This window comes from Simochromis diagramma, unplaced genomic scaffold (genome assembly GCF_900408965.1).
Source record: "Simochromis diagramma unplaced genomic scaffold, fSimDia1.1 OVJJ01000104.1, whole genome shotgun sequence".
Taxonomy (NCBI): Eukaryota; Metazoa; Chordata; class Actinopteri; order Cichliformes; family Cichlidae; genus Simochromis; species Simochromis diagramma.
This window is the reverse complement of record NW_024387051.1, coordinates 1-60,207: the sequence shown is the minus strand read 5'-3', so window position 1 is coordinate 60,207 and position 60,207 is coordinate 1. Positions and strand designations below refer to the sequence as shown.

The window sequence follows — 60,207 nt, the reverse complement described above, 5'->3', positions numbered from 1 at the left end:
TAGAAAGTGTTGCCATGGGGCCAGGTAGGGCATTAACAGGGAGGGGGGCACAAAGAAATACTTTCTTTCTTATTCTCATTTAAAATATCTAGCTTTTATTAAATAATTATCTAAATCTTACAACCAAAGTTTTTATCTGACGTAAAATGTATAGAAATCATACATATACCAACAAGACTGTGCATCACTGTCACAACAGCATTTGTTTTCATTCAAAGGCTTTATGGCTTTACTACCTGGTGGGCCGGTCTGTAGTCAAAATGCCCGATTTTCTGTCCCAGTCCAGCCCTGCAGGTTAATACTGGCAGTGTCACCGTGCCAGCTGACTGTATTTCATCATCAGCCAGTGTTGTTCTTTATCAATATTACCACAGTTTACCATAAGGCAGCATAGAAAGTATTTACTTGCTTTCAGGTTTTATTCAAATGTTAGCCTTTTCAGTTGTTTCCCCACTTTTTTCCTGTTTCAAAATCACCAGTTTGTGAGAAGATTATCTTCTTTTTTTTAACAGGCAGATAAAGTTTTACATTGGAACTGGCTAATTTGTCAATTGTATGTTAAAAATGTTCGTATTTTAATATTCAAATATGTTTTTGCCCAAAACATATGTGCACTATATGTCAGTAAAAATACTATGCAAATATTGCTGTCCTTGACTGCTGAGTAAACACTGACTGATTGTATCTCTTGTACTTTATCAACGCAGTATCTAAAAACTTTGCACCGTAGTGGTTAAAATCTCATTCTAATAAGAGTTAAAAGCGCATTCGGTTATTAGGTTTATAGGATTATTGAATTATGGTTAACGGTTGGTAGATTTTTGTTTAAAACATTATCTGCCAATTACATCTGCCACCCTTCTCCAAATCTGTGCCCCTACCTGCCCCCCCCCCCCAACAAAAATTTTCTAGACACGCCACTGAGTCCCGGTCTGCGCCTGAGTCCGTTAACTAAAACCTGACACTATACACATCACACTGACACACACATAGACCTATTTGTCTCTGTCACAGCTGGATTGCAGATGCTTAATCCACACAGTCTCCATTTAGCCTTGTATCACTTTCACACACATTGTTATTGACATGTTAACAGGCTGATACTCTTCACTCATCGTCAGTTTCTAGCAGTAAATCTCACCTGCAGAGACAAACACAAAGATGCTGAAAAAAAGGAAATAAAAACTGGCTAAAATTATTACTTAATTATATTTAATATTTAAAGAGGAATATTCTTTCGTTTGTGTCACAAATTATAGCAACAAATATTTTAAAAAAGGACAATTTCAGGTCATCCCAGCATAAGTTAAATCAATTAAATGATGACAACTGACATGTGTTTTTTATCATCAATGTTAGATGATTTTACTGTTGAAGTTGTTTTTCTTTGTTTAAACTCTCTTAGATAAAATCTCTGTTTCTCACCTCTGATTGGAACAGAAAACTGTGATCAGACTGTGAATACAGTCCAGTGATTGAACCCTGAGGGATCAGTGCTGTACTGCTGTCACATAGAAAGTCAAGACAGATGTTTTGAAGTTTTTAAGGACACTTTCTGTAAGTCAGCATTTCAGGCCTGAAACATAATGCAGGCAGCAGCATCTTCAATTCAATTCAATTCAATTCAATTCAATTCAATTCAATTCAATTCAATTCAATTTTATTTATAAAGTGCCAAATCACAACAACAGTCGCCTCAAGGTGCTTTATATTGTAAGGTAGACCTTAAAATAAGAGATACAGAGAAAAACCCAACAATCATATGACCCCCTATGAGCAAGCACTTTGGCGACAGTGGGAAGGAAAAACTCCCTTTTAACAGGAAGAAACCTCCGGCAGAACCAGGCTCAGGGAGGGGCGGGGCCATCTGCTGCGACCGGTTGGGGTGAGAGAAGGAAGACAGGATAACGACATGCTTTTGAAGAGAGACAGATTAATAGCAAGTATGATTCAATGCAGAGAGGTGACTGAAAAGGAAAAACGCAATGGACTCATTCCCCAGCCGGAAGGCACAGGGACCAAAGTATCTCATGCAGCGGTAGAAGCCTCAACATATAGGAAGCATGCTGAGGGGATACTAGGGTACGCACCCCAGCCCGCCACCACTCACCAAGGGCAACTCCAGACTGAGACAGAGTCCAGCGCCTCTCCAGTTGAGCCCAAGCCATACGTTGAGGTGAGCCTGACTATGTCTAGCCAGTACATCTCGACCTCATGCACTAATAAAGGCTCCTTGCCTAACAGAGAGGTGAAATTCAATGTCCCAATTGCTGGTCTAATTTGCCAGGGATTGGTCTGTAAGGGGCGTCCACTTACGGCTGCCGCATGGCACATATTGCACCCAACTGTAAAGCTTCCTCCTGCGGGTGCATTGAGTTTTCCCACACATGTTTACAGACAAACTGCAGATCATGAGAAAGAGACTGATTGATAAATGTCTTTGTTTCTGCTCTAACCAAACAATGCTGCTCTACAACTCTAGACTACCAGCCACAAAGACAACAGCTGGAGAAACATCTGTCTACCTCTGACATCCGCCAACTCATCCATACAACAAACAAACATCAACAAACCAGCAAGCAGCTTCACCTCTGATCACACACACACTCAACTCTACTCACTCACCTGGAGGAGCAACAATCAGGTGGAGGATGATGCTGTTCTTCCATGAGCGTGTTTCTTTAATGAAAAAACGGCACTCGTATGTTCCACTATCAGCAGTGTTCACATCCTTCAGAATCAAAGACATGTCTCCATCCTTCATCTGTCTGTCATGCAGATCCACCCGCTTCTTAAAAGACAGATGCTGATTTTCTGGATCAAACTGATCATCCTGATACAAAAGCACATATTCATCTGTCAGGTCAGCTCTGCTCCAATGTACAGATTTGATGTTGTTGTTTGGAGCTCGACATGTCAGAGTGACGTCCTGTCCAGACTCAGCTGTGATGTTTTTCTGCTCTGAAAGAGGAAACAACACAGAGCAGAGAGGTTAAAGGTCAAAGTACAATTATGATCAGAATGACTGACTTTAAATATTTTGTTTATTTCCTTTGACATTTGAGTTTTTAGTCATGTTGGATTTAATGAACTTCTGAACATCCAGCAGCTATTTAAATGTTTTAAAGTCGAGTTTTCATAGTTGAACATGTTCTGTTGTCTCTTTTTCTTTAATCTCTCTCACACTCCTGTCACACTGGTGTGTGTGACTGCAGCAGCATCTGCACATGTGCAGCTGTCGGCTGCTCCTCCTACACTCAGCTTCAGTCTAACCTAATGTGACTCTAACTCTATTCCTGCCATGTGATTGGTTCAGAGTGATGCTATTTTTATTGTTATTGAACTTTCATGTTACCTGTCAAAACAAAGAGGAAATAGATTCTATTGAGTATGTTTCATGTTTCCATTGAGAAAATGTCATTTTGCAATAATGATCTTTATCATTTCATCGCCCAGCTCTAGATTACAGTGAGAGACATTGAGCTCACACAAACTCCATCTACCCTGATGATGCCTTCACACACACAGACAAACTGAATCAATATGAAAATTATTCTTCTGAACTTCTGGTTTCTAACAGCTTAATCTGACCTGGAGAGACAAACAGCAAAGTGGAGCAGACTGACACAGTTACTGCAGACCTGTGTGTTTTATTATTACTGCTGATCTACATTATTATAAATGTGTGAGTCTGTAATCTCAGTGACTAACAGAGAACCTGAGTCTAAACCTGATGAGATGAAGTGTGAGGTTGTGAGAAAGTCTCTGACTGCATTCATAGATGTGTCCTTTCAGCTGCTCGCTCTGATCCAACCTTTGGTCTCTAAGGAAAAGGCTTCAGGGAGATGTTTGCTACGTTGGACTGTAGGACCATCAGAAATGTGTGCAGTAACAAAACAGGCAGCACTGAAAGCAGCTCTAAGTGTTTGTGTTGTTCAATGATTTGTGTACAACAACAACAATGGGACCTCTCTCATCCATCAGTCACCATGTGGACATTTTTCTGACACACTTTGAAGCTGATGGACGTTTTGTGTCTGCACTAAGTACGTTTTCACCAGCTGGAGAAACATCTGTCTACCTCTGACATCCACCAGCTCATCCATACAACAAACAAACATCAACAACCAGGAAGCAGCTTCACCTCTGATCACACACACACTCAACTCTACTCACTCACCTGGAGGATCAACAACAGTCAGGTAGATGATGCTGTTCTTCCATGAGCGTGTTTCTCTCATGAAAACACCACACTTGTATGTTCCACTATCAGCAGTGTTCACGTTCTTCAGAATCAAAGACACGTAAATAATATGAAAAACTGAAAAATGTCTTAACAAAACAAAAATCTACCTTTTATAATTTAAATATCATTACTTAAAATTAGAAAGACTTCCATTCACGCTTTAAATTTAATATAATAAAAAAACATATATTTAAAATAAACTTAAAATGTTATTCTACAAAATTTAGTGTCTGTGTCTCCCTCTGTCATCGCAATCTGCCTTGTTTAACAGCTGTGTGTTAGTAAGTAAAATTTATTCATATAGCGCTTTTTAAAAGAGGAAGTTATTTCAAAGTGCTTCACATGGGAATAAAAGCATATCAAATGAAACAGTAAAAATAGTATAAGAAAAAAAAAGGTATACCGTAAAAGCATGCTTCTTTAGTTCCAGTTTTGTTTTTGTATTAATTCCAGCAATAAAGCTGTGCCTTAAGTTTAGTTTTGTCAGTGAGTCACCATTTTGGGTTTTCTATCCTGTCCATTTCACACAGCACATGATGCATATTTGTATATGTAGAGATGTGTTGTTATATTTTGTAACATTCGATAATTTCATTTACTCAACAACTGTTCTAACTTGGAAAAACTGTGACCACATCATTATGTGAGGAACGCTGCCTACAGGTCAGGGGACAGGCTGGCTTATAGAAATGCTTGGAAATATCTCAAAGAGGGCATTAAAGCAGCAAAACGCAGATACCAGCAATGCATTGAGATGCGTTTTGAGGTTAACAACCCCTGTAGCATGTGGAAAGGCATCAAATCCCTAACGGAGTATACGACGACTCCCTCGTTATCCAGCAATGATAACACGCTTCCTGACACCCTGAACCAGTTCTTTGCCCGCTTTGATGGTTGCTCCAACAGCATGGGAACCCAGACAACACCATTACCCATAGAGGAGCCGGTACCTGTCTTTGAATGCCATCAGGTGAGATCCACGCTGAGGAGGATCGATGTCAACAAAGCAGAACCAGACAGGGTTCCAGGACGAATGCTGAAGTCATGCGCCGACCATGACTTCGGCGCATGACTTTCTCTTTGGCTCTCAGCAAAGGCGGTCGCACTTTTCTCCTCTCCTCTCCCTTATCTTCCCTGCTTAGCTCCTCATGTCCTTGTCTTATCTCGTGTTTTTTTACTTTTCCCTGGAACACTCTCTCACAGTCTGTTCTCTAAAACCTAAAAGAGGAATTATGGATTGGATCAACTGGTCCCTAAATACAATTGACACCCCTTTCTCAACGAGAAGTTTGGGCTTCGGTGAGCCTGAGTGCTGAAGATATCTACCTATTCGGAACCATGGTAACAGGAGCTGGCTTGGCCCTGACTTATCGAAGAATTAAGAAAGCGGAACCGGCTGTTCAAACCCCCACAAGGCTGCCCGCTGGGATTGGAACGATGGGAGAGGCGTGAGTTTCTCAAAATGGGCTCATTGAGTGCAGCACGGATAAGATCTTGGAGAGGCTACGGCTGCTGTGAATGCTCAGAATAAGATCTCTGACTCTGACTGAGCAGCACCAAGTTCTTGGGTGTGCACATCACAGAGGATCTCTCCTGGACGTACAACACCACAGCACTGGCCAAGAAATCACAGCAGCGTCTCTTCTTTCTCCGCAAACTAAGAAGAGCAGGAGCACCAGCCCCCATCATGTACACTTTCTACAGAGGCACCATCGAGAGCATCCTGTCGAGCTGCAGTGTGGTTTGGAGCCTGCAATGCGTCCTGTCATAGAACCCTCCAACGCATAGTGAGAGCTGCAGAGAGGATCATTGGTGTCTCTCTCCCCTCCCTCCAGGACATTTACAGCACCCGTCTCACTAAAAAAGCCCTTTGCATAGCGGCTGATCCCACGCACCCAATGCAAAGCTTCTTCAAGCTGCTGCCGTCAGGGAGGAGACTGCGGAGTCTCCAGGCCAGGACCAGCAGACTGAAGGACAGCTTCATCCATCAGGCTGTCAGGAAGCTTAACTCCCTCCCGATTCTGCCCCCTCTCCCCTCTTCTCCTCCATGGTCTCACTGAACTCTGTCACATACACACACACACACACTCACTCTCTGACTCACTCACTGGCCTGCACCAGTTACCAGTCACTTTGTGGAGCATTGGACTGCCATTACCTCATAAGACTTTGTTGTTACACTATCTCTTACCATATATTACTAAATCTACATTTGCACTATTTGCCTATTTGCACTACTCTGCCTGGTTTACACTCAATGTCATTTACCCTTACCTGAATATTGTATATTGTATATTGCATAGCTTTCTTGTTAAATTGTATTGTATTTATTTAAATTTTTACTTTTTAATTATTTTATTTGCATTTTTTAATCACTCTCTTATATTGAAATGTTCATTTGCTATTTCATCTAGGGTTTGAGAGTAACGAAATTTCTATTCTCTGTATGTCCTGTACATGTGGCAGAATTGACAAATAAAGTTGACTTTGACTTTGAGACTGGATACATCTCGGAAGGGCTAGCTCGGAATAACATCTCTGGGCGCAAATTGGATGACATCTCGGGGAGGCACACTGCCATGAGTTTTCAGAAATCGGCTCCTTGAGCACAAGAAATGACAACATCACAGAACGCAAGTATGGTGAAGCTCGCAGCTCTCCAACGGGAGATTGAGAGACCAGTGTTGGACTGTAGAACTGCATTGAAATTCATATGAGCTGTTCGCACTAAAGTAAAAACCACCATCACTTATGCGGATACCCCTTTGGCGCCAGCTGCGGTGGTCTCAAGGCTGGAGCTGAACAACACACATACACTTACACTGATAAGCACACACTCATCCCCCTCCCTTTCCAAACGCCTTCGATGTTTGTTTCCTGCGGGGGAACACGGCGGGTCTGTGTGCCACGCTCGAATGGTAGCGCTGTGCAGGGCGGCTGCTGTGTTCGCTTACTCCTCACCCCCCACCCAATCCTGTGGCTTGTCATGTCTTTCACAATGTTGTGCTGTGGACCTTTATGTGCCTTTTGTGCAGAGGAGTTTTTTTGTTTCCTGTTCTCATGCTGTCCTACCATGGAAGCACAGCATGAGTAGAGGTCTCTTGTTTTTCCTCTTGTAATTTCCCATTGTAGTGCACATTTCGGTGTTTTTCTGTAACGCTATCGATCTCCGACTTGTATCCCCATTTAATGTCTGTGTTGTGTGTGTAAGGTCGGGGGGCATTTCACTGCAGGGCAATCTGCATGTGGCGAATAAAGCTTTGATTGATTGATTGATTGATTGATTGATTGATTGATTGATTGATTGATTGATTGATTGAACTGGCGGGGGTGTTTACCAACACCTTCAATCTGTCTCTGCAGCAGGCTGCAGTCCCAACATACCTCAAATCAACTACCATCATTCCTGTGCCTAAAAGACAGTCAGTAAAATGTCTGAATGGCTATCGCCCGGTCGCTCTGACACCAATTATCATGAAGTGTTTTGAGAGACTCGTTCTTTCACACAACAAGGCCAACATCCCTGCTGACCTGGACAGCCTACAGTTTGCTTACTGCAGGAACAGATTAAAAGACGATGCAGTCTCAATCACACTTCACACCAGCCTTACTCATCTAGAGCATCCCAATACATATGTTAGGATGCTATTTGTAGTCTAAGGAGCTTGGAAAGAAAAGCGTCTGGACTCGTTTAAGTTGCTTGAAGACGTTTCACCTCTCATCCGAGAAGCTTCTTCTGTTCTTTTTTTTTGTCATCAACAATTTTTATTTATTTCGTTTTAAACTTCAATAACAGAACTTAAGGATAACAACATAATTAAATAGTTAAAAAAAAAAAACAACAAAAAAAAACCCAACAAAAAAACAAAAGACAACAACAACATAAACCAAAACAAAAACCAAATCAAAGGGAAGTTATCCTATTCTTTCTTCGCACACCAATCCCCACACCACCACTGTGTCATTACTCCTCTGTTCTTCAAGTTACAGAAAGCCAGCTTGTAAAGGGGGACCAAATACAATCTTATTGATGCAATTTATCTAATAAACCATAAGTCACTTTTTTGTAAGACGCCAACTTAGCTATTGTCTAGCCACTCTTCATAGGGAGGGGGGTTCTTTTTCCACCAATGTCTTAACAGGACCCGTTTGGCCATAGTAAGAGCCAAAATAATCCATCTTTTTGTATAACTGGAAAAATCTCCAGCAGAAAGTTCTGTGGTTATACCAAGTATGGACAGTTTTGGTGAGATACCAAATCTCCTTTTTAAAACACTGAAAATTACCTCCATTATATTTTCCCACCAATCCCGAAGTGCCGAACAGCTCCATGAGATATGTAAAATCGAAGCATTTTGACCATCACATCTCCAACATTTGTCCATACAGGCCAGGTTCCATTTATACAATTGTTGCGGTGTTCGATGCCACCTATGGATTATCTTAAGTTGAATAAATCTACTGCCTGTTTCTTTATACATAGTATTAACATTTTGAAAACATGAATCCCATTCAACTGAAGATATGTCCAATGCCATGTCCTGGGCCCAGTAGCCCTTAACTTTAAGGAGAGGGTCAGCTGACCGTTCTTGCAATAAGTCATAAATCTTAGAGGTAATGCCTTTACCCAAGGGTGATCTTGAGAGCAGGACTTTCACAGGGCTGCCCACAGGACAACTCAAGGGGCTTCCCAGCCACTTCGATAATGAACTATGTATTTGGACATATCTCCAGAATTGATTACGCTTCAACTTATATAACTCCACAATTTTATCAAAGCTTAAAAAACATTTAGTCCCACAGTCAAATAAATCTGATACATTAAGGATGCCTGCTTTACGCCACTGTAACCAGTCAACCGATGTCCCTCCAATTAAAATTCTTTTATTCCCCCATAAGGTTGCCGAAGGTGATTTAATAAAGTCCCAGTGACCTGCCCTATGTAATTTACACCACAATGTCTTCGCGTTTGCAATTATAGGATGGGTAGTTTTATGACTGGTATCAAACAGCTCCCTCCAAGGAGAAATACCGCCATTAACTTCCATCTCTATATGTGACCAGATGGGTTTAACTGGTGCAGTAGGTAACCAAGCTCTAAGTTGTTTCACGTTCATCACCCAATAATACCATTGGAAATTAGGCAATGAAAAACCTCCTTGTTTTGCACTCGCTTGAAGTTTCTTAATACTTAAATGATGCGGTGAGCTACCCCAAAGAAACTGCCGGATCAAAAAGTCTAAATCTTTGAAATACTTATCTAGAATGTGTAATGGAATATTAGATAAAATATAAAAGATCATGGGTGCAGTCATCATCTTAACACAACTAATTTTACCCGATATTGTGAGACGCACTCTGGACCAGCTACCAAATTCCATTTTTATTCTTTCAAACATTGGCTCCATATTTGCTCGAACCATCTTAGTGTAATCCGAGGTAATTTGTATCCCCAAATACCTCAAACCATTCACGAACCACTGGAACTCCCACTGTTTAAATAAAGTATGGGGGCAGTGTCCTGACATAGGCATTGCCTCTGATTTATCCCAGTTGACGCGATACCCTGAAAGCAGCGTAAAGCTTTCTATACATTCTAATAGGGCTGGAATTGACTTCCCAGGCTGTGTCATAAGTAACAACATATCATATCATATCATATCTGCATATAATAGAAGCTTATGTTGACTATTACCCATCGAAATTTCAAATATATTTACATTATTTCTCAGTTTTTGTACCAGAGGCTCTATAGCAATTACAAAAAGACCGGGGCTAAGGGGACAACCCTGTCTTGTGGATCTCTGTAAAAGGAAAAGATCTGATATGAGCCCATTCGTCAATACTTGCGCTGAAGGCGAATCATATAATATCTTTATCCACCTGATAAAATATCACCAAAACCAAACTTTTCTAATGTCTTAAAAAGATAATCCCTCTCAACAAAATCAAAAGCTTTTGCAGCATCCAGCATTAGGGCCACTGTTGGATATACTGAATCATATACATAATTTTGCAAATTAACCAACCGCCTAATATTATCTGAACCATAGCAGTTTGGAACAAAACCAGATTGGTCTGCATGATTTTTTTTCCGACATTACTACTTTAAATCGACCCGCTAAGACCTTTGCCAAGATTTTTCGGTCAGAATTCAGCAAAGATATAGGGCGGTAACCACTTGGGTCTAAAGGGTCTTTCCCAGTTTTAAGAATAAATGTTATAAGTCCAGAGTGCATTGACTGAGGTACTTTGAACACCTCATTATAAACATTGAGCAACAGGGGATTTAACATATCCTCAAATGCTCTATAGAAATCCAATGGTAACCCATCTAATCCTGGAGCTTTATTAAGTGGCACACTGTTAATTGCACAGGTAATCTCCTCCACTGTAATTGGAGCATCTATAATCTGCTGGTCAGTAGTAGAAAGCTGTGACAGGTTTAAATCAGTAAAGAATGCTTCGAATTTCTGTTCATCTAAACTACCTTGTGTAGAATAAAGATTATTGTAAAAGGCCCTGTATCCATCATTTATATGTCTAATAGAAGTTGAAATAACCCCATCTGATTGTCGTATGCCTGGGATATGGTTCATACTGTCTTTCTGTTTAAGACGGTATGCTAATAAACGACTCGGCTTTTCTCCCATTTCCCAATATGCTTGACTAATGCGAAATAAAGCATTTTCTGCCTTTCTGTTGTACAGTACATTCAACTTATATTTAACACCATCTGCAGCTTTGAGGAATCTGTAAAATATTTCCAAGACATAGAAAAATTGGCGCATGGTCTGAGAATACTATATTACCAATACTTGAATCTATAGAGTTATTCACTAAGACTTCAGAAATAAGAAAGTAGTTGATTCTAGTATAAACATTATGAGGCGGGGAGTAAAAGGAATATTCCCTGCCTTCTGGATGCATTATCCGCCAAATATCATTCAGACCCAAATCTGAGGTCATCTGCCTTATGGCAACTACAGATTTACTCTCTGTGCCTCTCCTAGGAAGTGATCTATCTAGGTCTTGATCCAGTATTTGATTAAAATCTCCTACCACTATTTGTGCACCTTCTAATTCCAAAAGATACTGTGACAGGCTATGAAAAAAGGCGGGTATGTCCGCATTAGGTGCATAGATATTACATAAAATTATTGGTGTGTCCAGTAGTTCTCCATAAACCAATATAAATCTACCTTCCTTATCTGTTATTACTTTTGTTTCAGTAAAGCTAACTGCTTTATGAATCAGAACCGACACTCCCCTACTTTTACCAGTTCCAGAACTGGAAAAGACTTTACCTACCCAGGAACATTTAAGTTTTAAGGCTTCTGACTTACACATGTGCGGTTCTTGAATAAAGGCTATATCAACCTTTGATAACTTTAAATATGTTAATATTTTCTTCCTCTTAATCCCGTTATTCAACCCCTTAACATTCCAGCTGGGTATTTTGAAATCTGTCTGTCTATCCATGTAACAATGTGGAATTCCATATAATACTTCAATTCATAAATATATCCATTGTAGAGGGTGGTTTTATGTGAAGATAAACCATTTTTTAAATACAAGCATTCAAAATAAATAGAAACAAACTGAAAACAGCTCCAGCAAAACTCCAGCCAGAAAAAAGGAAAAAACAAAAAGCAAGACTAATTCTTGCTAACTCTGGAAAACCCAGGGTTGGTGGTCACCGGTGCCTGGCAAGCAACCCAGCATATAACTAGTAGTTTATAGGGATATTTAAATTAGTCAAGTAAAAAGAAAAAAAAGAAAATCCCTACACCAAACCCATCTAACAATACGTTAAACACACTTACATATGGTAAAGTACTTCACCATCCCTGATCACAAAACAAAACAAAAAAAGGCAGAAAGTGTCACTTATCTTAAGGGAACATATTGTTAATAAATTTTGCAGCCTCCTCCGGTGAAGAAAATCTGTGCCCTGCTCCATTGCGTTTTATTTCTAGAGTGGCGGGGAAGAGCAGCGAGTATTCCACTCCTTTTTCTTTCAACTCCAACTTGATTTGTTTAAAAGACATGCGCCGGTCCATGGTTCGTCGGGAGTAATCCGGAAAAAACATTATCTTCACCCCACGCCATAGAATCTGGCCTTTCTCTCTGGCTGCCCGAAGGATGTCCCCCTTATCCCGGTAACGGAGTAAGTTAACCATAACAGGCCGCAGTCGTTCTCCCTCTTTCCTACTCTGTTTCGGCGGACCCATAGGAACACGATGTGCTCGCTATATTTCTAGCGTACGGGGCTCCAAAGTTAAATCCAACATTATGGGGATCTCCTGCTGTAAGAACTTGATCATATCCTCTCCTTCTATTAACTCGGGTATACCAATTATCCTGATATTACAGCACCGTCCTCTGTTGTCCAGATCTTCAATATGGTTCCGTAAGTTCTCAATTTCTTCTTGAATAGTGAGTAATTGTTGCTCTGACGCACGGGTTGCCTCCTCAAGAGTTGCAACCCGACTTTCCACTTCTTCCATGTGGGCACTCAACGCATTAATTTTACCTTCGATCTCCTGAACAGTCGTTTTTATCTGTTTCGTGTATTTTTCAATACTATTTGTCGATGTCCGAATGATTCTTAACTCAGCAACCAACTCGTTTAATGTTAATTCTCCTCTCGAGACTACACCTTCGCAACGGCTGGGTCTTCCTGAGGCCTGCTGACGTAGGCATCCATTTTCTTAGTAGTTTTAGCTTGTTATTCAGGCGGAGGTTTTTAGCACGCTGTGCCCTTCTAGTTTGCCATTTCCGCATTACTTCACGAGGGCTAGTTATTTAAAGGCATTTCACATACATGTGCCAGTACACAGTGTTCCAAAAAAGACGGTGCATGCTATTACTATAACTATTTTCAGTGTGCAAGTTGCAGAGCAACTCTTTTCAGGCTGCCATCTTGTCGGGAACCACAGAGCCACCCACGTTTCACCTCTCATCCGAGAAGCTTCTTCAGTTCTAAGGTCAAAAGGCGGAGTCCCAGATTTAAACCCAGTGGGAGTTTCCCCCCAAAGAGGGACAAAAGGACCCCCTGATGATCCTCTACCTAATCCCATGAGCCGAGGTGTGAAAACGGGTGTGGGTCACAATCAGCCAGGGTTTCGGGTGAGCTCATCGTGAAACCTGGCCCTATCCTATCATGCGATTTCCTGAGGTCAGATGGCCCAGGATGTGAGTGGGCGTTTAGGCGTCTGGGAAGGGATCTCAAAACTGGATTACTAATGCATTACTAATGATGACACACAAGGTTGTAGGAAGGGACAGGATATATGACACAGTGATGCTGATGCTATCAGACTTTCCGTAACCACTCCATGTACAACAGCCCAGATCAGCAAACAGTCACTGCTCAGCAGTGTTGGTCTAGTTCAGGGGTCTGCAACCTTTAACACCCAAAGAGCCACTTGGACCCGGTTTCCATTAAAGAAAACACTGGGAGGCGCAAATACTTTTTGAAATCTAAAATGAAGATAACACTGCATATGTTTTGTTTTTTACCTTTATGCTTTGTGTGAACAACTAAAGTAAGTAAGTAAAGTTTATTTATTAAGCGCTTTTCACAGACAGGCAGTTACAAAGAGCTGTACACAAATATTAAAATAAACAATACAATCAATAGACATTATACACAATGTAAAATATCAAATGTAAATAATGTAAAGAATATAAAATACGTAGATTAACAAAAGGCTTGTTTGAACAGAAAAGTTTTTAACTGCTTTTTAAAAGAATCCACAGAGCAACTACAGTGTGTTGCTTATGAAATCCATGAAGTGCTACCGAGAAAATTACATTTTATTTATGTAATTAACACATTTTGAACTCTTAAAGAAATATAACAAAAGGAAAGACACCCAGCTGAACTAAAATGATCCATGTAGCAAACAAAAACTGTTGTGAGCCGCCACCCTTATATCGCCTTTGGGCTTTTGGAGCCTTGACCTGACTTTTAAAAAAATAATTGAAAAAAAAGCACAATGCTGCTAAAAAAAAAAGGACTTGCAAAATTCTGCCTAAATATGCATTTTACCTGGTTAATGTGTGTGGTGGGGCGTGGTCTGCAGTGCCGCTGTATGGGAGTCGGACGCACCTGAGCGGCACCCGCAATCACGCCTCGCCGCCTTAAAGTCTGTGCTCTCTCTGCTGTTGTGTTGGTATGTGTCGGGCTATAGGCTGAAAAGCTACAGCCGGCTGTATGCGTACAGCAACCGTGTGTGAAAAGTGGTCAATAAAGAGATGCTGAAAAGCGAGTTCATGGAAACATCGTCGGGTCTGTCGTGATATGTTTACAATAAGACTTATGGTCCCGAACCTCTGCGCACAGCGTCTGCAAATCTGGGCTTTCATCTTTACGCAGGACTGGCTGTCATCTGTGAGGCGTGAGCAGTGTTTGTTTTTAATATATTTCATGGTGGAGAATAGCTGCTTACATAATGTGGATCCGAAGGCACCTGGGGTCGAAAGTCTCGATAAATGCATGGCATTTCAGCGGGTATACCAGCTTCCGCGAGTGTGACACTTATTTTCAGCGATGAAAAAATAATAAGATATAATTTTATTCTTATATTTCAAAATTACAATAATCTTCCAATTTAGAACTACAAGTTAAAAAAAGAACTAAACACAAATGAAATACACTTTAGCTAAATACTTCTAATTTATTTTCCCAAACCACCCGGAGCCGCAAAATAAAGACTAAAGAGTCGCATGTGGCTCCGGAGCCGCGGGTTGCCGACCCTGGTCTAGTTACTTGTAATTAGTAATTAGTAATTAATTACTGATTACTTCTCCAAAATGTAATCACGTAACTTTACTGACGACTTATTTTCAAAAATAATTAGTAACTTAGCTACTTTTAAAAAACATGATACACAATCTGAATAGATAATAAAGCAATAGACCTTTAGTCCAATTCTATTTTTATGCATAATCCATTATATAAAATGTAATTACATTTTTTTAAAAGTCTCTTTTTAAAATTTGTTTCATTAGTTTTAATCTTTTAACTTTATGCATCAAGCACAAATTAAATTGGCTGTAAAGGAAGCGCTGTGAGCTCTGTGCCCCTAGAGACAACAAAACAAGCCTAAGATGCTGCAAATATGTTTGCAAGGCCCACCTCACCTGAGTATCACATACCAGTCATGTGCATGAATACACATGCACACACAAACATACACATGCCCACACACAGAAACACACACAGACAAACACACACAAGCACACTCACACATACACACAAGGCTTCATGTTGAGTTTGGTCTTAAGTTTTCAATTTATTTTTTACATTAAATGTTCATTTTGTAATTCATTTTCAGTGCCTGTTTGTATTTTCACTGCAGTTATTTGATGTCTATTTATTCGTGTTAAACACTGCTTTGAGACACAGCTAAAGAAATTTGAATAAAAATGGTGAGAAATGTTCTTTGTGATAACTTAAGAGCAGTTAACAAGGACCAGTCAAGTTCGACCGGGAACACTAAAGTAAGGGGATGGGGGATGCAGAAAACCAGAGGGTTTTAAACATCTTCCAGGCTCTGACCTCAGAGGAGGGACAAGAAAGGAAATCTTCTGGTCAGCGATTTCCAGTTTTATTTCAAATCTCACTAATTCAGTCAAGTTTTCATCAAAGATTGTTTGGTAGGTAGGAGATGGAGCCTAAATGCAAGATTCAGTAGAAAAAACATAAACCCAAAAGAGCAGCTTTAAAGCTGAAATCTCAAAGTACAAAACTACTGCAGGTCAAAGAATCTTAAACAACAGGAAACTCTTCCAGGAAACCAGATAAGCAGAAGGCAATGCAGCTCAAACAGAAAACCAAACATCTCAAAATGAAATTTAAGTCATGAACCCAAAAAACACACATAAACCTAAAGAACTCTTGAATGGACGCGGACAACTGAGAGCATAAAATACCATGACAGGAACTCACATCAGGAATAAGAAAATAAAGATATATAAACACTAAGAAATAACTGAAAGCAAAATGTCAAGAAAGAATTAACAAACAAAAAAAGAAACATGATCCACGCTACAAAAACTGGAGTTTCCTGGAACACTTAATGTATCAGATCTGAGGAATTTTCTCTGGGGACATCTCAGGCCCTCCAAGGTTTGGAGGCCTATCTCCCCCTACCACCACTTCCCCTGCCAGTGGCGGACTCCCTCAGACATCGGTGCGTTGGTGGTTCTTTGTGTCTGTGGGTGGGCGTCCAGGTACACACCGGCTCACTCCTTGGCGCCTGCTTATCGGGGCCTGGAGCCTGGGGCTTGCTCGGGCCACTTCGGAGGTGGGGTGCCCCCGGCCTCTCGGCCTGGGGCTCGGTCAGTCAGGCACAGCTGGCTGCCGGCGGAGCTCACGGTCGCGTCACTGCAACCCCCCTGGCTTCTGCTCCGCGGCTGCTGAGTGAGCCCTCATCTGGGACTCTCCTCAGCTCTTTCTGGGACAGTGGCGCGGCTGCCCCTCTGTTGGTCTTCCTTGGTCTCTTGTGTTCTGGGGGCCTCTGGATGTCTGGAGTCTTGATCTCCTCCATACCTGCTTCATGCCCTGGAGGACGGGGCTGTGGCCCCCCCACACCCTCTAGCACAGGGGTGTCAAACTCAAATACACAGTGGGCCAAAATTCAAAACTGGAACAAAGTCGCGGGCTAACGTTAATATTTATTGAAATATATTTATTCCTCCAGATATAAGAATGAATTTTTCTTATGGACTCAAACACGTTTTGCTGAAAAACTGAATATGGAACAAGCAAAGCTTAGTACTAAACAATATATATATTAGCTGTATAATACCAGTAGGCCAGCTCTGACAGTAATTTGGTATGGCTTCGCGGGCCAAATGTAAGTAGGCTGCGGGCCAAATTTGGCCCGCGGGCCAGAGTTTGACACCTATGCTCTAGCAGATCATTACACGAATGAACCTTTTAAAAAACAAGCACGTCCATGCTCACAGGTGTACACACGGGTGATCACACCCACAAACTACACCCTTTTTGGCTCCTACCTCAAAGCACACTGTGTTCTGTTGATCTTATGTGCTGCACAATAATGTTTAACATTTAGTATTTACTGTCATATTCCCATATATCATTGTGATGTTGTTTATTATGTTGCTCTCATTTTCTTCTGCTTGTTTCTTTTTTCTTTCTCAGCAGGTGATCCAGGTGATCGATATATGCATTTTTTTTCTTTTTTTTTCTGTTGGTTTTTGTTTTTTGCCCTTCTCCCTCTTCCCTCGTCCCTCTTCTCAGCTGTTTCTCTTTCCCTCTTTCTTTCTCCCCTTCTTTCCCCCAGTCAAGTCTGTCCCGTATTCAGTAAGTGAAAATAAAATAAACAATAAAAGGTGAATAAAATGGAGCATTACGGCAACGCTGGGATGGTCAATTTGGTAAAGTAAATCCGTTGGGCATCTTTCTTTGCCTTTAGACAACAATTCTGATGGCAAAAGAGCCAAACGGGACAGACAGAAAAAAAAAAAAAAAAGATCTGAGGATGTAGGAATGTTTTGTTTATATGATGTTTGTCTTTCCGGATGTGTGGAACCTTGATTAAGTAATTTTCTTCTTCCTGTTGTCGTGGTAACTGATAAACTGTTGGGATGGTTTGGAAGTACTCAGGGGAGTTTTTGCTTTGCAGACTGTATATAGTATTTTATTCTATTCTGTACAGTTGTGTACTGTATTTATTCTTATTGTATTCTAATTTTTGCCTCATAACTTTTGCACTGTCCACTTCCTGCTGTGACAAAACAAATTTCCCACGTGTGGGACTAATAAAGGTTATCTTATCTTATTTTGACCGCATGTGATGCCTGTTTTTATGAAAAATTACACAGTACTGTGCAAAAGTCTTGAGCCACCACTAACTTCTTTGTCTCCTTGGAATCAAATCACAACACTTTTTTCTTTTCAAATTAAAATCTTAAGAAACAGCAGAAGCTTTCTGAAGCTTCTCTTTGGATACTGGCTGCTTTTTCACTCAGTTTCAGTCCTTGTAGCTGACAGAGGAATTTGTTTCAAATATAAAAATACTCCAAACTCAAAGGATCAAGCATCTTTAGACACTTTAATGCTAGCAGCCTGTCACTAAAACACAGTTCTATGAAATCTATGAAAAATGTCAAAGATAACAAAATTTAACAGTCACAATTTTGTTGTTCAATGATTTGTGCACAACAACAAAAATGGGACCTCTCTCTCTCATGTGGACATTTTTCTGACACACTTTGAAGCTGATGGACGTTTTGTGTCTGCACTAAGTACGTTTTCAGCAGCTATGGCACCGGCAGGATTCACTTTCACAGACTCACAACCACCAGCTTCACCCCTCCCCTCCCCCTCCAGCTGTAGGCTTTAACATTGAGTTTCCCCACACATGTTTACAGACGAGTTAGAGAGCAAGAGAAGAAGAGACGGATTCATAAATGTCTTTGTTTCTGCTCTAACCAAACAATGCTGCTCTACAACTCTAGACTACCAGCCACAAAGACAACAGCTGGAGAAACATCTGTCTACCTCTGACATCCACCAGCTCATCCATACAACAAACAAACATCAACAAACCAGCAAGCAGCTTCACCTCTGATCACACACACTCAACTCTACTCACTCACCTGGAGGAACAATCAGGTGGATGATGCTGTTCTTCCATGAGTGTGTTTCTTCAATGAAAACACGGCACACGTATGTTCCACTATCAGCAGTGTTCACATCCTTCAGAATCAAAGACACGTCTCCATCCTTCATCTGTCTGTCCTGCAGATCCACCCGCTTCTTAAAAGATGGATGCTGGTGTGTTGAATCAGGGAGACCATCCTGGTACAAAAGCACATATTCATCTCCCAGGTCAGCTCTGCTCCACTTTACGACTAAGATCTTGTTGTTTGGAGCTCGACATGTCAGAGTGACATCCTGTCCAGACTCAGCTGTGATGTTTTTCTGGTCTGAAAGAGGAAACAACACAGAGCAGAGAGGTTAAAGGTCAAAGTACAATTATGATCAGAATGATTGACTTTAAATATTTTGTTTATTTCCTTTGACATTTGAGTTTTTAGTCATGTTGGATTTAATGAACCTCTGAACATCCAGCAGGTCACCAGTGACCCACTGAGGGGGAATTTTAGCCTCATGCTAAACATGTAAAGTGTCAGAAACTACAAGATGTTAGCTTCCACAGAACAACAACATGTGCTGATAATAAGTGAACATAATGTGTGAGAGAAAGCAGCCTCTCATTATAAGACACTGTGAGTCTCATTCCTCAAACTATGCACATCACACTGACACACACATAGACCTCTTTGTCTTTGTCTCTGTCACAGCTGGATTGCAGATGTTTAATCCACACAGTCTCCATTTAGCCTTGTATCACTTTCACACAGATTATTATTGACATGTTAACAGGCTGATACTCTTCACTCATTGTCAGTTTCTAACAGTAAATCTCACCTGCAGAGACAAACACAAAGACGCTGAAAAAAGGAAATAAAAGCAGGCTAAATTATTACTTAATTATATTTAATATTTAAAGAGGAATATTCTTTCGTTTGTGTCACAAATTATAGCAACAAATATTTTAAAAAAGGACAATTTCAGGTCATCCCAGCATAAGTTAAATCAATTAAATGATGACAACTGACATGTGTTTTTTATCATCAATGTTAGATGATTTTACTGTTGAAGTTGTTTTTCTTTGTTTAAACTCTCTTAGATAAAATCTCTGTTTCTCACCTCTGATTGGAACAGAAAACTGTGATCAGACTGTGAATACAGTCCAGTGATTGAACCCTGAGGGATCAGTGCTGTACTGCTGTCACATAGAAAGTCAAGACAGATGTTTTGAAGTTTTTAAGGACACTTTCTGTAAGTCAGCATTTCAGGCCTGAAACATAATGCAGGCAGCAGCATCTTCAATTCAATTCAATTCAATTCAATTTTATTTATAAAGTGCCAAATCACAACAACAGTCACCTCAAGGTGCTTTATATTGTAAGGTAGACCTTAAAATAAGAGATACAGAGAAAAACCCAACAATCATATGACCCCCTATGAGCAAGCACTTTGGCGACAGTGGGAATGAAAAACTCCCTTTTAACAGGAAGAAACCTCCGGCAGAACCAGGCTCAGGCAGGGGCGGCCATCTGCTGCGACCGGTTGGGGCGAGAGAAGGAAGACAGGATAAAGACATGCTGTTGAAGAGAGAAAGAGATTAATGGCAAGTGCGATTCAATGCAGAGAGGTGACTGAAAAGCAAAAATGCAATGGACTCGTGCATTGAGTTTTCCCACGCATGTTTACAGACAAAGTGCAGATCATGAGAAAAAGAGACGGATTCATAAATGTCTTTGTTTCTGCTCTAACCTTACCCAAACAATGCTGCTCTGCAACTCTAGACTACCAGCCACAAAGACAACAGCTGGAGAAACATCTGTCTACCTCTGACATCCACCAGCTCATCCATACAACAAACACACATCAACAACCAGGAAGCAGCTTCACCTCTGATCACACACACACTCAACTCTACTCACTCACCTGGAGCAACAATCAGGTGGAGGATGATGCTGTTCTTCCATGAGCGTGTTTCTTTAATGAAAACACGGCACACGTATGTTCCACTATCAGCAGTGTTCACATCCTTCAGAATCAAAGACACGTCTCCATCCTTCATCTGTCTGTCCTGCAGATCCACCCGCTTCTTAAAAGATTGATGCTGATCTTCTGGATCAAACTGACCATCCTGATACAAAAGCACATATTTATCTGTCAGGTCAGATCTGCTCCAGTGCACAGCTGTGATGTTGTTGTTTGGAGCTCGACATGTCAGAGTGACGTCCTGTCCAGACTCAGCTGTGATGATTTTCTGCTCTGAAAGAGGAAACAACACAGAGCAGAGAGGTTAAAGGTCAAAGTACAATTGTGATCAGAATGATTGACTTTAAATATTTTTGTTTATTTCCTTTGACATTTGAGTTTTTAGTCATGTTGGATTTAATGAACCTCTGAACATCCAGCAGGTCACCAGTGACCCACTGAGGGGGAATTTTAGCCTCATGCTAAACATGCAAAGTGTATTACCATGTAAACAGGCTGATATTCTTCAGTTATTTACCTCAGAGATGAACACGTTCTAACAGTTAATCTCACCTGCAGAGACGAACATGAGGACTCTGAAAAACAGCAAAGTGGAGCAGAGTGACACAGTTCCAGCAGACATGTCTGTGTTTCTGTATTAAAATCAGGGCTTCAAATCAAATCGGAGCTTCAGATGAGACTATATGAGATGAGCTTTAAGGTTCAGATGAAGCTGAAAGTCCCTGAGTGAGAGAACAGGTCTGTAACTCCACACTTAAGAGTCAGAGAGAGGGAGGAACAGACAGTGGTGGGCTGGACCAGTGTCCTCCAATGCAAACGCAGAAATGAAGAAAACTGGAGAGCAGCCAGTCTGTAAATAATGATGCCAAAATATTTCTACCTAAGAGGTCAAAATCAGGACTCTTATTTTCTAAAATTAATGAGGAATTATCTGGTTTTGTGGCTGAAACATATTTAATAACAGTCATTTGGTTTTGGACATGACTGATTATAACAAATATACACTGGTTAAAAGCTTTAGTGTCATTCAAGGTTGTTCAGCACTTTGTATTCAGAAATTGTTTTCTATTATTTTAAGAATCATCAGCTCTTTATAGAAAGCTGAGATGAGAACTTAAGTTGGTGCAAGTAGATTAGACAAAGCTTTTTAGACAAAACATTTTGAGTGCTCAAAGCAGAAAAGGGCTATTTAAGAATCAGTCCATTTACCATTTTCTTCAAGCCGTTTTTTTTTCCTTTTGTGTCACAAACATAGTAGTGAATATAAAAAAAAAAGCATAATTTCATGACATCCCTGATTTAGGTAAATCAAATGATCACACCTGATATGTGCCTTTGTATATGTCATCCAGGGAAGGACGGATGTTGTTTTGCTGTATTTTAATGTGAAGTGTACTTATTTATTTTTTATATTGCATGTTTTGGTTGCATCCGTCAATTTGTCCTGGAGAGACTCCGCCCTTTTCCCCGTTTTTACTATTTGGACACACCTGAGAGGAAAGGAGCGAGTGGTAATTTACCGAGAGTGCTCAGTGACAGATGGGACTTGTGGAAGGCTTGAGGGGAGGCATGAGAGACGGGCAGGAGTGAGTGGTGTTAGGCGGCGGCGCCCGCAAGCTGAAGGACTGGTGGAGCTTGGCGTTCAGGAGCGCAGGAGGATACAGCGTCAGCGACCAGGGACGCGGAGCGAGCGGTCCGACTGCTGCAGCAACAGGAGGCCAGATTACGCACTGCGGGAGATCAGAGGCGGCGAGGCGGGCCGGTGCCGATTGGCGGTTACAAAGAAGCGGTGGGCGGAGTTGAGAGCTCTGCCCATCCAGGTTAAGTCTTTTGACTTGTCCCCTTTTAATGAATGAAAGCTGCCTAAAGGAATAGTGACTGCCGCTGCCTTCCTTTCTTTAGCGCAGCGGGGCCCAGAACGCGGAGAGGAAGGCGAGGACGCCGCCGGGTTGCCCTCCTGCACCGCTTCACTGGATTTTTAATTCTTAGTGACTCTTATACCGTGGCGGATGCCACTGGACTTTTAATGTTGTGTTTTATTGATTTTTACTATGTTGTACCCTGGCCAGGGTTGTTTTAATTCATTTTATATTTTTTTAACTGTTTAAATATAATAAATTATATTTTAACTACAGTTTTTATTCGTGTGCTTTCCCTTGGCGGCTCCACTGCTCAGTCTGTTTGGAGGAAGGTTTCCCTCCTTTAAAAAAAAAAACACTGTGGAAATAAAATCAACCTTCGCTCGGTGTGATATGAAAGATGTTTGGAGCGCTTTAGTACTTTAAGGACACTTTCTGTAAGTCTGCATTTCAGGTCTGAAATATAACGGAGCCAGCTGCATCTTGCAGACCTATAAAATCTAAGGAAGGCAACCAGCCTCCACCCATCCCACCGGACCAGCAACCCTGTCACTGTATAACGTTGTCTACCCAGCAGCCCTAATCATCTGGAATGACGTTCGATCTTGGTGGTGAAACTGAGGCTCCTCTGCTGCCACCTGTTGGATCTTTACATAGCTTACATATAGTACCTCTCACACAGGAAACCTTTCTTACACACACTTTTTAAGAGAGAAGAGGAAAATAAAATAAAACCCATTGTTCTAGGAGGAGAAATGGCTGAGCAGCTGCATTAAAAGCCTTAGATCACCATGTCAGATAGAAAGCATTGGATGCAGTGACGTAAAGCACTTCGCCAGTAAACAGCAAAGGTGTGCTCTCTGAAGTAACGAGCCGTGCTTCTAATCTGATGGAAAAGTCTGGGTTTTGTAGTTTCCAGGAGAGCGGTACTTGACTTACTACATTGTGCCAAGTCTAAAATTTTGTGGACGGGGGATTATGGTGTGGAGTTGTTTTTCACGAGCTGGGCACAACTCTTAATGCTTTACCAAGACATTTTGGCTTGGTATGGTTGGGGTGGTGCTGTCACTTGGTGATTGCTCTCTCTGTGGTAGAGTATCACTTTCTGTATCTCTTACAACACACAGTGGTGTTTTTGTGTAGGTCATATGCTTCGCCACTTTAGTTAAAACTTTTAGATAATGTCTTATTTCCTAGTCTAATCTTCACATGCTCTATGCCACGTACATTCTCTTTTGATTCACTCACTAACTACATTCACTCACTGTGTCTTCAGGGATCTGCTAGCATAGTTTAGCTCGTAGCCGACTGATTAGTAAGATGGCCTCTATACCTGTCCCTGCTGCACTTTCCTTCTCAGTGTTTGAGATGTTTATTTAGTCCTCCAAAAAAGATGTGGGCTTTATAGAAAATTGGGAACCTTTCTGGGACAAATCTGGTCTTGTTAGAAGAGATGGTACCCATCCAATTTTGAATGGAGCAGCAGAGATGCAGTTTTACATGTCTTTTTGCAGCTTCCCTCTCGTTATCTTGTCATCCCTTCAAATGTCCATCCCCTGAGAGACTGTGCATGCTCCCATTTTGCCTGGAAAAATAGTTTTCTGCTTTATATAAAAGCTCTTGATGAAGCTGGAACATCATTGATTGAAGAAATGTTGATGTCAATGCGCTCAAATGGCACCTCCATTAATGGTAGCAGACACAAAGTGATTGGGACCATTAAATCAGGGCATTCTGAGAAACGACATTTATTTTGTCTTCAAAACATTGTGAATGAAGGAACAATGTACAATGTCTCATCTGAAAAGGATGATCTTTGAATATTAAAAGGTTTATAAAATGTTAGATCTGACATCTTCACTATACATCTCTCCTTAGTATGTACAACTCTGAATGCATGCAGATGGTTATCAAAACACTTCGTAAACAACATGTTTCCCATTAAAAAAATGGCAAAACCACTGCAGGTCAGGAAAGACTCTTAAACAACAGGAAACTCTTCCAGGAAACCGGATAAGCAGAACTCAATGTAGCTCTAACAGAAAATCAAACAACTTAAGTCAATTAACTCACAAACCCAAAATACACACATAAACCTAAAGGACTCTTGAATGGGAGCACAGAACTAAAGGCATAAAGTACCATGACAGGAACTCACATCAGGAATAAGAAAATAAAGACCCATAAACACTAAGAAATAACTGAATAGTTATTTTTTAAAAACAAAAAAACAAAAATGATCCAAGCTATAAAAACAGGAGTTTCCTGGACAATTAATGTATCAGATCTGAGGACGTCGATTATAGCTGCTGGAATGTTTTGTTTATATGATCTTTATCTTTGCGGATGCTTGGAACCTTAATTAAGGTCTCTGGGCAAATTTAGGTGCTTTACTTTTTCCTGTTGTCGCGGTAACTGATAAACTGCTGGGATGGTTTGGAAGAGTTGAGGCAAGTTTGTGATCTGGAGACACTTTGACCACATGTGATGTTTGTTGTTATATTATGAAAAATCACACAGTACTGTGCAAAAGACTTAAATCACCCAAACTTCTTTGTCTCTTTGGAATCAAATTTTAATTTCACAAAAAAATAATTAAATTCTCAATAAAACCCCCAATGTCAATCATTTAGTTGTAGCTGAACCATGAGCCATCAGGCAAATCTCCATTAGCAAGTTATCGTGGATCACCCCGTGCGTGGGGCTGCACAGCATCAACACATTAGCGCAGTTAGCTCGTTAGCGTGGTTAGCTCGTTAATGCAGTTAGCTACATAAAGCGTTGTCACTGTGCAGGTGACCGGTGGTAACTCACTAACAGAGATTTGCTGCGTTAATGCTGTTATGGCATTAACGTCATTTTAAAGAGATTAACGCTGACAGCACTAATTCATACATGTTTGTAACACAGTTTTGCTTTGTGTTCATGAACATCCTGAAGACTGTAGTTCAGAGTCACTGGCAGGCAGCACAGGAAAGTTCATTTCTGTGTGTCTTCAGATCATTTGACCCACAGTTCTGCTGTGAGGTTTAAAGATGATGATCAGCATGTTCTTCACTTTTGGTGTCAACACAAAGTTTGGATCAGCAGCAGGAGACTCAGAGTTCAGCTCTTGACCCCTGACCCCTCTGAGATATTTCATATCCTCCCTGGTGAATTTGATGTGTTGGTCCACAAAGTTCATGTGATCAGTGGTACAGCCTGAGATTTGACTTTCACCCAGGTGTCATCCACATACCTGAACTAATAACTTGGTGATGGTCCAGGGTTGGATAACAAAGCTCTTTTTTCCATGTTGGGGAAACCTGCAGTCAGCTGAGACTGAAGAAGTCACTTGGATGAGACCAGATGAACAGAACCTTTTATCTTTTTTGACTCTGCTTCTGTTGTTTTTTGGGGTTTTCTTTTGATGTTTTTTTAGATGAGAAAAAAAACACTAACAGCAGCAACAAGAAGAACAGGTAAAGCTTGCAGTGCAATAGATTCATCCTTCTCCCCTTCACCCTTCCTGCCATTTTCTGTTTTAACTTCAGGTTTCTTCCTTTCATCCTTCTTTACTTCTTCCTTTTTCACTTCATGCTTCATCCCTTCTTCCTTATTTCCCTCATTGTTCTTCCCTTCTTCCTTCTTCCCTTCTTCATTTTTTACTTCATGCTTCTTCCCCTCATCCTTCTTCCCTTCTTCCTTTTTCACTTCATGCTTCTTCCCTTCTTCCTTCTTTCCCTCATTGTTCTTCCCTTCTTCCTTCTTCCCTTCTTCCTTTTTCACTTCATGCTTCTTCCCTTCTTCCTTCTTTCCCTCATTGTTCTTCCCTTCTTCCTTCTTCCCTCCATTCTCCGTGTCTCCTCTTGTCTGACCTGCAGGTGAGAAACAGGTGTGAGGTGTCAGCTGTCAGGTAGGTGATGAGTGAAGAACAGAACAGAATCCGTTTGATCTTCAAACTGCTGTCAGACATTATCTACTACACTCTGATCACATCACTCAGACCAGCTGCTTTCTAAAAAGTCTCATCAACAACATCTTTACAAACAAACATCAACAACCAGGAAGCAGCTTCACCTCTGATCACACACACACTCAACTCTACTCACTCACCTGGAGGATCAACAACAGTCAGGTAGATGATGATTATGAGCTCCTGAGAGCGTGTTTCTTCCATGAACACACGACACTCGTATGCTCCAGTGTCATTAATCGTCACATTGTTCAGAATCAAAGACGCGTCTCCATCCTTCATCTGTCTGTCCTGCAGATCCACCCGGTTCTTAAAAGATGGATGCTGACCTTGTGGAACAAATTGCCCTTCCTGGTACAAGTAGACGTAGCCTGATGTCAAGTAAGCTTTGCTCCAATGTACAAATTTGATGTTGTTGTTTGGAGCTCGACATGTCAGAGTGACGTCCTGTCCAGACTCAGCTGTGATGTTTTTCTGCTCTGAAAGAGGAAACAACACAGAGCAGAGAGGTTACAGGTCAAAGTACAATTATGATCAGAATGATTGACTTTAAATATTTTTGTTTATTTCCTTTGACATTTCAGTTTTTAGTCATGTTGGATTGAATTTAATGAACCTCTGAACATCCAGCAGCTATTTGAATGTTTTAAAGTCGAGTTTTCATAGTTGAACATGTTCTGTTGTCTCTTTCTCTTTAATCTCTCTCACACTCCTGTCACACTGGTGTGTGTGACTGCAGCAGCATCTGGCCCAATCCAGGGGGTAACTGTCCCTGAGACAAAAAAATGTAGCATTGATTTGTTAACCATTCCTCGCTGTCGGTCCCCTGACCGTGGTCGGGAGACGCAAGGGGAAATGCTTCCTCCAGGGCCGAAGTTTTGTCCTCCTTCGGGGTCAACTCCCATCACTTTTGTGGAGTAGTGAGGCAGACAGAAATCAGCCGAGACACCCAGGAGTACTGAAGACATGAGGCTTTAATACCGGTACTGCACATTTCAAAACACACTGCATGGGCTGTAGCCCATTAGAACGCTGATCCCGGTCGCCGCCTCTATCCGTGACATTCTTTTCGGTCACCGCTTTTTCATGCGCATGCTCACACGCACGTGAGCATGCGCATGAAAAACTCCTCACACAGCACCCAGCCACACACAAGCCAGCAGTTCCCACAACAGATTAAAAACCTGTCTAAAAATGTGATTAAGAAATAAGGGTTTGTTAAAGGTTTAAAGTGCTGTAAAGTTTGTTTGAGGTAGAGTTTGTAATGGTCACATGACCAGAGTTTAGTTGAGAGCACAACTATGGCATTGTGGGTCAGAACTAGCATGAATACAGAGCTACAGATGCTGTATGTTCAGCACCTGAACATTTTCCTGTACTGCTAGCTCAACACTGTTTATGGGCAATAACATGTTAGACTTTAATAAGATGAAAGACATTTACGTTGTAAACTTTGTGTTTTCTTCAGTGTTCATGGTTTCTGAAGAGAACGAGAGAGAGAGAGAGAGAGAGAGAGAGAGAGAGAGAGAGAGAGAGAGCGAAACAAACTTGAAAACATCAATATAATGTTTGGCTATTGTTTGTTGGAGCCCTGTAGTTACACCGGCTCATCTTTTGTGTGCAGACAGATGGCTGATTTCTTAGAGAGGTCCAGTGCTGAGACTTGTAAGTTGCTGATGCAAATTAAATCATTTAAACAACAGAAATTTCTCCTGTATTGCAGGTGTGCTACATGACAGAGTCATGATAAGTAAGTTCATTAACATTAGAATTTAGATTAAAATATTTGCATCCTCATGTACTAAAGTGATTTTATTATTATATTAATATTGTATAAATATGGTTAAAATTATCCTTCAAAGAGTTAAATATGCTTGTTGGACTGTAGGACCATCATTCACTCACCTGGGGAAACCCTCAGGTTGATGATGCTGAGGAGTTTCCATGAGTCTGTTCCATTCACAAGGACATGACACTTGTATCTTGCAGTATCATTAATCGTCACATTTTTCAGAATCAAAGACACGTCTCCATCCTTCATCTGTCTGTCTTGCAGATCCACCCGGTTCTTAAAAGACAGATGCTGGTCGTCTGTAACCAAGTGACCATCCTGGTACAAAAGAATATACTTATCTCTCAGGTCAGTTCTGCTCCAATGTACAGCTGTGATGTTGTTGTTTGGAGCTCGACATGTCAGAGTGACATTCTGTCCAGACTCAGCTGTGATGGTTTTCTGGTCTGAAAGAGGAAACAACACAGAGCAGAGAGGTTAAAGGTCAAAGTACAATTATGATCAGAATGATTGACTTTAAATATTTTGTTTATTTCCTTTGACATTTGAGTTTTTAGTCATGTTGGATTTAATGAACCTCTGAACATCCAGCAGGTCACCAGTGACCCACTGAGGGGGAATTTTAGCCTCATGCTAAACATGCAAAGTGTCAGAAACTACAAGATGTTAGCTTCCACAGAACAACAACATGTGCTGATAATAAGTGAACATAATGTGTGAGAGAAAGCAGCCTCTCATTATAAGACACTGTGAGTCTCTTAGTTGCAGATTTAGATACATTTTCTTCAAGAACACATGTGATTCAAATGTAGTAATACACGTTTTGTATAAATATGTCACAATCAGCGGGGCTGACTGTGTGTAGAGTGAAAGGTGGACCCAAATGCAGACGAAACAAAACATGAAACGTGACTTGAATAACCAGGAATACAGGGACAGAAAACACAAGGAGTCGAATTGCTAATTGCTAATCTAACGAACTTAAACATAAACAACATCCAAATAAACTAAAACTTAAAAGCCTGGGTCAACAGAAACAGGAACCTGACAAAATATAGTCTATAATTTATTTTTTTTCTGTACCCCACATAATTAAACATTCAAGTTGAAACTTCAATGTTGCATCCATGGAACATCCAAGAAATGTGAAACTGCTATCAAATAAGGGGTGCTATGTTAATATGTAACTTGACCTGTTAAGGTGTTTTTTGATGGAAATAGCTTTTGATTTCAGCAAAAATTGATCTATTAATACTGCAAATTAAACAAATGACCATTTTCAATTCTCTACAACCTATAAAATGTTTTGAAACTCTGTGTTTATTAATTTGGAGCAGTGCATACTAAGGTTTTTTATTTTTGAAAAACACTGTTTTCATTGTGCGGTTTGTTCAGTAACATTTAAATTATACTCGAATGGTTGATGACTCAAAAATTCTGCTGACTGAATCGACTTTTTAGGAAAATCACAGAAAAATATAATTTGCATAATAATTTGGAACACAGAGTAGATTTTTGCTTTGTATGTCTAACCAGACCTTAAAAAAATATTTGTAACTTGTGTAAATAATTGTTTGGGTTTTTTTTACAAACATGCAAATTCTAGTCTACAGATGTACAAGCATAACATTTTCAGATATTTTGGTTTACCAGGTTACAAAACTCAGTTCACAACTTTACAAGTACAAAATATTCATGAGCACAGTTTGAGCCCATCCACACATTACACTTCTTTGTCACAGCTGGATTGCAGATGTTAAATCCGCACAGACTCTGTCTAACCTTGTGTCACTTTCACACACATTATTATTAATATATAATCTTCACTTTCTCACAGTAAATCTCACCTGCAGAGACAAACACAACGACGCTGAAAAACAGGAAATTGTAGCAGAGTGACGGAGTTCCAGCAGACATTTCTGTTTCTGTTTTAAAATCAGAATCTGAGATTCAGAAGAGACTATATGAGATGAACTCTGAGGTTCAGATAAAGCTGAAAGTCCCTGAGTGAGAGAGCAGGTCTGTAACGCCACACTTATGAGTTAGAGAGAGAGATAGAGATGGTGGGCTGGACCGGAGTCCTCCAATGGAAACGCAGAAATGGTTCTGCATTAGGTTAACATTAGGACTGACGTATATTAAATTATATATTAAATTATATTAAATTAATGAGGAACAATCTGGATTTATGGCAGAAACATATTTAATAAGAGTCATTTGGTTGGATTTGACTGATTATAATACACTGGATAAAAGCTTTATTGTCATTCATTTATTGTTCACCAATTTGGATTTGGAAATTATTTTATATTATTTTTAAGTCTTCGGTATATATACTATATATAAAGCTGAGAAGATAATTGAAGCTGGCGCATGGAGATTAGACAAAGCTTTTCTTCAAGCCTGTTTTTTTTTTCCTGTGTGTCACAAGTTATGGTAATGAATATTAATAAAAAAGAGTAATTACAGGGCATCACTGCTTTAGGTAAATCATTTAAATTATCACAACTGACACGTGTGTTTGTGTCATCCATCTTAGATGATTGTAATGGCTTTTTTTTGTTTTCTTTTTTAAACGGGATTAGAAAAAAATCTCAGTTTCACACCTCTGAGTTGAAAGCAACCTTCCTCCGCCCCTCACACTGGTACAGTAACCCCACCACTTTTTTCCCCAGCATCTTCTAGAATGACATCCTACCTTGGTCAAACTGAAGCTCCTCTGCTGCCACCTGTTGGATTTTTACATAGTTTACATATAGTACCTCACACAGGAAACCTTTCTTACACACACACTTTTTTAGAGAGAGAAGAAAATAAAATAAAAACTGCTTTTGGAGGAGGAGAACATATTTGAATATTTTTGTGAATTTTTTCCAAAAGATCAACAAAAAGAAAAGATTGAAAAGATCTGAAAAGATTCGGCATGAGCCCCCGCATCCTCAGGACCTTCTATCACTGTGCCATTGAGAGCATCCTCACTGGATGCATCACCACCTGGTATGGCAACAGCACCGCCTACAACTGCAAAGCTCTCCAGCGAGTAGTGCGGTGCTCTGAACGGATAATTGGAGGTGAGCTTCCCTCCCTCCAAGACATCTACAGGAAGCGCTGCCTGAGGAAAGCGGGGAGGATCATCAAGGACTCCAGTCACCCCAGCCATAAACTGTTCAGACTGCTTCCATCAGGAAGGAGGTTCTGCAGCATCCGGTCCCGTACCAGCAGACTGAGAGACAGCTTCTTCCACCAGGCCATCAGACTGCTGAACACGTCATAGACACCTCAGCTTCACTACTGGAACTTCAACATTATGCACTCCATACTGTATATAAATGCCACTTGTTTTGCACATATTCAACTCTGTATATTTTATATATTTTATTATTATTATTATTATTTTTTAATTATTATTATTATTTTTACTATTTAATTTGTAAAAATGTGTATACACACACACACACACACACACACACACACACACACACGTAGGAAAATATTTAGTATACACACCCAGAAATGCATACACTATTATATATTGTACATATATTTATTCGTTTCAGGTTGGCCATTCTTGTATTTTGCTCGTTTGTGTTGTTGTGTTTGCACATCTCTGTTACTTGTGGGGCTCGCACACAAGAATTTCACTCGCATGTGCTGTGCCAGTGTGCCTGCACATGTGATGTGACAATAAAAGTGATTTGATTTGATTTGATTTGATTTGACAATGTCTGATAACTCATCTCAGCCTCCAATAATACATCATCATAGATATTTGATTCCATTTTTGTGATCATCTGGATTCATTCTTTGGTCATAAGGCGAGCAGGACTCACTAAAGTGATGCTGTGCCTCTTCATTCAATAAATACAGTGTCTGCAGTTCAGCAGAGAGGAAGTGTTTGTTTCTGTTTACTGGAACAACTGCATTAACCACTAAGATGTGGTGAGACAGATATGTAGACTCCAAAGTTCCTTTGGTTTACTTAAGTCTATTTTGTTTATGTATGTGAAGGTTCTCAGTCATCCAGGTCATCGTAGTCTAAGGAGCTTAGAAAAAAAAAGCATCAGGACTTCTTTAAGTTGCTTGAAGACGTTTCACCTCTCATCCGAGAACCTTCTTCAGTTCTAAGGTCAAATGGTGGAGAGTCCCAGATTTAAACCCAGTGGGAGTTTCCCCCCAAAGAGGGACAATGAACCCCCTATTGAACCTCTACCTAATCACATGAGCCAAGGTGGGAAACTGGGCGTGGGTCCCAATCAGCCAGAGTTTCGGGTGTGTTCATTGTGAAACCTGGCCCCCCTTATCATGCGAATTCCTGAGGTCAGATGGCCCAGGATGTGAGTGGGCGTTAAGGCGTCTGGGAAGGGATCTCAAAACTGGATTATAGATGGCAGAGAGTTGGTGTCGTAAACCACGCCTCTGTTCAAAGATGGTCGCTCACAGTGGACATAGATGGCTTCTTTCACTCCTCTTTCAAACCATCTGTCCTCTCTGTCCAAAATGTGAACATTGGCATCCTCGAAAGAGTGTCCTTTATCCTTAAGATGCAGATGGACTGCTGAGTCTTGTCCTGTGGAGGTGGCTCTTCTGTGTTGTGCCATGCACTTGTGAAGTGGCTGTTTGGTCTCTCCAATGTAGAGGTCTGAGCATTCCTCGCTGCACTGTACAGCATACACCACATTGTTAAGTTTGTGTTTTGGCGTTTTGTCTTTCGGGTGAACCAGCGAGGAATGCTCAGTACACTAAAATATAATATATATATAAGATGTTAGCTTCAGCAGAATATGTGCTGATAATAAGTGAACATAATGTGTGAGAGAAAGCAGCCTCTCATTATAAGACACTGTGAGTCTCTGCATGCTGCCTTTATGGAGCTACAGCTGTTTGTATACACTGAACAAAAAGCTTTGTAGCTGCATACTGACTCCTGAAACTACAACAGACACACACATTACACTTCTTTGTCTCTGCCACAGCGGATGTGATGCCTACACAAACTCCACCTGGCCTCTGAATTAACATAAAACTCACTCCGAGTGAAATATTCTTAACATGTAACACAGACTCATACTCTGTTCCTCTCAGTCTCAGAGGCAGATATATTTTGGTTTTTAACAGTTAAATCTCACCTGCAGAGACAAACACGAAGAAGCTGACAAAAACCAAACTGAAGCAGAGTGACGCAGTTACAGCTGACATGTCCATGTTCTCAAGGTCAGATTATCCAACACTTATATTGTGATAAAAGTCAGTTGGTATTTCCAGTGAATGAAGTTTATGAATTCATTAGATTCAAATTAAGGTTTAAATAAAACTAAAAGTTTGATCTTTTCGGCCACTTGCTTAAACTCACCACCTTTGCTTCAACGTCTCTTAATGAAGTCGCATTAGAGTGACGTTTGTTACTCTGCTCTGTAGGACGATCATAAAGTGTGTCACGACTAACGCAGTGAAATCTAAAGCAGGTCTGAGTGTTTAACAGGTTGAGTACCTGAATGATCTTCAAAGAACAAAAGAAACATAACCTCATAATCTCATCATCAATAATCAGCTACACACTAAAGACCATCATCAGCCAAAGGACTTCAAAATGACGTCACTGTATGAAAATGTACATTGTACTATGGAGGAAACAGCATTTAGCTGTAGCCTCCATAAAACCACAGAGAACTTTGTCCACCTTTGATTGTCTTTAAGTTGTGTTGGAGCCACAGAGAGGAAATCTTTGTTCTTTATGGAGAACCAGTGAGGCTGTTTGGACTTTCCTATGAAATAGTAAATGGCCTGCATTTGTATAGCGCTTTCACTCAGTCCCTAAGGACCCCAAAGCGCTTTACACTACATTCAGTCATTCACCCATTCACACACACATTCACACAACATCGGTGCAGGAGTCTCTCAGTACATCTGTTTACAGTGAGGACAAAGAAGCAGCAGAAACACACACAGAGAAAAAAGGAAGTAAAACTGCTGAAAATGTTGGAGTCTAAAATTTCATTAATGACAGACTGTAAATAAAGGTCTAGTATAATTCTGTGCTGAGATTTTCAATAAGTGCAGAAAGAGGCACAACTGCTCTTACAGTATTTGAGGAGGCTTGATTTATGCTTTATAATTGTTTTCTCCGCCTGTTTCTTGACTATAAGCATTTTTTTCTCCCATTCTCATTAAACCAAGATTGTGTTAATCAGTGACTCTGTTAACTTCTGTGTACCACAAGAAGTCGTCAAAAAACAAGATGAGCTAAAACAATTGTTAATGTTAATACAGTCATTTTGAACTTTGAACTAACACATGAGCAATAATCACACCAGAAGGTGTCAGATCACTTACTGTTCTCAGGTATTCAGGACAATCCTTAGAGTTTTTATTTCTTGACATGATGAAAAAAGAAAAAGATGAGATCACATGTTGACTCTCTCTTAGTCTCTTTCTGATTGGAGCCAGTCCAAAGCAGATGTGAGTGTCAAATCAATACATGTAAAACAGAACTAAAAAGAAAAATCCAGAAATAAATGCTGATAGAAATGCTGGACACTGACTTCACCAAGTTATTAACTTCAGCTCTGAAAACACCAACTGACACAGGGGAGGAACACTGTGCTTTTACATAGACAAGATGAGACATGTTTTGCTATGTCATTTGATGCAATAATGAACATGTTGAAACTCACAATGTGTTACGTCCCCCCCAACATGGAGGGGGCTAGGGCAGGGAGGAGACAGCAACACAAGACAACCAAAATTAATGAAGAAGGACAAAAGCTAGGTTAATAGTTAGGCAGGATTTATTTGTCATATACCATGCCTCGACAATAATGTACTTGACAAAAGAAAAAAAGGTGGGGAGGAGGACTAAGTGGTTGAGCCAAATCAAAGAAAGCTTTCAAACAAAAGTTTCTCAAGAGTCAGAAGCCACCCAGATGGCCAGGGAGCTGCTCATTTGTAATTATCCCTAATGATTGATTTGCCTTCTGTGCCCAGAACGGCCAATGGACACATGGCAATTATCTTTGAATTGGCCAATAGGTGGAGACTTGACACCTGAAAGATAAAAGCAACAGAAAAGCAAAGCAACATCTTTCGGCATGTAACACAAACTTACTCAGATTTTGCGGAGTATTCACACTGTGTGGCAGGTTGAGCCATCATTCAGTGATGTATAAGGTCTGCGTGGCACATATTTTCACCTTTTTATGGACACTTTCCATAAATCCTATATTCTGAAGACTTTCCCTGTATCACTTCAATGTTAGATATGTTTCAGGTGATGAATAAAAAAAACAAAAACAAAAAAAAACAATGGAGGAAAAACAAGGACAAAAGTTCAGAGAAATACAGCATATGATTTAATACACACCAGTTTATTCAGGGATGACTTTTTCCAAAATTTGCTTGATTAAGTTTTTACACAAAAAGTAATTATTTTAGTTTCTTTCTTGATGCCTCCAGTAAGACGTGATCCTCATTTATTTATTTTCCTCCCTCTATACATGCTCTGTTTCTGTATCCAGGTAAGAAGGACATCTGGAGATTTTACAAGAATTTAGGTAAAGACAATAGCAGTGCACTGACAAACTGAATAACTTTACACTGTAGTCTCCTTAACGATGAGATGCGGGATGTCTGGTTTGTTGGATGTGCAGTTTGTGGAAGATTACAAAACACATCTTACTACACCAAAAATTTCTCGTGGTTTTGTTTTATGTGGGTAATTTAAATGAGAACACCCTGTGAAAAACATGATAAATGGTAAATGGACTCGTTCATATATCATATATTTTTCATATCTGTCACTTAATTAACTGATTTCCCAAAGCTTTTCTGTCATAATGGTCTAAATGAGAAAAAGGCATAAATCATATAAAAATCTGTAACATGACGATGTCCTCTAGTCTGAGATGCTGGGGGAACCAGCTGGACGTCAGTGGTTGGACTGGTGGACTACTTGAGTGAAGAGTAGACGACGTCTCTGGTTTAAAGTCTGAACACAAACACACGCAGTTTAAACAACAGGAGACATGATTACAAGCTTTCCCACATAGCAGTCTGGCCCGGATCTGGTGTCAAGCTGGCACTGCTGGCTTACTTCTAGCATGATAAGTGGTATGTCATCCAGATATATGGGCCAGGCCTAACATAGATGGTACTGTTTATGTGATGGCATGCCGCATCTATGCTCCAAGCTCGGGTCCTCTACCAGAGGCCATAGAGCTTGAGGGTCCTGCGCAGTATCTTAGCTGTTCCTACCACTGCGCTCTTCTGGACAGAGATCTCTGATGTTGTTCCTGGGATCTGCTGGAGCCACTCGGCTAGCTTGGGAGTCACCACACCTAGTGTTCTGATTACCTTCACCCTCCACATCTTCTCAAGCTCTTCTCTAAGCCCTTGGTATTTCTTGAGCATCTCATGTTCCTTCTTCCTGATGTTGCTGTTGTTCGGAACCGCTACATCTATCACCACGGCCATTGTCTTCTGTTTCTCTACCATCACTATGTCCAATTGTTTAGCCATCACCATTTTGTCCGTCTGTATCTGGAAGTTTAACAGCATGTTAGCTCGGTCATTCTCCACCACAGTTGGGGGTGTCTCCTATTTTGACTTCAGGACTTCCAGGCGATACTTGGCACAGATGTTTCTGTATACACTTGGTTGTAGCATTCTATGTATGCCCTGCCTGCTAGCATCTTGCACTCTGCTGTTATGTGCTGGATTATCTCAGGGGTATTTTTACATAGTCTGCACCTGGGGTCTTGCCTGGTGTGGTAGACCCCAGCCTCTATAGATCTTGTGCTCAGAGTTCGTTCCTGTGCTGCAATGATTAGTTCCTTTGTGCTGTCTTTCAGTCCAGCTTTGTCCAGCTTCCTGGGTATCAGCCACCTCCTCTATCTGGCTGTGGTACATACCATGCAGTGGCCTGCCCTTTCAGGATGGTCCCTCTTTTTCTTTCTCTTTCTTGGGTTTCTGCTGCCTGAGGTATTGACTGAGCACATGGTCATCTTCCTGATTTATTAATGGATGTTTTTTGCCTCATCCTGGACTGTGGTGCTGACTCTCACTAGTCCACGGCCTCCTTCACTTCTCTTACCATACAGCCTCAGGGTGCTGGACTTGGGGTGAAACCCTCCATGCACTGTAAAGAGCTTCCTTTCTTGATGTCAGTGGCTTCTCCTCCTTTGGCCAGCCTATTACCCCAGCAGGGTACCTGATCATGGGCAGGGCGTAGGTGCTGATAGCCCAGATCTTGTTCTTACCGTTCAGCTGACTCAGGACTTGCCTGACCCTCTGCAGTTACTTGGTGGTTGCAGCTTTCCTAGCGGCCTCTTCATGGTTCCCATTTGCCTGTGGGATCCCCAGGTACTTGTAATGCTCCAAGTGCTTTCAGTCTGAAGACCGACAGATCTTTAGAAACAGAAGCACACCACAGCCGCTCTATCACGTGACACATACTGCTCCGACGTGCTAAGTTCATGAGCAGGGTTACGCCATATCACAAGTTTTGTGAGGTGCTTTTGTGATACTTAATGGATCGGAGTACATTTTTTATTTCTCTCCGATATCCGATCCAGTAATTTAGGTCAATATCGGACCAATACCAATACTATCGGATCGGTCCATCTCTCACAGCAGATAATGTTTTAATTCAGGGAACAGGAACACTGCTCTGTCTTTTTCTTTCAATCGCAGGCATCTTACTTTTTAGGTGAGCTGTTGTGCACAGTTTTAGAGTTTCAAGTAAGAGAGACACTGCTGTTTCTCATAGCTTCAGTCAAAAATAGACCCTGCACTACTGTAGGCTTCATATCAACTTTGGCTTGGCTGGTACACCTGTAAGGTTATAATGAGAGTCACAGTTACATGTTGCCCCATTTCCTGTTCTTGTCAGAAACAGCACTACCCACTGAAAATTGATGCACTATAACTTGTTTTCACTGTGCAGGATTTTTTGGTTGAACCTGATATATTAGATTGTGAAGCTTGTGTTTTGTGTTCACTTCCAGCTCTGGATTTTTACTATTGGACATTACTAGAGTAGATCTGTATGACTCAAAGTTCAAAGTAAACTTTGTGCTTTTCGTCTGCGCTTTGCTGGAGCTCCTCAGTTGTCAGCTTTTCTGTAACAGAGAGATGAGAAACTTGATATTCTTCACAACTCGTGAGCTTTGAGCTTGAGTCATGATGTGGTTAGCTTAGCTTAGTTTAGCATGATGGCTGTAAAAAAGGGCAAGCAGCCCAGCTGTACCTGTGCCTCCTTGTTCTGATGGTTGTTTGTCCATAACTGATGTTGTCAGCGCTCACTGCCAGGTAGACCACAGTTGTATCAGTCTCTGCAATATAAAGCATATAAAATTACCAAAGCTACAGCAACAGTACTGTTATATTATTACACGACAGATGTGAAGTTGATGAAGAAATTAAGTAACATGTTTTGTAATGTGCAGAATTTTTTAGGTTTCATATCTTAACATATATCTGTTGTGAAACTCATAATGAGTAGAAATAACTGAGGGCTCATTCTGTGAAAAACAAATGTGGAGCACCACAAAGATGCTGTTTGCTATTAATACAAACTTGCACACTGCACCACAGAACACAAAGCAAACAAGTTCTCATGTCTTGAACACTATCATTAGCCAAACCAGAACACACTGTGGTGAGAAGTCTTACCTGGTTCAGACTAAGTGGACTCAGCAACAGGAAGTAGCTGCTGTGGTTTTACATGCAATTTTAACAATGAGTCGAATGTTCGAGAAGCTGAAAAACACAGTTAACACCAGCCGGCCAGGCTTCTACTTTTCTACCTTTAAAAACCCGCTTTCCAGCCAAATGGCTGGTAGGCTTTTAGCTAAGCTTTAGCTTCAGCCAAGTGGAAGCTAAATTGGCTAGTCATTCATATGTAAATTAGATTGTTATCTGGGAATTCTGGAGGGGAGTGGGGGTGTGTGAATGAGGGGGTGGGGGAGCTGCTAAAAGCTGTGAACTTCCTTTTGTGTTCGTCTTGATGCATTCTCAATCATCCAGGGAAATAAATCTCCAAAAGTCACCAACTTGGAGTGTTTCAGTTTGCCATCTTAGGGAGAAATCAACAGACATGGGTGTATGTCCTTTGTTGCTGAGATTTATTGATAAAAACAGTACAAAAAAACAACCATTTGTACACATATTTACAAATAATAATAAAAAGTGAGTGAGTACATTTCAACATTTTCAGCAATCACTCACAATCCTGGCACTGCCATGGTATCTGTAGTCTGCATTTCCAGTGTGTGGGGATCATTTGTCACCAACTGCATCACGTGCTACAACCCTGGTCTACATATCACCGTTGATGAACAGCTTTTCCCATCAAAGACTCGGTGCTGTTTCCTGCAGTATATTGCAAGTAAACCTGACAAGTTTGGGATCAAGTTTTGGGTGGCTTGCGACCTAAAATCCAAGTACATTTGCAATGTCATTCACACACATCCACTCCCCTCCAGAATTCTCAGGTAACAACCTAATTTACATATGAATGACTAGCCAATTTAGCTTCCACTTGGCTGAAGTCCAATTCACTTTAAGCACACTTTTTTTCAGTAACTTACCTTTGTTATAGAACTGTGCTCAAAAAATAAAGAAATTTGTGTTGACAAGATTGTTAGTTAATCATTTACAAATCAACACTGTCTGTATGGAAAGCAAATCCCCCACCCAAAAAAAAGTACACATGTAAAACTGCAGTGTTAATCGATGCGGTTGAAATATTTGGGTGCACCTAAGAAGAAATGTTAGCCGCACCAGTGAAACTGGTGGGTTATTCTAGACTGCAGACCAGCAGTGGGGACAGGGCATCTCCTTGGTAGATCCCACATTTGATGGTATATATATATATATATATATATATATTAGGGGTGCAACGATATTCGTATCGATATTGAACCGTTCGATACAGAGCTTTCGGTTCGGTACGCATATGTATCGAACAATACAACATTTGTAATTTATTTTATCAACTTTCCTTCTGACGATGCTGTCTGTGTTGAGCGCTCAGTGAATCTGCGTTCGACTACTCCGCCTAGGCTGCACTGTCGAGCGCAGATCCACTGAGCGCTCAACACAGACAGCATAGTCAGAAGGAAGAGCGCAGGGCAAGCTAGCAAGACAGAAGTTAAGCTCTCTTTGCAACATGGACCTCCCCCACCCTCATTCAGATCTGGCGTTTGGAATTATTTTGGTTTTCATGTGACGTATGACCCTGAAGGTAAGCAAGTCATGGACTAAAGTAAAACAGTATGTTGGATGTGCCATGCAATGCTCAATTACTAGTGGGAACTAGTGTGTTAGCGCAGTTAGCTCGTTAACGTGTTGGCCGTCTAGCCCCATGCACGGGCGATCGGCGGTAGCTCGTTAACGGAGATTTGCCGTGTTGTGGCGTTAAGGTCATTTCAACGAGATTAACCTGAAAGCACTAGTGGGAACACAACGAATATGACTGCACATTTACGCCGACATCATCCTAGTGCAAAGACAAAAACAGCAAGCATGCTACTAACTTTAGCCGAGTCATTTAGACAGCTGTTAGCACATGATTCTCCTTATGCTGCTGAGAATATAGCCCAGAAGAAGCGGATAGTATAGCTTTTATTTTGGAAAGAGACATTTCTCTGTAATAAACTCTCTTTTCCAAAGATGAGTGATTCCTCAATCAGATACAGGGCTTGCAATATCGCTAGCCTGACGTCCTGGGGCTAGCGATTTTTTCAGTCGGGCTACCAAAATCTATCTCTTCCCTGCCCGTCGGGCTATTGTAGGAAGGAAAAATATATGTCAATGCTTTTGCATTCTTTCAGAAATGTAGCTGGGTAATTATGTCATTGGCATCGGTGAGCCACTGTCAATATGTGACATATTGAAATCGCGTTTGAATTTGCACTTGTTTTTTGCTTTCACTTTGCAATCGTGCGAACTGTGTATAGAGAGCGACAGCACTGATCTGTGAGTGATGATAATTTGTGCACCAATTCCTCTGACATCGTCTTATTAATCGTTAGCTTACTATGCAAACATGACAAGTGAAATCTCCCGCAGCAAGCTTAAACATGTGAGAGGTTGATCGCGCAGAGAATCGCTGAGCTTATGTGAGTGCGTGTGTAAAACCAGCAGCATATATATTTTAGTTCTGCTGAGCCAAATAAGACAGGTCAGGGTGAAGAAGTGACAGCCAAAGAAAAGCTTGCCACAAAACGGAGAAGTTATGACAAATCAGACTATAAGGCAAAAAGAAAGTGCAGCTTTATGGTTTCATGGACAAAATAATTTCTGTGGCTGCAATATGATGAGCTAAATAACCAGGGCTGCACATAAGTGGTCCGCAGGTGCGCATTCGCTGTCAAAATAAAAAACACGCACAAGGGTTAGGGTTAAACTTAAAAACTGTACCTTTGAGTTAAAATATATATTTATAATTTTAATAAATGACAAATTAAAAAGGCATGAACATTTTTTTTGTATCGAAAAAATATCGAACCGTGACACCAAAGTATCGAACCGAACCGAACCGTGAATCTTGTGTATCGTTGCACCCCTAATATATATATATATATATATATATATATATATATATACATATACATATATATATATATATATATATATATATATATACATACATATATATATATATACATATATATATATATATACATACATGTGTGTGTGTGCAATACATGTGACATGTATAAATGTATACATGTAACATATAATATAATTGTAATGAGGCATTTCTGATGGTCAGGACATAAACAGGGAAAAAAAGGTGTAGTTTACAGATTACTAGGTGGTGGAAAGGGAGTGGGAGATTAAGTAAGTTTATGCTTCTTCCTGCTCCTTTTTAAACATGAAAGTTTTTCTTTTTTTGTAGTTGTGGTGCTTTTTTTTAATTTTTCAGTTGCTGTACCATTTTTAAACACGTTTAAAATAAAGATTCAAATCAAATTAATTCTCAAAAACACTGGTGTAAGGAGCCTTAATCTATTGACAGGACTAGTTTCCAGTGAATGTGTCTCAGCAAATCAGAGACTGTCTCAATCCCCACCATTTTGCAGTAGAAATACCGTATTTTCACGACCATAAGGCGCACTTAAAAGTCTTAGATTTTCTTCAAAAAGTACAGCGCGCCCTATAGCGCAGTGCGCCCTGTGTGTTGTAAGGAGGACGTAGTAGAGAACACCATGAGAACGCTAAAGGGTGAAGTGTGGGCGTTGATCGTATATACCGGACAATCGCACATACCTGTCTAAAAGGACAGGTATGTGCATTATGTGGAACATCGTTGTTTTAACAACCCTGAAAATGGCAAAGAGACACGCTTATGAAGCACAGTTTAAACTGAAGGCCATCAGCTATGCGGAGGAACATGGAAATCGAGCAGCCGCGAGAGAATTTAAGATTAACGAATCGATGGTTTGCAAATGGAGGAAGCTAGAAAACAAGCTCCGGCAGGTCAAGAAAACGCAGCTGAGTTTCCGCGGACATAAGGCGAGGTGGCCCGAGTTGGAGGAAAGACTCGAGCGGTGGATCATCGAGCAAAGAACGAGCGGGAGAAGCGTTTCAATGGTCACCATTCAGCTAAAAGCAGTTTCACTAGCTGAAGAGATGAACATTGAACATTTCCAAGGAGGTCCGTCTTGGTGCTTTCGTTTTATGAAACGGTGCCATTTTTCCATCCGGACCAGGACTACGGTAGCGCAGCAACTTCCAGCGGATTATAAGGAAAAGCTGGCCATCTTCCGCTCCTACTGCAGCAAACACATTGGCGACAAAAACATCCAGCCCAGCCACATCACAAACATGGACGAGGTCCCGCTCACTTTTGACATCCCGGTGAGTCACACTGTGGAGAAGAAGGGGACCAGCACGGTAGCGATACGCACAACGGGGTATGAAAAGTCTTCTTTTACTGTTGTGCTTGGCTGCCATGCTAATGGACAGAAACTGCCGCCTATGGTGATTTTTAAGCGAAAGACTTTGCCTAAAGAGAAGTTTCCAGCAGGAATCATCATTAAGGCAAATGAAAAGGGCTGGATGGATGAGGAAATGATGAAAGAGTGGCTGAGGGAGGTGTATGTAAGGAGACCAGGTGGTTTTTTCCACGCATCACCATCGCTCTTAATCTGTGACCCTATGCGTGCCCATCTCACAGCCGATGTGAAAAAACTAGTGAAACAAATGAACTGTGAGCTTGCTGTCATTCCGGGAGGCCTGACAAAGGAACTCCAACCGCTGGACATCGGTGTGAACCGCCCGTTCAAAGTAAGGCTGCGAGCGGCCTGGGAGCGATGGATGACCGATGGAGACCAGTTTCACCAAGAGTGGAAGGCAGCGCCAGGCGAGTTACGCCACAATTTGCCAATGGATTGTAGATGCTTGGGCTAACATGTCTGCTGGCACTGTTGTTCGAGCTTTCGCAAAAGCCGGCATCATTTCCGAGGAGCCGCACGGCACGGAAAGTGACTCTGACAGTGAAGAAAGTGAACCTGGCATGTTTGATGGAGATTTAGCGCAGCTGTTCAATTCAGACACAGAGGATGAGGACTTCGATGGGTTTGATTGATGATAAAAATGTGAGTACCAAACTTTGTTTTGCTCCTGCTTTATTTTTAAATACGCACACTTGTATGCTTGTGTGTTGTTGATGATGACGATTACTGGTAATAAAAATGTGAGTACCAAACTTTGTTTTGCTCCTGCTTTATTTTTAAATGCGCACACTTGTATGCTTGTGTGTTGTTGATGATGACGATTACCGGTAATAGAAATGTGAGTAAGGTACCGAACTCAGGTTTGCTCCCGCTTTATTTTTAAATACGCATACGGTACTTGTATGCGCCCTATAATCCAGTGCGCCTTATGTGTGTGTTAAATACAGTAATGGCACACATAACTGAGACTGCGCCTTTTAGTACAGTGCGTCTTATGGTCGTGAAAATACGGTAGGTCCATAGAAGGTGCCATCACCACCACCCTTTACACAGCGCTAAGCTATTTAGGGAACAGGAAGAGCTTTGTAAGGATGCTCTTGGTCGACTACAGCTCAGCATTCAACACCATAATCCCAGAAATCCTTACCACCAACCTGGACCACCATTAGATCCCTGCAACCTGCTCCTAGATTGAAGACTTCCTCACCAACCAGCCTCAATCAGAGTTTGCCCCCACCCAAATTCAGTAATTACATTACAGTTACAGTGATGGCGTTACTTGCGTTACAAAGTTTCTTCACTTATCTGCACACCTGGCTGATAAAAAGAAAAACTAACAAAAGATCAACATGTGCATTCACACTCCAATGAGCTGATTTCAGTTGGTGTGTGGGAAAAGCAAAATGGTGCAGTATCCTACAGTTTCTGAGTGGAGATATGGACATGGCAGTTTGTCTTGTAATCGGAAGGTTGCCAGTTTGAGCCCCGGCTCAGACAGTCTCGGTCGTTGTGCCCTTGGGCAAGACACTTCACCCCTTGCTTACTGGTGGTGGTCAGAGGGCCTGGTGGCGCCAGTGTCCGGCAGCCTCGTCTCTGTCAGTGCGCCCCACGGCAGTTGTGGCGACAATGTAGCTTGCCATCACCAATGTGTGAATGACTGAATATAGTGTAAAGTGCTTTGGGGTCCTTAGGGACTAAGTAAAGCACTATACAAATATAGGCCATTTACATTACTTTGATTTTATTGCACAAAATGACCATAGTAAAATGATTAAGTGTAATCTATGTCCAGGACAGAAAACTTTCCAGCAGAACTTTGGCTTGTTGCAAACATATGCAGAGACAGCATGCTAATGCTAATCTAGCCAAGAACCCAGAGTAATGATAAAGCCGAGTGTATGTAGAATCTAGTCCAGCAAGCCAGAGCCTGATTGTGACAGGTAAGACAGATGACAACATTGTGTTCATATGTAAATAGTAAATGACAGATTGTATGTGTGTCCTCATTAGGATAAGAATTTGTGTTGGTGTGTGGGACTGTGACCTGAGGGTTCTTATTGTTATGGTACTGATGATGCTTGTGATGTGCTTCAGATCATTTTACAGAGTAATGATAAAATAATGTAGCAAGTAGTGTAAGTAATTATGAGCAATTTATAATATGTTACTTTTTTAAATTAACAATCTGGTGAGTGTTTATCAGGTTTAAACTGTGACAGAAGAAGGTTACTGACCTTGGTTTGTTGTGCAGCTCAGCAGTGAGATCAGAACTAAAGAGAAATGACACTCAGGTTGATTTGAGGTGAACATAAAGAACAACTCCACACAAACAGCTGACAAACACACAAATGGGTCTCTCTCTTTGATATATGTGCTCATTAAAAAACAAAAAAGAAAAAAAAATCTGATAGAATTATTTTTATTTTTATTATTTATTTTATTCACACAATCTGAATTTATGATTCTTCTCTATCTCAGTTTCAGGTTTTTATGCCAAAAGCAGCACTTAAATTGATCATTGTGATCATGTGCAAATGATGATTTGATCTTTTCACTGCCTGCTGTGTTTCCTCGACTCCTGAGCAAAGATAAAGAGTCAGTTCAGACCTGCAGTTGGTCCTCGTGGTGTTTGAACTTGAATTCAGCCTGATTTGTTTTTCATGTCCTCTCCTCCATCATCAGTTATCAGGAGAGCAGACAGTCAAAGTACAAGAATTCAAACAAACACAGAGATTCTACTTACAGAGCAGACACAGCACAGATGTTTCCTTCATCGTCCTTCTCACTCATTTGAGCTTTTATCATTTCTCTCACTGACACCAAGTAAAGCCCGCCCTCTTCCTCTGAGTCTGTGGTTCTTCTGTTCTCCTTACTATTCTAAACAGTGGTTGGGCACTCATTTTTTCACTGTGTAAAGATACAAGTGATCAGATTTTTAAAAAACTATAACAATAAACACACAGAAATGTGTTTTCCACTTTAAGTGATTAAAACAAAGGATGGTGCACTGTTGTTCTAAACACAATGGATTACGACACAAAGATTACCACAATTCTCGGTGACAACAATACCTATGAAGCCTTAAAACAAGTCCCCACAAGCAGCTACAAAGAGAAACTCACGTGCCTTCAAGAACTTGAAAATGACAACATATACCCAGGGGATGCCATACCCCGTATTTACGGACTTCCTAAGATTCACAAAGAAGGGGTCCCACTCAGACCCATTGTTAACAGCATAAACTCAGCCACTTACAACATCTCTAAACATCTTGCTGCCATTCTATCATCCCTGGTGGGGAACACCCAACATCACATCAAAAACTCAGGAAACTTAGGCACAGGTTAAAGTCCAAAAAAATTATTTTTTTATTTAACCCAAAAAACATAATTGGTTAACTCATGCAAAAAGAATCAAAATCTTGGGCCCATAAAAGAGGTCAAAATAACAAAACTCTACTCAAAGTTGACAACACTACTGATAACTCAAACAAACTGACCTAACTTAATGAGACAAAGGGGAAACTTAAATAGTGGCTGATCAGCCCACAAAAACAGGAGAAGGGGTAAAACACACAAAACCTAACTAAACCAAACATAATGAACTCCAATTCCCCACCATGGTTTTGAGTTATGGCATGAACCAATTTGTAGTCTTCCTTTAAAGCTTGCTCCGCCCCTTTTCCACCTCTTGGCTCCTTAATCAAGGGACTGGAACAGCTGCAACGCCAGGACTGCCATAATGAATTAATTAAATACACCATTAAATAATTAATTAAATGTGGCAATAATTAATTAAAATTGGAATTAATTAATTAAATAAATAGTTATGACACGACACATGTAATTAATTAATCATTGACACATTTAATTAATTATTTATGTATTTCACATTTTAATTAATTATTGACACATTTAATTAATTATTTAATGGTGTATTTAATTACCGTATTTCCCGGACTACAAAGCGCACCTGAATATTAGCCGCACAAGCTAAACTCAGGGGAAAATCCTGTTTTGTACATACATTAGCCGCACCTGACTAAAAGCCGCAGGTGTTTCAATGTTGACTTATCATATGTAAGAGAATATGCACAAAGCGAATTGTCAGGAAAGAGATGGCTGTTTTGGAGACACACCCCTTTTATTAATATTTTGAAAAACAAGTTATGGGTACATATTTGCATAACTTTTTAGGTATATGTACAAGTAGCGGTAATTACAAGTACGAAACATGTACTGTGCTTCATAAATGAGTAACAAATGTAGTACATAACAATAACCTACAGCACACCAGAAAAATAGATTCGGACTACCTTTTAGTCTCAGGTGCAGTGACACGGCTTTAACAAGAAGAAAAGTCAGTCATTCACCACCATCTTTCTCTTCTTCCTGCGCACTAAAACCACCAAAGTCCTCTTCTCCAGTGTCGGATACGAACAGGCTCAGGATGGCTTCGTCATCCACTCTCAGCTTCTTTCCTTCGTTGTCACTTTCAAAACCAAAGAAATCCTCGTTGTCAGTGTCAGAGTCGAACACCCTCAGAAGGGCCGTGGCGGTGTCCTCCTCTCCATCATGCAGCAGTCCAGCCCTTCGAAATCCGTTGGTGATCGTGGATGTTTTCACACTTTTCCACGCTGTCAGAATCCACCGGTGGAGTTGGGCATAACTTGCTTTTCGCAAGTTTATTGCCGCTCATCATCCACGCCTCCCGCTGAACGCGTAGCGCTACTTTGAAGATTGTTTTTCGCGCTACTTCATACGGCACTACATTGCCTGGCGGACGGACATGTGACTAACATACCACTCTTGAACCCCGATCCTTCCGCCAGGCAACGTAGTGCCGTACAACAGCGGAACAAACAAAACAAATAGTCTTACGATATGACAAAAATCATGCACAATCCATAGAAAAGCCGCACCTGACTAAAAGCCGCAGGGTTCAAAGCTTGTGCAAAAAGTAGCGGCTTATAGCCCGACAATTACGGTAATTCATTATGGCAGTCCTGGCGTTCCATAGCATAGTGGGGATAGTGGCATTATTTCAGACTTTCCCCAGTTAATGTATAACCTGACACCTCAGAGAATGCCTTTATGGTGTCCATTAAATGCGGCATTGATAAAAGTGGGTGTGTTATAATGGCAAGAATATCATCAGGGTTTGTGTTCTTGCTGTCCACCTATGATGCCTTTAATCTCCTTGTTTGATCTGATACTCACTGCCAGTGTTGGTCAAGTTACTTGAAAAAAGTAATCAGTAACTAATTACTGATCACTTCCCCAAAAAAGTTACTTTACTGATTACTTATTTTCAAAAGTAATTAATTACTTAGTTACTTTTTAAAAACACGATTTACAACCTGAATAGGTGATAAAGCGATAGATCTTTCAGCCCAATTCTACTTTTTCTGCATAATCCATCATACAAAATGTAATCAAATGTAAACGTCTCTTTTTAAAACCTGTTTTATTTGTTTCAATCTTTTAACTTTATGCATCAAGCAAAAATTTTATTATATGCAACATTCACTGACTGGAAGAAATTTGTTTAATATTTAAACCTATTTTCTGCACATTCCAGCACATTTTTTTTTTGTTTACACTCAGTCTTTCAAATAGATGCAAGTAAAACACAGCAGAAAATAAATAAAGTCAAAAACTAGCGGTTGCTCTATTTTCATCTGTAAAGCAGGAGTGGGTTAGGCGGAGGTTTGCTCTGGTGCAGTGTGCTGCAGCGGTCAGTGGAAGAATCCATGAGTTTCTCTGTGAATTTCCCAATGCGTGGTAGCACACTCGGTGCTTGCTTGGAAGTTTAGGGGTTTTTTTCACTGTAAAAAGAAGTTTTCTTCCCACGCACAACGGACGCTAATGTTTTTGTCACTTTTTACGGAATCAAACTCAAAATAAGGTCAGTACTTCCACGCTTTAAACGCTGCACGCTCATACTCTCTCCACACTCGATATATTATCCATTGTTGATCTGCACACAGCTGTTGTCATGAATGTCGCACTCGCTTACGTCACTGACGTGAGACATTTTCTCAAAAAAAAAAATCACGGTTTTAGTAACGCAGCGTTCCTATGGGAAAGTAACGGTAATCTAATTATCATTTTTGCAATAGTAATTCCGTTACTTGAAAAAAGTAATCGGATTACAGTAACGCGTTACTGCCCATCGCTGCTCACTGCCAATGTTTCTATAAAAATTAAGAACAAAAGTCGGCTTAAAGAACAGCCCTGACGAGCTCCATGTGACAAACTAAAGAAGGTTGAAACCATACCATTTGATATTACCGCCGCCTTTGGTTCTTTGTATAGGACTTTAACCCAGTTTAGAAAGTGTGGACCAAACCCAAAGATTGAAAAAAGAAAGCTCCATTCAACTTTGTCAAAAGCCTTCTCCGCATCTAAGGAGAAAGCTGCTACTGGAGTATCTTTAGACTGGCTCAGCCACATCAAATGGAGTAGCTTTCGAATGTTATCTGAGGAAGAACGTGTTTTCATAAATCCAGTCTGATTTGGATGTATGATGACACCCAGAACCCGCTGTAACCTTAAGGCTAGAACTTTTTTAAGTATTTTGCAGTCCAAATTCAATAGGCTTATTGGTCTGTAATTTGATGGATCTGTATTGTCTTTATCTTTTTTTTTTTTGGTATTAGTGATATCAGTGCCTCATTAAATGTAGCTGGGATCTGCCCATTTTCAAAAGCTTCTTTATATACTTTTTGTAGGACTGGAGCAAGAATGTCAATAAATATTTTATAATACTCAGCTGGTAGGCCATCATTACCCGGTGATTTCCCCGTTTTCATCAAAGTTACTGCCTTTCTGATTTCTGCCTCAGTAATCGGACCCTCGAGCCATTCCATTTGATCCCGTTGCAGTTTGGGGAGGTCCAGTTTAGACAGAAAAAGGTCTTCACCTGTTTGATTTCCTGAAACAGTAGATGTGTATAAACTTTTGTAGTAATTCATGAAGATCCTATTTATTTCTCTAATTGATGTGACCAAATTATTTTCATGTTTAATAGCTGGAATGAAGTTTAAGAAGTCCTGTTTCTTAACCTGTCTTGCTAATACTTTACCTGTCTTTTCACCACCTTCATAAAATGTAGTAATCAGGCAAAGCATAGAATATGCAACTTTTTTGTTGTACATCTCCTTCAATTGAAATTTTATTCCACATATATCCCTATATAATTGCTCTGTGTAAACCCCGAAAGCAGGTTCTTTATATTTGATTTCTTTTTTCAATATTTGGATTTTATTTAAACTTTCTTTCTTCTTTTTAGAAGCATATGCTATTAGCGTCCCCCGAATGTATGCCTTAGAAGCTTCCCACACTGTTTCTATATGTTTGGTGCTTCCAATATTAATTTTGAAGAAATATTTGAGGTCTTCCTCAAGTAAGGTCTGAAAAGGCTTATCTAATAGTGATGTGCGAATCATGAACGAATCATTCAATACTCGAGAATTACTTCACTCACTTGTGAATCATGATTCACAAGCCCAACTAACTCACTGACTCATCCCTGTTGCTGTTAGCAAACTAATTTCATTAGTAGAAATATATCTAGCTTATAATTAAAATTGTGGAGAAAAACACAACATCCAGTATCTTAACAGAAACATTTCTGCTCTGAACTGAAAGAAAAAATCCTGAGTAGACACTCACATCAAGACAATAGCTCCTTGGTTCTCAGTAGCATCATTCTGTTAACATGCTAACAGCACATTTGAGCTACTCACCCCCTCCCTTCCTGTGCTGAATCGTAGCGCGAACAAATCACTCAGGACTCACTTTCACTACCCCGATCCGTACCAAAATCCCAAGCAGTACCACGCATGCGCAAATCTTACGTCACTTCCTCTTAGCTAACATTGCGACAATTAATATATTTGAATGACACGGTTAGCGCCCAGTTAGCATTTCTCAACAGCTCTGCCTCCTTTTCGACTGCCTGGGACATTTAAAGAATGGATAATCCGTATACAAACAAATTCATGCTTTTCTTCTCAACACAGAGCGTCTCCCGATTGAACAACAGCGCCGTAAAATAAGACGAACGGCACCTAATTACAGACTTAATAAAACTGACTTGGTAATATGTCACATTAAGATTCATCAGCCAGATGAAGTGTTTACTGACAATTGACAGTGATAGCGGACATCATCATCACTATTCCAATCAATCCTCTCCACACAGACAAGCATAAACACACTCGACTATCACTAAATCAAATTTAACGCATACACAAACACCATTTGTAATAACGCTAGTTCAGCGTACAATAGGGTTCATTCATTGGTCAGCAAGTGGCGGTATCCTCGTACCCTGGGGAGTAAACTGCCATTAAACAAACAGAAGAAGAGAACCTCTGCACATGCGCGGTACGGATCAGGGAGTCCTGATCCGTAACTATCTTTTAATTTTTAATTTTTGTCTACATTATATTGAAACGTAATATATAAGTCACTTAGAAAACCTCAAAATGTTATTGTTGGGCTTTTTTCAGTGTTTTATTTGTTCGTGAGTAAATCGGTTTGGCTGAGATTAAAATTATTAGATTAGATTAGATTAAAAAAAAACTTTTTTAATCCCCAGGTGGGTTCCTCCTTGGTTTTCACACAGCTGAATAAACGTCAAACAGAAAACTGATTAAACAAAAGTGTTAGAGAATTTACGCCAGTGTCCTGTTATATTTTAGATAGCAAGGAGCAGACGGCCGAGTTTAATAAACTCCACCGAGACAGCGGTGATGCAAATCAAAAGGGTAGACTGTCCAATTTCACAGCCATTTACTTTTGGCCTACCCGACCTTCTGAGGACAAGGCCTTTGCGGTCTACGTGGGCCGAGTCCTCAGAAGAACAGCCGACTTTAGTGTCTTTATACAGTTTTCAGTTTTTCCGCCAGGTGTTTCTTTATGTTCCCATAGCAACTGTCTGCCCTGCCATAAGCAGTTTCACCTGTTTTAGTCACACTTGTGTCCTCTAATTTGACTAATCTGAGCTGAGAATCATGCAAAGCTGCTACAACAGAGTTCAAGAATAAAAACACAGCACCAAAAATGAACATAAGTTCCTTTTAAAATCTCCTTTTTTCTTTCTTCAGAGAGCTTTTTCTCAGAGAGCTCTGGTGAATCTGTGTACATAGATTTCATTAATAACATATTCCAGAGAAAATTACATTCAAAACAATAGCTATTCATGTATTTCTTTTAGTAATTGAGAAATTTGAAGTTAAAAATAAGGTACATATGATTAAATTACCAGTTTTGTATGGCAAGCAAATGTTTACATCACTTGTAGGCTCTTAACCACAACAAAAGATGGGGTTGCTATAAAAGAACATTTTTGTGTGCTAAAGACAGAAGGAAAAAGTCACATTAAGTTAATATTTTATATTAATGTTAAAGTCCTCTATTAATTTTATACCCTTAAACTCCAAAATTCGGGGAGCATTTCAGTTATAGCTGATCAATGATATGATTGATATAATTCACCAGACCTCATCTACACACCATCACACACGGTTTGAATTATTGTCAGTGTCAGTATTTATATTGTAAAGTGCTGATTCTGAAGCTAAAATACAAAAACAATAATTGATTCTGAGATTATACATAAATTCATTCATGTTTGTAGCACAGTTTTATCTCATGAACAGCCTGAAGATGAATAAACTGTAGTTCAGAGTCAATGACAGACAGCACACACACACTGTTGGTCTGAGTCTGAACATGATGATCATCAGAGTCGTCTGCTGGATGTTCAGGAGAGTTCATTTATATGTGTCCTCAGATCATCTGACTCACAGTTCAGATGTTAAGAATTAAGAGGCACGCTCATTAGAACCTTGAGACAGTTTATGTTTTCTGTAGAGCAAAACACCAACAAACCAACTACAGCAGCAGGAAAAAAAAACTCAGACATTTCAACCATGCACTAAACAACAGCAGGCTAGCATGTGCCCCGACACTGTCATTCTGTTCAAATCAAAACACCAGCAACAAGAAGCACAGCAGAAACTAACACACCGACAAGCAGTCCAACAGATCCTCCTTGTGGACCTGCAGGTGAGTTCAAATGCAGGTCAAAATCCCGTTTCTGTTGTTAACGTTTTCTGCAAATCAAAACACCAACAACAACAGCAAAAAGAAGCAGAGCGGGAACTACCAGGCCGACAATCAGTCCAACAGATCCTCCTGTCTGACCTGCAGGTGAGAAATAGGTGTGAGGTGTCAGCTGTCAGGTAAGTGATGAGTGAAGAACAGAACAGAATCCATTTCCTCTTCAAACTGCTGTCAGACATTATCTACTGCACTCTGATCACATCACTCAGACCAGCTGCTTTCTACAAAGTCTCATCAATAGTGACCTCTGATCACACACACACTCAACTCTACTCACTCACCTGGAGGAACAACAACACTCAGGTTGATGCTGCTGTGCTTCCATGAGCGTGTTTCTTCCATGAACACACGACACTTGTATGTTCCATCATCAGCAGTCGTTACATCCTTCAGAATCAAAGACACGTCTCCATCCTTCATACTTCTGTCCAGAAGATCCACCCGGTTCTTAAAAGATGGATGTTGGTTGTCTGTAAGAAAGTGCTCATCCCGGTACTCAAGGACATATTCTGTCTCCAGATCAGTTCTGCTCCACTGTACAAATTTGATGTTGTTGTTTGGAGCTCGACATGTCAGAGTGACGTCCTGTCCAGGCTCAGCTGTGATGGTTTTCTGGTCTGAAAAAGGAAACAACACAGAGCAGAGAGGTTAAAGGTCGAAGTACAATTGTGATCAGAATTATTTACTCTACATGTCCTCTTTAACCATGTATTTCATTTCCAGAGCATGTCATCTCATAAAGTGTCTCATTGGTGGCCCATCGTTTATATGACAAGTGTGAAAAGTCTTTTGTAAAACCTTAAGTGCCATAATGGTAAATGGCCTGCATTTGTATAGCGCTTTACTTAGTCCCTAAGGACCCCAAAGCGCTTTACACTACATCCAGTCATCCGACCATTCACACACACATTCACACACTGGTGATGGCAAGCTACATTGTCGCCACAGCTGCCCTGGGGCGCACTGACAGAGGCGAGGCTGCTGGACACTGGCGCCACAACGGGCCCTCTGACCACCACCAGTAGGCAAACATGGGGTTAGTATCTTGCCCAAGGATATTTGGCATGCAGCCAGGAGGCAGCCTGGGATTGGATCACAAATCACTTACCAATTGTCATTATCTAATGAACTCTCATCACATTACTCAGACCAGCTGCTTTCTACAAAGTCTCATCAACAACATCTTTAGAAACAAACATCAACAACCAGGAAGCAATTTCACCTCTGATCACACACACACTCAACTCTACTCACTCACCTGGAGGATCAACTCTCAGTGTGACGCTACTGATGGGTTTACTATCCTTGTGGTTTGTTCCTCTCATAAAGATACGACACTCGTATGTCCCAGCATCATTATTTGTCACATCCTTGAGAATCAAAGACACGTCTCCATCCTTCATCTGTCTGTCATGCAGATCCACACGGTTCTTAAAAGATGGATGCTGGTTGTCTGTATCAAACTGCTCATCCCGGTACAAAAGGACATATTCTGTGTCCAGGTCAGCTCTGCTCCATTCTACAACATCAATGTTGTTATTTGGAGCTTGACATGTCAGAGTGATGCTCTGTCCGGACTCAGCTGTGGCGTCTTTATGAACTGAAAGAGGAAGCAATAAAGAGGCTATAGGTCAAATTGCACATCACTTCTTCTATTCACTTCGTCTACAAAAGCAGAGGAATGTAACACAGAGAGACCACTGGTCTTTATTTCAAAATCATGGGATATTACAAACATAATAGCTACTCTCTAATATGCTGTGAAAATAATATTTATTTTATAAACCACAATTATGTAGGTGGAGTGGAAACAAATATATTGGGCACGTTCAAATCTCTAAAATCAGACATGCATCATATTTGATCGTTTCCTAGAGTAGAGTTACAGGATTGGTTCATATAAAGAAAAGATTAAAATGTCTTGATGCATGCTCAATCATCCAGGTAAGTAAATCTCCAGAAGTTGATTCGGTTCATCTGGACGTAGCGTTTTCAGTGGGAGAAACGTTTCGTCACTCATCCAAGTGACTTCTTCAGTCTCAGCTGACTGCAGGTTTCCCCAATCTTATAAACAGTAACTAGAACCACTGAAGGAACAATGGGCTGGGAGGTCAGTTCCTTCATCATAATTATGTAAATTCTCATTACCACTGATCAAAGACCAGTGATCAACGGCCATGAGTACCATTCACAGAGAGTTGGGGAATGGCTGCAATCACAGCATTGTAAGATGGCGAAAGATGTACCCTTAGGCCCCCTCCTCGATTCAGAGATGGTCTTTCCCTTTTCACGTAAATGGCCTCTTTGACTCCGCACTCAAACCAGCGTTCCTCCCTGTCCAGGATGTGCACATCCTCATCATTGAAAGAGTGTCCACTGGCCTCTAGGTATAAATAGACTGCAGAGTCCTGGCCTGACGAGGTTGCTCTTCTGTGTTCTGCAATCCGCTTCGCCAAAGGTTGTTTGGTTTCCCCGATGTATAAATCTTTTTAATCCTCCTGGCATTTAACAGCGTACACTATGTTACTCTGTTTGTGTCGGGGACCCGATCCTTGGGGTGGACCAATTTTTGGCGCAGTATGTTTTGGGGTTTAAAAGCCACAGAGACCTGGTGTTTAGAAAAAATACATCTCAACTGTTCCAATAGTCCTGACAGATACGGGATCACTACCGGTTTTCGTTTAGGCAGTGGTGCCAGGAGGATTGCCATGGCCTTGGATGAGTGATGAATACTGAATCTACAGGAAAGATATTGTAAGGTCCTTTGGCTGGAGAAGTGTTGTCAGAATGTATCAAAAAAAAGGGAAGGTGGCCAGAACTTAGGGAATTGCACTACTTGAAGGAAAGAGTGCTTACTTAGGACATACTTAGGACAGCTAAAGCTACCTGGGATTCTGAAACACAAATAGGAACTTTAAAGATGCCGCTAGGAAAGGCGCAAAAATCAAATACCTCCAGAGAGTAAGGCAAGTCCTCAGGAGTCAGCTAAATAACAATAACAAGATCTGACAGAAACCAGAGAAAGAAGAGGAACCCTCATGGTACGGCCGACCCTGCACAGCTTGTACCACCATCAGAGAGAAGAAGTGGCTGATATAGAAAATCCTACCAACTAATAGATGAGTTAGAGAGGAACTTACTCAGAGGAACACTCAGGTAGACGATGCTGAGCTTCCATGAGCGTGTTTCCTCCATGAAGATATGACATTGGTAGGTTCCATCATCAGCAGTATTCACATTGTTCAGAATCAAAGAAACATCTCCACCCTTCATCTGTCTGTCCTGCAGATCTACCCGGTTCTTAAAAGATGGATGCTGGGTATCTGGAAGAGCCTGCCCATCCCGGAAAACAAGGAGATATTCTGGCTCCAGGTCAGCTCTGCTCCAATATATGAATTTGACCTTGCTGTTGCTTGGAGCTCCACATGGCAAAATGACAATCTGCCCAGACTCAGCTTTGATGTTTCTCTGATCTGAAAACAAACAAACAAAACAAAACAAAAAACAGCAGAGAGGTTTAAGGGATCATATTACAATAATGACAGGAATTATTTACTTTAAATATTTGCCTTTCACATTTGAGTTTATTGTAAAGTTAATTCATTTTAATTTTTTAACATCCACCAGGTCACCAGTGACCCACTGAGTTTGAAATTTAGCTTGATGCTAAACGTGCAAAGTGTCGGAAACTACAAGATGTTAGCTTTCACAGAACAACAACATGTGCTGATAATAAGTGAAAATTATATGTGAGAGAAAGCAGAACTCTCCTTTTAAGACGGGCTCAAGGGGCAGTGCCAAGAAGAGTGATGGGGCAGGTGGAGAAAATCAGGCTAATGACAGTTTTCCCTTTTTAGTGACATCAGGACAGGAGAGCAGCAGTCAGCTGTAAATCTAAGATAGATGTAGAATGTTGGTGCCAAAACCTGAAAGCAATGTATGATAATAAAGAGACAAACACTGTCTGAATTGTGTGTTAGTCCGTGTGTGTTCACAAAGCCACTGTGAGTCTCTGCATGCTGCCTTTTCTGTAGCTACAAAGCTTTTTGTATACACTGAACAAGAAAAGCACAGATCTCTGCTGGTCTAATGTCCATAACTTGTGATTGTCGGCCCAAACAAATCTCTTCTGCTTGTTGCTTTTCCTTGGCAGTGGTTTCTTAGCAGCTATTTGACCAGAAAGGCTTGATTCAGTCTCCTCTAAACAGTTGATGTAGAGTTGTGTCTTTGACAGGATCTCTGTGTGGTATTTATCTGGGCTCTAATCTGAGGTGCTGCTAACTAGTGATTTTGGAGGCTGGTGACTTGGATGAATTCATCTTCAATTTATCTTCTTGACTGTGCGAATGATCTTCTTTGGATCATAAATACTCATTACACATACATCAGCCAAGATTCATGAACAGATTTTGTCATTTTGGGTTTAAAATGAGAAAATATCATGTGAATGCATTGTGCTACCTCTATAACAGAGGTGGCCAACTCCAGGCCTCGAGAGCTGGTGTCCTGTAGGTTTTAGATGTGTCTGTGATCTATCACAGCTGATTTAAATGGCTAAATTACGTCTTCAGCATTTATTGAAGTTCTCCAGAGGCCTGGTAATGAACTAATCATTTGATTCAGGTGTGTTGACCCAGGGTGAACCATCTGTGATAGATCACGAACACATCTAAAACCTGCAGGACACCAGCTCTCGAGGCCTGGAGTTGGCCACCCCTGCTCTATAACTTGTTTTTTAGTGTTTGTGGAACTGTTTGAATTTTGTCTCTAGCACTAAATGTAAATGAGTAATGGTCAAGAGTGGTAATGAAATGTAGCTGCTGATGGGCCACTGGTAAATTTAAGGTTAAAAAACTGAAAAACACAGTCTGTAAGAACAGTTTGACTTTCAGCCGCTCACTGAAACTAAACACTCCTAATTGAGGCTTCTTATGTTTCCTTCATTTAACTGTAGAACTTGTCACGCCTCCAGCTGTAGGCTTTAAAGCTGAGTCTAAGGCTACGTTCACACTGCAGGCGAAAGCGCATCAAATCCGATTTTTTTGACCCTGTGCGACCCATATCCGATCATGGTATGACAGTGTGAACGGCACAAATCCGATACTTTCAAATCCGATCTGGGTCACTTTCGTATGTGGTACTGAATCCGATACATATCCGATGTTTCAGAAAGCGACTGCTGTTTGAATGGTCATGTTGCATTAAATCCGTCTTTTACGTCACTGACACAAGACAGACGCCAATTATCAGCTCCAGAGAAGACATCGCGAACGCTTCCTGGCCATCCGGTGAAACTCCTGGGAAGACAATGTTGGAGAAACGTTAACATTTTATTTGTACTGCATAATCTGCAGACTCTTACAGAAATCTGCAACTCCTTTGAAGCACCGCTCCTCTCTAAAACAGCAATAAGGATAATTATTTTGTTATCTACATTATTATGTAGATAACAAAATAACTTAAAGCAAAAATTGGGAAACGTGAAGTCGGAAGTCTTTATATTAAGGGCCATCAGTCAAACAATATTGTTTGCTCTGGGTCTAAACAGAGCGCGTTGTGTGTGACATCTTCTTTTGCGCATGTGGGCCGCTTTGAGCGTTCACACTAGAGCGCGTTTGCGGTCGCATTTTATTTGTAGTGTGAACGAGCAGACAAAAAAAATTGGATTTGATCAAAAAATCGGAATTGAGCATTAAGACCTGCAGTGTGAACGTAGCCTAAATGTGATCAGACGAAGTGTGAGGTTGTGAGAAAGTCTCTGCATTCATAGATGTGTCCTTTCAGCTGCTCGCTCTGATCCAACCTTTGGTCTTCTTCTTTCTTACAGTTATATTGGTGGTTGGCAAACAATTGAAAGGTGCATTACCGCCACCTACTGGTATGGAGTATGGTCTGGAACGACGCTCAAAAAAAACCCCCCAAAAATAAAATCCAACCTTTGGTCTCTAAGGAAGAGGCTTCAAGGAGATGTTTGCTACGTTGGACTGTAGGACCATCAGAAATGTGTGCAGTAACAAAACAGGCAGCACTGAAAGCAGCTCTAAGTTTTTGTGTTGTTCAAGGATTTGTGCACAACAAAAATGGGACCTCTCTCATCCATCAGTCATTTTGTGGACATTTTTCTGACACACTTTGAAGCTGATGGACGTTTTGTGTCTGCACTAAGTACGTTTTCACCAGCTATGGCACCGGCAGGATTCACTTTCACAGACTCACAACCACCAGCTTCACCCCTCCCCTCCCCCTCCAGATGTAGGCTTTAACATTGAGTTTCCCCACACATGTTTACGGACGAGTTGGACGAGTTAGAGAGCAAGAGAAGAAGAGACGGATTCATAAATGTCTTTGTTTCTGCTCTAACCAAACAATGCTGCTCTACAACTCTAGACTACCAGCCACAAAGACAACAGCTGGAGAAACATCTGTCTACCTCTGACATCCACTAGCTCATCCATACAACAAACATCATTAACCAGGAAGCAGCTTCATCTCTGATCACACACACACTGCATTTCTTGGACTCACCTGGAGAAACACTCAGGTTGATAATACTGAGTTTCCATGAGCGTATTTCTTCCATGAAGACACGGCACATGTATGTTCCATCATCAGCACTGGTCACATTCCTTAGATCAAAGACA

At 40.7% G+C, this 60,207-nt stretch overlaps 2 protein-coding genes and 1 long non-coding RNA gene across 5 annotated transcripts; all 3 read right to left on the bottom strand.

Annotated features, from left to right (window-relative positions):
* Nucleotides 1-2,549: 2,549 nt before the first annotated feature.
* On the bottom strand, nt 2,550-34,782 carry LOC120741886 (neural cell adhesion molecule 2-like). 3 transcript variants are annotated; one of them, XM_040044982.1, is made up of 7 exons: nt 33,600-34,782; nt 28,587-28,919; nt 26,822-27,160; nt 20,808-21,140; nt 18,987-19,216; nt 4,181-4,286; nt 2,550-2,961 (listed from the first exon to the last, which is right to left on the bottom strand). In XM_040044982.1, the coding sequence occupies exons 1-7, from the start codon at nt 33,673-33,675 to the stop codon at nt 2,618-2,620; spliced, it is 1,761 nt and encodes a 586-aa protein (XP_039900916.1). In that variant the 5' UTR covers nt 33,676-34,782; the 3' UTR covers nt 2,550-2,617. The 3 variants fall into 3 exon arrangements, with proteins under 3 accessions (XP_039900916.1, XP_039900918.1, XP_039900919.1); XM_040044984.1 differs by lacking the exon at nt 18,987-19,216 and having other exon boundaries at nt 2,551-2,961; nt 4,181-4,260; nt 20,885-21,140; nt 33,600-34,781; XM_040044985.1 differs by lacking the exons at nt 4,181-4,286; nt 18,987-19,216 and having other exon boundaries at nt 2,552-2,961; nt 33,600-34,781.
* A 3,203-nt stretch (nt 34,783-37,985) lies between these two features.
* Nucleotides 37,986-38,800, bottom strand: LOC120741888. The gene is made up of 2 exons (XR_005697712.1): nt 38,714-38,800; nt 37,986-38,585 (listed from the first exon to the last, which is right to left on the bottom strand). It is a non-coding gene; the product is annotated as an uncharacterized LOC120741888 (long non-coding RNA).
* A 13,911-nt stretch (nt 38,801-52,711) lies between these two features.
* Nucleotides 52,712-60,201, bottom strand: LOC120741887 (CD226 antigen-like). The gene is made up of 5 exons (XM_040044986.1): nt 60,092-60,201; nt 56,707-57,039; nt 54,825-55,166; nt 53,848-54,183; nt 52,712-53,647 (listed from the first exon to the last, which is right to left on the bottom strand). The coding sequence occupies exons 1-5, from the start codon at nt 60,159-60,161 to the stop codon at nt 53,547-53,549; spliced, it is 1,182 nt and encodes a 393-aa protein (XP_039900920.1). The 5' UTR covers nt 60,162-60,201; the 3' UTR covers nt 52,712-53,546.
* Nucleotides 60,202-60,207: the final 6 nt, after the last annotated feature.

Bases quoted from the DNA above. Each gene is read 5' to 3' on its own strand.
- LOC120741887 (XM_040044986.1), bottom strand. From the start codon at position 60,161: ATGTGCCGTGTCTTCATGGAAGAAATACGCTCATGGAAACTCAGTATT. The intron at 57,040-60,091 runs GTGAGTCCAAGA...GTTTGTTTTCAG, and splicing joins CAACCTGAGTGTTTCTCCAG to ATCAGAGAAACATCAAAGCT. The intron at 54,184-54,824 runs GTGAGTGAGTAG...TTCCTTTTTCAG, and splicing joins ACTGAGAGTTGATCCTCCAG to ACCAGAAAACCATCACAGCT.
- LOC120741886 (XM_040044982.1), bottom strand. From the start codon at position 33,675: ATGGACATGTCAGCTGTAACTGCGTCACTCTGCTTCAGTTTGGTTTTT. The intron at 28,920-33,599 runs GTGAGATTTAAC...TTCCTCTTTCAG, and splicing joins CTTCGTGTTTGTCTCTGCAG to ACCAGAAAACCATCACAGCT. The intron at 21,141-26,821 runs GTGAGTGAGTAG...TTCCTCTTTCAG, and splicing joins GACTGTTGTTGATCCTCCAG to AGCAGAAAATCATCACAGCT.